This window comes from Triticum dicoccoides, chromosome 4A (assembly GCF_002162155.2).
Source record: "Triticum dicoccoides isolate Atlit2015 ecotype Zavitan chromosome 4A, WEW_v2.0, whole genome shotgun sequence".
NCBI classification, from domain to species: Eukaryota; Viridiplantae; Streptophyta; class Magnoliopsida; order Poales; family Poaceae; genus Triticum; species Triticum dicoccoides.
The window spans coordinates 426,579,918-426,652,006 of NC_041386.1; positions in this window are offsets into that span (position 1 = coordinate 426,579,918).

Genomic DNA, 72,089 nt, shown 5'->3' on the forward strand with positions numbered 1-72,089 from the left:
TCGGGGTGGACCCGGCGAGTCGGCGACTTTGGCCTTCGTAGTGGAGAGTGCATGGAAGTCGCACCTCCCCCGGTCTTGTTGCCATCGGCTCGCGTCCGGCTATCCTGCCGCGGCAGCGAGGCGCTTGGTTGCCGCGCAGTGTCGCCGTTGGCGAAGCCGATGAGGCTCTGGATAGTGGCCCTCCATTCCTCGGTCTTGTCCGCCGTCGGAGGGTAATCCAGGAGTAGCTGGGCCCGCGCCAAGGCTTCCGCTGGCGTGGTGGGCGGCAGAGGTGAACGGTGCGAGGAGCGGGACATGCTCGGACTCCTAACCAAGTTAGAAGGAGCAGTGTCCCGTCCAGGCGAAGGCACCTCACTAGGGCCAGCATGCTGGCGTGCATGCTGGTCTTGGACACCACGCGAACCACCAGCTTGATCTTGGGCCAGTGGACGTATGGTGCTGTGAACTCTATGACGCTGCTGGTCCCGCGCCTCCTGAGATGGGCGCGGTGGGCATATGGACGCCGAGGTCTGCGCGGCCTTGTCCTTGGACTTGGCAGCGCTGTGGGCACCCTCGTCGATGTCCATTCTTCCGCCGGCGTCCGCTCCACCGTCCGCCTGCTCCGGAGGTGGTGGAAGCGACGCAGACGGGGCTGTTGCCCCCGATGCCTTCTTCTTCGGTGGCATGTCAGTGAAGACGATGAAGATTTAGCTCGCGTGCACGCCGGATCGGGTTCGCACGATCTCGACGCCCCATACCTGGCGCGCCAGAGATGTCGGGGAGGCTGATTCCACCAACACCTATGGGGACAGGGCCCCTTTCGGTTCGGTGGGGGGCGGAGGCCGCACAAAGAGCGGATGGAGGCGGTACACGCGAGCGGTTTTTACCCAGCTTCGGGCCGCACGGATGCGTAAAACCCTACTGCTGCTTGTTTGTGTGTATTGAATTCTTGCTCAGGAGCGACGGACGCTGCCAGACTGAGCGTGAGAGTGTTCCTGGTGTTGAATGAGCCGAACTGGCCGAACCAGCTCCCCCTTTCTACATTGCGCCTGGGCCTCCTTTTATACTCTCAAGGGGTCACCGACAGGGGGCAACGTAGACAAGAAGGGTAAAAATGGAAAAGGATGCGGTAGGTGCAGCTACCGCTACTGTGGATACAGTGCACCCTACCTAACTCTGACGGCAGGGGACAAGGGCATTAAATGCCTGTCTGAGTTGCCTAAACAGTGCAAAAAGTGACCGTTAGGAGCGCCACCGTTTGCCATGATGGCCTTCTCTTCATCTCCGCTTGCCACCGCGCACCCCTAGCTGCACAGCCTCCTGCCACGTGTGCTTGGGGGAGTCCTAGAGCGACACGTTAGCAGGTGTGCTGGAGCGCTGGCACGAAGTGGGGGTTTCCCGCAGCATGCTCCCTGCCGCGGTCGTCGTCTTGTCGTGTTTGGGAGCTTGTCGCTCACCGGGCCTTGCCGGGACGCAGGGCGCGTCACGGCAAGCTTTCTTGGTATGCCTTGAGTGGCCTTCCCGGCAAGCTCCTCTTGCCGGGGTCTTGTCTCTTCCCGGCAAGACCCTCTTGCCGGGGCCTGGGTTGGCCTTCCCGGCAAGCTCCTCTTGCCGGGGCCTTGGTTTGCCTTCCCGGCAAGCTCCTCTTGCCGGGGCCTTGGTTTGAGTACTTTGTTCTTGAATGGTCTTCAAGGGAACCACGGAGGGTATTGGCGGTCACCCGGCAAGCCTTGCCGCGGGATGCTGCGACTGCCCGTGCACGAGTTCGGGATACTAGGGTACCCTACTCTAGTACACCGACAGAGGGGAGATGCATCGACATGGTATAGGCTATGTGATGATATGGAGTCTTGGAACTACAAATGATTGAAATTGGAATTTCATCAAAAGTTTTATCCTATGCATCTTGTTCATCGTGATCGCAATTATATATATAATTTTTGGCCTCGTGAAGGAGAAAGCATCGCTCAAGCTCGGGGGAGGCTTAAATCAATGCTATATTCATGCCCCAATCATGAGCTCTCAAGAGAAATGATTATTCAAAATTTTTATGCTCGGCTTTCTCGTAACAATCGCACCATGCTTGATACTTCTTGTGCTGGCTCTTTTATGATCAAGACTATTGAATTCAAATGGGATTTATTGGAAAGAATTAAACGCAACTCTGAAGATTGGGACCTCGACAATGGTAAGGAGTTAGGTATGATACCTAGTTTTGATTGTGTTAAATCTTTTATGGATACCGATATATTTCGTAAATTTAGCACTAAATATGGACTTGACTCTGAGATAGTAGCTTCTTTCTGTGAATCTTTTGCTACTTATGTTTATCTCCCCAAGGAGAAGTGGTTTAAATATCATCCTCCCATAGAAGTAAAAGTAGCTGCACATATTAAAGTTGAAGAAAAGACTATTACTTATAATGATCCTATTGTTCCTACTTCTTATGTTGAGAAACCACCTTTCCCTATTAGGATAAAGGATCATGCTAAAGCTTCAACTATAGTTCGTAAAAGCAATATTAAAACATATACACCTCCTGAGCAAGTTAAAGTTGAACCTAATATTGTTGTTGTTAAAGATCTCTTGTCTGATAATATAGATGGGCATGTTATTTATTTCTGTAATGAAACTGCTAGAATTGCTAAACCTCGTGATACAGATAAACCTAGACCTGTGGTAGGCATGCCTGTTATTTCTGTTAAAATAGGAGATCATTGTTATCATGACTTGTGTGATATGTGTGCTAGTGCTAGCGCAATACCTATTGACCTATACAAAGAAATTATGGATGACATTGCACCCGATGAGTTAGAAGATATTGATGTCACAATTAAACTTGCTAATAGAGATACTATTTCACCAATGGGAATTGTTAGAGATGTTGATGTCTTGTGTGGGAAAACTAAATATCCTGCTAATTTCCATGTTCTTAGTTCCCCACAAGATAGTTTTTATCCCATTATATTTGGTAGACCCTTCTTAAATACTGTTAAAGCTACCATAGATTGTGAAAGGGATGTTGTTACTGTCGGTTTAGATGATATGACTCATGAATTTAATTTTTCTAAATTTAGTAGACAACACTGTGAAGAAGAATTACCTAGTAAGGATGAAATTACTGGTCTTGCTTCTATTGTCGTACCTCCTAGTGATCCTTTAGAACAATATTTGCTAGACCATGAAAATGATATGTTTATGAATGAAAGAAGGGAATTAGATGAAGTATTCTTTAAACAGGAACCTATTCTGAAAAACAATTTACCTGTTGAAATCCTAGGGGATCCTCCTCCACCCAAGGGTGATCCCGTGTTTGAGCTTAAACCGTTACCTGATAATCTTAAATATGCTTATATTGATGAGAAAAAGATATATCCTATTATTATTAGTGCTAACCTTTCAGAACATGAAGAAGAGAGATTATTAAAAACTCTAAAGAAGCATTGTGCTGTTATTGGGTATACTCTGGATGATCTTAAGGGCATTAGTCCCACTCTATGTCAACATAAAATTAATTTGGAAGAATATGCTAAACCAGTTCGGGATCATCAACGTCGTCTGAACCCTAAAATGAAAGAAGTGGTGAGAAAGGAGATACTAAAGCTCCTCGAGGCAGGTATAATTTATCCCGTTGCTGATAGTCAGTGGGTAAGCCCTGTCCATTGTGTCCCTAAGAAGGGAGGTATTACTGTTGTTCCCAATGATAAAGATGAATTGATTCCTCAAAGAATTATTACAGGTTATAGGATGGTAATTGATTTCCGCAAATTAAATAATGCTACTAAAAAGGATCATTACCCCTTACCTTTTATCGATCAAATGCTAGAAAGATTGTCTAAACATACACATTTCTGCTTTCTAGATGGTTATTCTGGTTTCTCTCAAATACTTGTGTCAGCCACAGATCAATCAAAGACTACTTTTACATGCCCTTTTGGTACTTTTGCTTATAGACGTATGACGTTTGGTTTATGTAATGCACCTGCTACCTTTCAAAGATGCATCATGGCCATATTCTCTGACTTTTGTGAAAAGATTTGTGAGGTTTTCATGGACGACTTTTCCGTCTATGGATCTTCTTTTGATGATTGCTTGAGCAACCTTGGTCGAGTTTTGCAGAGATGTGAAGAAACTAATCTTGTCTTGAATTGGAAAAGTGCCACTTTATGGTTAATGAAGGTATTGTCTTGGGGCATAAAGTTTCTGAAAGAGGTATTGAAGTTGATAAAGCCAAGGTTGATGCTACTGAAAAGATGCCATGTCCCAAGGACATCAAAGGTATAAGAAGTTTCCTTGGTCGTGCCGGTTTTTGTAGGAGGTTCATTAAGGACTTCTCAAAAATCTCTCGGCCTCTGACTAATTTATTACAAAAAGATATACCATTTGTCTTTGATGATGATTGTGTAGAAGCATTTGAAATACTTAAGAAAGCATTGATCTCTGCACCTATTGTTCAGCCACCTGATTGGAATTTACCCTTTGAAATTATGTGTGATGCTAGTGATTATGTTGTAGGTGCTGTTCTAGGACAAAGAGTTGATAAGAAACTAAATGTTATTCAATATGCTAGTAAAACTCTAGACAATGCTCAAAGAAATTATGCTACCACTGAAAAAGAATTCTTAGCACTTGTATTTGCTTGTGATAAGTTTAGACCTTATATTGTTGATTCTAAAGTAACTATTCACACTGATCACGCTTCTATTAAATATCTTATGGAAAAGAAAGATGCTAAACCTAGACTTATTAGATGGGTTCTCTTGTTACAAGAATTTGATTTACATATTGTTGATAGAAAATGAGCTGAGAACCCCGTTGCAGACAACTTGTCTAGGTTAGAAAATGTGCTTGATGACCCACTACCTATTGATGATAGCTTCCCCGATGAGCTATTAAATGTCATAAATACTTCTCATACTGCTCTATGGTATGTTGATTATGCTAATTACATTGTTGCTAAGTTTATACCACCTTGTTTCACATACCAGCAAAAGAAAAAGTTCTTCTATGATTTGAGGCATTACTTTTGGGATGACCCACATCTTTATAAAGAAGGAGTAGATGGTGTTATTAGACCTTGTGTACCTAAGCATGAACAGGAACAGATCCTAAGCAAGTGTCACTCCGAAGCTTATGAAGGACACCCTGATGGAGATAGAACTGCACATAAGTTACTGCAATCTGGTTTTTATTGGCCTACTCTCTTCAAGGATGCCCGTAAGTTTGTCTTATCTTGTGATGAATGTCAAAGAATTGGTAATATTAGTAGACGTCAAGAAATGCCTATGAATTATTCACTTGTTATTGAACCATTTGATGTTTGGGGCTTTGACTATATGGGACCTTTTCCTTCCTCTAATGGTTATACACATATTTTAGTAGTTGTTGATTAAGTTACTAAGTGGGTAGAAGCAATTCCAACTATTAGTGCTGATCATAAAACTTCTATTAAAATGCTTAAAGAAGTTATTTTTCCAAGGTTTGGAGTCCCTAGATATTTAATGACTGATGGTGGTTCACATTTTATTCATGGTGCTTTCCGTAAAATGCTTGCTAAATATGATGTTAATCATAGAATTGCATCTGCTTATCACCCTCAGTCTAGTGGTCAAATAGAATTGAGTAATAGAGAACTCAAATTAATTTTGCAAAAGACTGTTAATAGGTCTAGAAAGAATTTGTCCAAGAAACTTGATGATGCATTATGGGCCTATAGAACTGCATATAAAAATCCTATGGGTATGTCTCCGTATAAAATGGTCTATGGAAAAGCATGTCACTTACCTCTCGAACTAGAACACAAGGCTTAATGGGATATTAAAGAACTTAATTATGATTTTAAACTTGCCGATGAGAAGAGATTATATGATATTAGCTCACTTGATGAATGGAGAACTCATGCCTATGAAAATGCCAAGTTGTTTAAAGAAAAAGTTAAAAGGTGGCATGATAAAAGAATACAAAAGTGGGAGTTTAATGTGGGTGATTATGTATTGCTATACAACTCTTGTTTAAGATTTTCTGCAGGAATACTTCTCTCTAAATGGGAAAGCCCTTACGTTATCGAGGAGGTCTATCGTTCCGGTGCCATAAAAATCAACAACTTCGAAGGCACAAATCCGAAGGTGGTGAACGGTCAAAGAACCAAACACTATATCTCAAGTAATCCCATAAATGTTGAAACCAATGTTATTGAAACCGTAACCCCGGAGGAGTACATAAAGGACACTTTCCAGAATGTTTCAGACTCCAATAAGGAATAGGTATGTGGTACGGTAAGCAAACCGACTCCAAAACATTTTTAAGGCAATATTTCTCCTTTTTGGAATATTTAGAAAAATAGAAAAATAAGCAGCAGTCCGAAAAGGACACGAGGGTGGAGGGCGCGCCCTACCCTACTGGGCGCGCCCCCCTACCTAATGGCCACCTCGTGTGCTCTCCGGACTCCGTTTTCTTACAGGACACGTATTTTGGTCGGTAAAAATTCATTGTATAACCTCCCGGGGGTTTTGACTCCCGTATCACGCAAAAATCCCCTGTCTTTGTTTTGAGTTGTCCTGCTGCAGATAGAGCAACATGTCGTCCCAGGATTCGGAAGGAGAAAGCTACGTGGCTGATTACCTTGCAGAGCCTAAGATCTATGGGGATGTGGAGCATTGCGGTTGGACTACGGAAGAAGAAGAGGACTATGAACCCAAGGGAAAGGAGGAGACGAGCTCAGATGAAGATGAAGTCCCACTACCTCAACCTGGGGACATGCATGTGGAGTTCAAAAAGTCAAGTCTCTCGGATAGAGTAAAGAAACCTAAGATTGAGTTTATCCCTTTTCGCCACTTGCAGGAGAACAAGCAGGAACTATGCAAAAATATATTGAGCCTGGAACAGGAGATCGAGGAAAGGGACCAAAATTCCGTCCTCAAACGCAAATTTAGCAATAAGCCTACGCCACCAAAAAAATCTCCACCGTCTCCACCAACAAAGAAGAATTGAGTATCTGGTATGGGCACTCCACTTGGCAACTGGCAAGCTTGGGGGAGTGCCCCGGTATCGTATCACCATCACTTTAATCTTTACCGTTTTTCTTAGTTTGATCCTTTTGGTAATATCTTGATCTAGTAGAATAAAAGTTCTTAGTTTGATCTAGTTGTGAGTTTTGCTTTATTATCCTTCTATGTAATTGAGTCCGTGAGCTATATAATAAAGATTAGTGTTGATTTTTTTGCCATGATCCTAAAGGAATAAAAGAAAAGAGAAAGAAATAAAAAGAAACAAAAAGATCATGTGACTCTTATGAAGAGTAATGAGCTCACATAGAAAGAGTATGATGAATAAAAGTTATTGAGCGTTGACATACGTAGTTTTGGTCATCGTTGCAATTAATAGGAAGTAATAAAGAAAGAGAGGTCTTCACATATAAATATACTATCTTGGACATCTTTTATGATTGTGAGCACTCATTAAAATATGACATGCTAAAGAGTTAACATTGGACAAGGAAGACAACGTAATGGGTTATGCTTTCTTACATCTGGGATAAATTATATTGTCTTGGATCCTCCAACATGTTGATCTTGCCTTTCCCCCTCATGCTAGACAAATTCATTGCACCAAGTAGAGATACTACATGTGCTTCCAAACACCCTTAAACGACTTTTACCATGAGAGTCCACCATACCTACCTATGGATTGAGTAAGATCCGTCAAGTAAATTCTCATCGGTGCAAGCAATAAAAATTGCTCTCTAAATATGTATGATTGATTGGTGTGGAAGAAATAAGCTTTATACAATCGTGTGATATGGAAGTAATAAAAGCGACAGACTGCATAATAAAGGTCCATATCACAAGTGGCAATATAAAGTGACGTTCTTCCGCATTAGGATTTTGTGCATCCAACCATAAAAGCGCATGACAACCTCTGCTTCCCTCTGCGAAGGGCCTATCTTTTACTTTTATCTCCTATACTGCACAAGAGTCAAGGTGATCTTCACCCTTCCTTTTTACATTTTATCCTTTGGCAAGCACAATATGTTGGAAAGATCCTGGTATATATGGCTAATTGGATGTGGGTTTTCATGAACTATTACTGTTGACATTACCCTTGAGGTAAAACGTTGGGAGGCAAAACTATAAGCCCCTATCTTTCTCTGTGTCCGATTAAAACTCCATACCCATAAGTATTGTGTGAGTGTCAGCAATTGTGAAAGATTATATGATAGTTGAGTATGTGGACTTGCTGAAAAGCTCTTATACATTGAATCTTTCCTATGTTATGATAAATTGCAATTGCTTCATCGACTGAGATTATAGTTTGTTAGTTTTCAATGAAGTTCACGATTCATACTTGATATTGTGATTGAATTATTACTCTAGCATAAGATATCATATGACAAGAATTATATAAGTTGCTTCTCTAAGAATGATCATGATGCCCTCATGTCCGTATTTTATTTTTATCGACACCTTCATCTCTAAACATGTGGACATATTTTTCGATTTCGGCTTTTCACTTGAGGACAAGCGAGGTCTAAGCTTGGGGGAGCTGATACGTCCATTTTGCATCATGCTTTTATATCAATATTTATTGCATTATGGGCTGTTATTATGCATTATGTCACAATACTTATGCCTATTCTCTTTTATTTTACAAGGTTTACATAAAGAGGGAGAATGCCGGCAGCTGGGATTCTGGCTGGAAAAGGAGCAAATATTAGAGACCTATTCTGGCTCCAAAAGTCCTGAAACTTCACGGATGATGTTTTCCAAATATATAAAAAACATTGAGCGCAAGAACTTCACCAGGGGGCCACACCCTGCCCACGAGGATGGGGGGCGCGCCCTACCCCCTGGGTGCGCCCTCTACCTCGTGGGCCCCCCGGCATCCCTCCGTTGACCATCTTCTGCTATATGGACTCTTTCAATGGGAAAATAATCATAAGCCATCTTCTCGGACGAAACTCCGCCGCCACGAGGCGGAACCTTGGCGGAACCAATCTAGGGTTCTGGCGTGGTTGTTCTGCTAGGGAAACTTCCCTCCCGGAGGGGGAAATCATCGCCATCGTCATCACCAACGCTCCTCTCATCGGGAGAGGGCAATCTCCATCAACATCTTCATCAACACCATCTCATCTCAAAACCCTAGTTCATCTCTTGTATCCAATTCTTGTCTCCAAGTCCGGGATTGGTGCTAGTAGGTTGCTAGTAGTGTTAATTACTCCTTTTATTTTATGCTAGTTGGTTTAATTGGTGGAAGATCATATGTTCAGATCCTATATGCACATTAATACCCCTCTGATTATTAACATGTTTATGCTTTGTGAGTACTTACTTTTGTTCTCGAGGACATGGGAGAAGTCTTGCTATTAGTAGTCATGTGAATTTGGCATTCGTTCGATATTTTGATGAGATGTATGTTGTCTCTCCTCTTGTGGTGTTATGTGAACGTCAACTACATGAAACTTCACCATTGTTTGGTCCTAGAGGAAGGCATTGGGAAGTAATAAGTAGATGATGGGTTGCTAGAGTGACAGAAGCTTAAGCCCTAGTTTATGCGTTGCTTCGTAAGGGGATAATTTGGATCCATCTGTTTCATGCTATGGTTAGGTTTACCTTAATACTTTTGTTGTATTTGCGGATGCTTGCAATAGAGGTTAATCATAAGTGGGATGCTTGTCCAAGTAAGGGCAGCACCCAAGCACCGGTCCACCCACATACCAAATTATCAAAGTACCGAATGCGAATCATATGAGCGTGATGAAAACTAGCTTGACGATATTCCCATGTGTCCTCGGGAGCGCTTTACATCATATAAGAGTTTGTCCAGGCCTGTCCTTTGCTACAAAAGGATTGGGCCACCTTGCTGCACCTTATTTACTTTTGTTACTTGTTCCTCGTTACAAATTATCTTATCACAAAACTATCTGTTACCACTTAGTGCAGTACTTGCAGAGAATACCTTGCTGGAAACCGCTTATCATTTCCTTCTGCTCCTCGTTGGGTTCGACACTCTTACTTATCGAAAGGACTACAATACATCCCCTATACTTGTGGGTCATCAATCATCATGTGGTGTCTCAGCACGAAGAAATTTCACAACGGTGCATACTCAGGGAGAACACTTATACCTTGATAATTTAGTGAGAGATCATCTTATAATGCTACCATCAATCAAAGGAACATAAGATGCATAAAAGATAAACATCACATGCAATCAATATAAGTGATATGATATGGCCATCATCATCTTGTTCTTGTGATCTTCATCTCTGAAGCACCGTCATGATCACCAGTCACCGGCGCGACACTTTGATCTCGATCGTAGCATCGTTGCCATCTCACCAACTTATGCTTCCACGACTATCGCTAATGCTTAGTGATAAAGTAAAGCATTACAGGGCGATTGCATTACATACAATAAAGTGACAACCATATGGCTCCTGCCAGTTGCCGCTAACTCGGTTACAAAACATGATCATCTCATACAATAAAATATAGCGTCATGCCTTGACCATATCACATCACAACATGCCCTGCAAAAGCAAGTTAGACATCCTCTAATTTGTTGTTGCATGTTTTACATGGCTGCTATGGGCTGAGCAAGAACCGTTCTTACCTACGCATAAAAACCACAGCGATAGTTCGTCAAGTTAGTGCTGTTTTAACCTTATCAAGGACCGGGCATAGCCACACTCGGTTCAACTAAAGTTGGAGAAACTGACACCCGCCAGCCTCCTGTGTGCAAAGCACGTCGGTAGAACCAGTCTCGCGTAAGCGTACGCGTAAGGTCGGTCCGGGCCGCTTCATCCAACAATACCGCCGAACCAAAGTATGACATGCTAGTAAGCAGTATGACTTGTATCGCCCACAACTCACTTGTGTTCTACTCGTTCATATAACATCAACGCATAAAACCAGGATCTGATAACACTATTGGGGAACGTAGTAATTTCAAAAAAATTCCTACGCACATGCAAGATCATGGTGATGCATAGAAACGAGAGGGGAGAGTGTTGTCCACGTACCCTCGTAGACGGAAAGCGGAACCGTTTGCAGAACGCGGTTGATGTAGTCGTACGTCTTCACGATCCGACCGATCAAGTACCGAACGTATGGCACCTCCGAGTTCAGCACACGTTCAGCTCGATGACGTCCCTCGAACTCCGATCCAGCCGAGCTTTGAGGGAGAGTTCAGTCAGCACAATGGCATGGTGACGATGATGATGTTCTACCGACGCAGGGCTTCGCCTAAGCACTGCTACGATATTATCGAGGTGGACTATGGTGGAGGGGGCTTGATTTTAGAAGCCCGGGAAAATTTATTTCGGGATTTTAGAAGCCCGGGAAAATTTATTTCGGGATTTTTGGAGTCCGTTTAGTATTTATTTTTATTTTTCTTTTGCGCGTAATTATTAAAAAAAACGAACCGACCTAACGGGCCTTGTCCGACTAGGACTCTGGCCCTACTAGGCTATATAATCCGGGGGGAGGCCCAGCCCCAGTCAAACCCTAGCCGAGCCGCCACTAGCGCCCCCACCCCCCCGCCAGCGCCCCGCCACCGCCGTCGCGCCGCCCGCCGCCGACACGCCGCCCGAGGTCGCCTCGATTTCCGCGTCGGTTTTTTTAATTTTTTTTGAAAAACCATTCGGTTTTTCCGTCGGTTTTTTTAGTTTCGGTTTTTTTAAATAGATCGGTTTTCCGATTTATTTAAATAGCGAGCGTTCGTCCGTTCGTTCGTTCTAAGGGATCATGAGACTATTCATACTAGAAACTTCCATGTGCAGCCACAAGATATTATGGGATCTAGCATAGTTGATTAATTCGTGCGAACTCTTACAGTGGTAGACTAGCAGATGTAGGGGATGTAGGTGGTACGGTCTACCCGATCGTAAGGTGCTAGCACTTCTGAAAGACTATGTCTCGGTCATCCGTCTTCTCAAACACCGTGTAGTGCGAGAAACCAAACGGAGGCGATCGAGTCTTGTGGGGAAAAGTGCGCAAACCTCTGCAGAGTGTAATAAACTAATCATGGTTAGCCGTGTCCCTGATTATGGACATCTTGAGTATCTAGTACTTGGATTATCATGTGAATCTCAACATGTTACCCTAAATTAATTTTGTTGGGCTTTGTTTAATGATGATTTTAATTGGGATTGAGGATGCTGTCAAGCATTCTCAATGTTTAACAACTACCATGCTAGTTAAATAAATTTATTCATTTGAAGTAGGGAAAAATTGGCTTTACGCAAAACTGTAACTATAGAGCTTTCCACCAGCCAAATATGCATATAGTATAGCTGTTTCATTCCATTACTCTCTATGTGTTACATTGCCAGCATATTCCATGTGCTGACCCATTTCGGGCTGCAATGTTAATGTTGCAGACTTTTCAGACGACGATTAAGGAGTTTTTAGGTCGTGGTTCTATACTCAGTGATGCCGTTGGAGTTGATGGACTCACTTATCTTCCAAGCCTTCCGCCGTTATCGTTATTAGATGGCCTTAAGCCATATTTATTGTAATAAGTTCTCTACGGAGACCCTCGATGTAATAAGTGTGTGATTGCTACTCTGCCATAAATCCTCCGAGTACTGTGTGGTGTCAGCATCACTGATCCAGGGATGACTCCGGAGCACAGAGATTAGACTGTTTGAGGTCTGGTCGCTACAGAGATGGTATCAGAGCACACGCTGACTGTAGGACACGGCCACTAAGCTAAAGACCTAGATCACTATTCACTCTCTTCCTTTCTGACCTCTCATCTTTTCTACTCGTTTAGGATGGCGGATGCAAGGAACAAGTTCACACAACTGGATGAAGATACACCCTTTGGTCGTCACTTGAAGGAAGTCACTAGATACCTGAACATAGGAGTACCCAGCTTCACAGGAACCTACAATGCCACTTTACCTGAACAAGAGCGCTGGATGATTCAAGTTCAAGTTCCAGGAAGGACGTTCATGCCAGTCACTGAGCCCATAGAGTTTTCTTTTGATGCACCAACTTGGAGTCTAGGAAAGAGCATGGCAGCTCACATCGCCATGGGACGCATTGGAGAAGACTACTGCAATGATCTCAAGGATACTATCTACCAGATTTGTGGGTGCCGAGATGAGCACTGGGAGATGATCAGCACCAGAAAGGATAGATCAATTGCAGCTTTTATCCAGGAATTAAACCAGCACATTCGGCGACAGGAGAACCAGATGTGCTTCGACATGATAGATCTGAAGAAGGCAAGGACAAGAATCAAGGAACTGGAGGAAGAACTCAAGACTACACGTGAAGATTATGAGGAAGAAATTGAGGCATTGGTGGATAAGAATGCCGACCTAACAAAGAAGATCGGGATATTTATGGGAGACCCTACACCAGTAGATGAAGACGAAGAACCGAAGGAGATTATCCTGGAAGACTACATCATCATCGACGACACAGACTCGGACCCAGATGAAAGCGATGATGACTATGTTGATGAAGCTGGAGCAGATATCATGGAGTCTGCAACCGAAGAATATTTCTAGTAGACCACCCCATCAGTAGTAGTAGTCCACCATGTAAATATAGTAGTCCGAGCACTTTTGTGATAGTTAGATCGATTGTATGCCCTTGTTTGATTGAATGAAGTGAATTGTTTGCTTTTGCCTCATGTGCATATGGGTAGTGTTTTCTCTTTAGACCACCTCTATTCTTACATCTCATCTTTTCTAAACCCTCAGATGCCTCCGAGACGTGACCCCGGATTTACTTTTCCACCGGAGCTCACCCAGTTGATCCAGCAGCAGAACACATTGATGCAGTTGCTAGTCCAGAATCAGAACCAGGGGAACAACAACAACACCATCACCACCACCACCACCTGTTGATCACTTATCCCGTTTTCTTAGGCCGAATCCGCCGGTGTTTTCCAGTAGCACCGAGCCGATAGTAGTAGATGATTGGCTCCGCAAGACAGCTAGAGGGTTGACCACAGCAGGATGCACAGATGTGGAGAAGGTGAAGTTTGCCGCACATCAGCTTGAAGGACCCGCAACATCATGGTGGGAGAATTTCACAACCACTTTCCCTGTCAACACTGTCACATGGGATCAGTTTCAGCAGGCCTTTCATACTGCCCATGTTTCAGCAGGAGCTATGGCCATGAAGAAGCGTGAGTTTCGCAACTTGCGCCAAGGAGGACGGACAGTTGGCCAGTATGTGGAGGACTTTAGTAAGTTAGCACGTTATGCCCCAGATGACGTTGCTACGGATGCAGCTAAGCAGAGAAGTTTTTGGAAGGACTGAATGATGAGTTGAGCATGCAGTTGATGGTAGCAACCTTCAACAACTACCAGGAGTTTGTAGACCGTGCTCTTATGATTGAAGGCAAGCAACAGCAAATTGAGAATCGCAAGAGGAAGTATGGACAAGGAAAATACAATTCAAGAGCTTAGCAGAAGCCACGTTTTACCCCTAGACCGGGAGGACATTTTCAACATACCCATGGAGGAGGTAGCTCGCACAATCACAATGGCACCAGGAATGGTAATGGGAATGGAGGAAGCAATGGCCAGAATCGCACCAACCCATCAACCCCAGCCAAGAAGGACCTGAGCCAAGTCACTTGCTTTAAGTGTTCGAAGACCGGACATTATGCCAATGAATGTCCTGAAATACAAAATAGAAATAGCAATGGAAGCTCTGCGAAGAAGCCGAACCCTTTCAACAGGGGACAGGTGAACCACGTTAGCGTGGAGGAGGTTGAAGCTCAGCCTGATGCAGTAATTGGTAAGTTTTTGGTTAAGTCATTTACTGCACTCGTTCTTTTCGATACTGGTGCATCGCATTCATACATATCAAGGGGATTTGTGGATAAGTATAACCTGTCAACCCAAGCCCTTAGGTCACCCATGTTAGTAACCTCGCCTGGAGAAGAATATATGGCTAGTCGATGGTGTGATCGGTTACCATTAAGGATTGGTAACTATGTTTTTCCCTCAGACCTAATAGTATTGGAATCCCAAGGATTGGATGTGATATTAGGCATGGATTGGTTGTCAAAGTATGAAGGGAATATTGAATGTGCTAGTAAGTCATCAATTTTGCTTACCACCCTAGAAGGGAGAAGGATCAAGTATGTATCCCGACATGTGCCAAAGAGGACTCAAGTAAATTGCTTAACAGGAGTTGTGCAGGAGGAAGTACCAGTAGTGAAGGATTTCCCGGATGTATTTCCAGAAGAGTTGCCAGGCATGCCACCGGATAGAGATATTGAGTTTTTGATTGAGCTATTGCCAGGCACCGGGCCAATATCAAAGAGACCATACATGATGCCTGCAAAGGATTTAGTGGAAATTAAGAAGCAGATTAAGGAGTTACTGGATAAAGGATATATTCGCCCAAGTTCTTCGCCTTGGGGATCGCCAATACTTCTAGTGGAGAAGAAGGATGGATCGTTAAGGATGGTTGTTGATTATCGAGGATTGAATGAAGTAACGATCAAGAACAAATACCCACTACCTATGATCAATGATCTATTTGATCGATTGCAAGGAGTTAAGGTATTTTCCAAGATCGATCTGCGATCAGGATACCACCAGTTGACGATTCGGGAACAGGATATTCCTAAGACATCTTTTACCACCAGGTATGGGCTGTACGAGTATACCGTTATGTCATTTGGTCTGACTAACGCACCTGCATATTTTATGAACATGATGAACAAAGTATTTATGGAGTTTTTGGATAAGTTCGTCGTAGTGTTCATTGATGATATCCTGGTCTACTCGAAGAATGAAGAGGAGCATAAGGAGCATTTGCGTTTGGTACTTGGAAAGCTCAGAGAACATCAATTATATGCCAAGTTCAGCAAATGTGAGTTTTGGTTGAAGGAAGTAGGATTCCTCGGACATGTTATATCTGGAGAAGGTATAGCAGTAGATCCTACCAAAGTTGATACCGTGACCAAGTGGGAAGCACCAACCACCATGGGAGAGATCTGGAGTTTTCTTGGACTCGCAGGATACTACCGGAGATTTATTGAGAATTTCTCAAAGATTGCGAAGCCTATGACGGAGTTATTAAAGAAGGAAACCAAGTTCATATGGACGGAGGAATGTGAGGCTAGTTTCCAAGAGTTGAAGAAACGTTTGGTTACCTCACCAGTGTTGATTTTGCCAGACCAGACCAAAGATTATGAGGTGTATTGCGATGCTTCATGTCGAGGACTTGGAGCAGTGCTTATGCAGGAAGGGAGAGTTGTTTCATATGCCTCAAGACAGCTTAAGCCTCATGAGTTGAATTATGCTATGCATGATTTGGAGTTAGCAGCCGTAGTGCATGCATTGAAAACATGGAGACATTTTTTGATTGGAAATCATTGTGAGGTGTACACGGACCATAAGAGTTTGAAATACATTTTCACACAGAAGGAGTTAAACCTCCGACAGAGGAGATGGTTGGAGCTCACCAAGGATTATGATATGAGATTGCATTACCATCCCGGGAAGGCTAAGAGACACGTCAATACATTATTGACGGGAGGAATACCAAGGGAGTTCGCAGAAAATCTTCGTGAACTATGTTTGGAAATAGTTCCGAGAGGCTATGTAGCAGCATTGGAGACTCAGTCTACATTCGTGGATAAAATCAGAGAAGCACAGAAGACTAACAAGGAGATTGCCTATATTAAGGAGAAACTTAGCCAAGGAAAGGCTAAAGTATTTCGTGAGGATGAGCATGACACCCTATGGTTTGAAGACCGTGTTTATGTGCCCAATGACCCGGAGATTAGGAAGTTGATTCTGCAAGAGGCACACGATTCACCATATTTGATTCACCCAGGAAATACCAAGATGTATTTGGATTCGAAAGACATTTTCTGGTGGACTAGAATGAAGAAAGATATTGCGGAGTATGTAGCAGTTTGTGATGTATGTCAGAGAGTAAAGGTAGAGCATCAGAAGCCAGCAGGATTGTTACAACCATTGCCGATACCCGAATGGAAGTGGGATAAATTAGGCATGGATTTTATCACGGGATTACCCAGGACTCGTTCAGGCTATGACTCGATTTGGGTTGTAGTTGATCGATTGACGAAAGTAGCTCATTTCATCCCAGTAAAGACTACCTACACCAGTGCAAAGTTGGCAAAGATATACATGACCAGGATCGTATGTCTGCATGGAGTTCCAAGGAGTATCGTATTAGATAGAGGAACCCAGTTTACCTCAAAGTTCTGGAAGCAGTTGCATGAAACTTTGGGAACCAGGCTAGAATTCAGTACAGCTTTTCATCCACAGACAGATGGACAGACCGAGAGAGTCAATCAGATTTTGGAGGATATGCTGAGAGCTTGTGCACTAGAATACGGATCTAGTTGGGACGACAATTTTCCATATACAGAGTTCTCTTACAACAACAGCTACCAAACCAGTTTGAAAATGGCCCGTTTCGAAGCTTTGTACGGAAGGAGGTGCAGGACACCGTTGTCATGGGACGAAGTTGGAGACCGCCAGTTGTTTGGACCTGACTTGATTAAAGAGTCTGAACAGAAGGTGAAGTTGATTCGCGATAGGCTCAAGGTAGCCCAGTCCAGACAGAAGAGTTATGGAGATTCAAAACACAAGGAGACAGTTTACAAAGTTGGAGATAGAGATTATCTTCGTGTATCACCACTTCGGGGAACAAAGCGTTTTGGAGTTAAAGGAAAGTTAGCGCCACGATTTGTAGGACCATATCGAGTTTTGGAGCGTATGGGAGAAGTGGCCTACAAGTTGGAATTGCCCGAAGAATTGTCAGGAGTTCATGATGTGTTCCATGTTTCCCAGTTGAAGAAATGCCACGCGGAGATGGCTGACATACCTTTGAGAGATACAGTGCCATTGGAAGCAATCCAATTGGACAACAATTTGACCTATGAGGAGAAACCAGTTAAGATTCTCGAGTTTGCCAATCGAGTCACTCGCAGCAAGGTTATAAAGTTTTGCAAAGTTCAGTGGAGCCACCACACGGAGGACGAAGCTACCTGGGAACGAGAGGAAGATTTGCTCAAGGACGACCCTCACCTATTTTCTAGCCAACCCGAATCTCGAGGGCGAGATTCATCTTAAGGGGGGTAGGTTTGTAACATCCCAAATTTTCAATTTGGAATGTTATACATTAGATCATAAATGCATATCATATTTTATTTTGCATTTTGGTTGATCCTAGAAATTCTACGCAACTCAAGGACCCACGGAGAGAGTTGGGGATTTCGTTATCTTCATATTTGAGTTTTCTCAAATTTTGAGAATAGGATCATTTGATTTTGTTATTTTATCGTTAATTATTTCTATTACAAAAATATGAGAGAGGGAATAAAATGACTTTCCCAAAATAAAGAAATATTGAGGATTTAATAATAAAATCAAATAAGATTTTATTTCGAAGTTTTTCATTATTTTATTTGAATTTAGGAAAAAATGAGCGTTTTTCAGAATTGCATTTCGGCCCCAAATAAATGTTCACCTTGTGTGGCTTGATTTTAGAAGGCCGGGAAAATTTATTTTGGGATTTTTGGAGTCCGTTTAGTATTTCTTTTTATATTTCTTCTGCGCGTAATTATTTAAAAAAACGAACCGACCTAACAGGCCGTGTCCGACTAGGACTCCGGCCCGACTAGCCTATATAATCCGGGGGGAGGAGGCCCAGCCCCAGCCAAACCCTAGCCAAGCCGCCCCCAGCGCCTCGCCGCCGCCAGCACCTGCCGCCGCTGACACGCCGCCCGAGGTCGCCTCGATTTCCGTGCCGTTTTTTTATTTTTTTTCGAAAAACCGTTTGGTTTTTCCGTCGGTTTTTCCGTCGTTTTTTTTAGTTTCATTTTTTTAAATAGATTGGTTTTCCGATTTATTTAAATAGCGAGCGTTCGTCCGTTCTTTCGTTCTAACGAACGTTCGTCGTTTTTCTTTTTCTCGGATTTAACCCGTGATTTTTCTCATCACGATTCCTGATCCGATTTTCTTTTCAGTATAACTTTTCGCTCGTTTATCGGAATCAGGCGATTCAAGCGCCTGGAGTTTCGTCTCGAAACCCTCTATCCGTTTAACCAACTTAAACAAGTTTTTGCTATTGTAAAATTTGCCTTAGATCCAGAATAGTAGAACGAAGTTGTTTTCTTTCGCCGTTTGACTTTCGTTGCTTCGTTCATTTGATTCTTTTTGCAAACCAGAGTTCTTAAGTTGAACCTTCTGGTTAGATCTCTTATTTGACTTTTACATGTGCATTAGATGAGAACTTATTGTATGCTTGTTTGTTTGTCTGCGATAGAATACCCGAAGTGCGCCGCTTGTTACTTCGAATCGCTAGGTTTCCCGGATCATCAGCAAGGCAAGTAACACTTCGATCATACCTTTCCTACTACCCAGTTTTATTGCATTAGATCAATCCTCACACATTGCATGATTAGGATCTAATTAAATTGTGGGATGGGAAGTAGTTGAGGTAGTACCTATTACCTGTTTATTATCAAACCTTTGGGAGTTACTTCTACATTTGCTTATTATGCCATGCTATGCTAGTAGACGTGGATTGGGTGAGTGATATCCATGACAGATGTGAGTTTGTTAATTAATGGTTTATCTAAGATGGCAACTTAAACACACATCTGGGTGGATTGAGGCATCTGGGTGGATTGTATGCCCTTGTATGAGACTATTCATACTAGAAACTTCCGTGTGTAGCCACAAGCTATTATGGTCTCTAGCATAGTTGCTTAAGTTGTGAGAACTCTTAAAGTGGTAGACTAGCAGATGTAGGGGTTGTAGGTGGTACGGTCTACCCGATCGTAAGGTGCTAGCACTTCTGAAAGACTATGTCTCGGTCATCCATCTTCTCAAACACCGTGTAGTGCGAGAAACCAAACGGAGGCGATCGAGTCTTGTGGGGAAAAGTGCGCAAACCTCTGCAGAGTGTAATAAACTAATCATGGTTAGCCGTGTCCCCGATTATGGACATCTTGAGTATCTATTACTTGGATTATCATGTGAATCTCAACATGTTACCCTAAATTAATTTTGTTGGGCTTTGTTTAATGATGATGCTTAATTGGGATTGAGGATGCTGTCAACCATTCTCAATGTTTAACAACTACCATGATAGTTAAATAAATTTATTCCTTTGAAGTAGGGAAAAATTGGCTTTACGCAAAACTGTAACCATAGAGCTTTCCATCAGCCAAATATGCACATAGTATAGCTGTTTCATTCCATTACTCTCTATCTGTTACATTGCCAGCATATTCCATGTGCTAACCCGTTTCGGGCTGCAACGTTAATGTTGCAGACTTTTCAGACGACGATTAAGGAGTTTTTAGGTCGTGGTTCTATACTCAGTGATGCCATTGGAGCTGATGGACTCACTTATCTTCCAAGCCTTCCGCTGTTATCGTTATTAGATGGCCTTAAGCCATATTTATTGTAATAAGTTCTCTATGTAGACCCTCGATGTAATAAGTGTGTGATTGCTACTTTGTTATAAATCCTCCGAGTACTGTGTGGTGTCAGCATTACTGATCCAGGGATGACACCGGAGCACAGAGATCAAACTGTTTGAGGTCTGGTCGCTATAGGATGCCTGGAAGGTGCTATTCAAGGGCGCCGAGGTTCCTCCTACTACTACCAAGGATCGCGGATTCTGTGCGAAGCGCCAAGTCAGTGCGGTAAGTTGTTTTACCTGTTACAAGATACTTGTTTTACATAGTTTGACTCTATGAGGGATCTAAGCTCCCTTTCCTTTGACACGACTAGCAGGAAATGGTCGGACAGATCGACTGTCCGGCTCCTTTCCCGAAGGCCCAGCAAACGCTCTCCTGACGGAGATGCTGACTCTGGCTCCTTACAAGGTGCCAGAGAAGACCAAGAAGGCCAAGGGAACCCGAAAGAGTTCCCGGCGCCAGGTGTTATCAGACTCATCATCCGATGACTCTGCGGCACACTCCTCCCCCGAAGACAAGGAGGAAGAAGAAGATGCTCCCCCTCTAGGCGGGGGAGACAAGAAAAGGAAGGCCGTCCCAACTGGAGGGGCCGAAGGGTCCAAGAAGGGAAGGACTCTGTGGCACACTCCTCCCCCGACGAAGGCGAAGACGAGTGGTTGCCCAGGGCCAAGCCCCTGGGGAGATCGTAAGTATTCAGATACCAGAGTAACTCATAGTATTCCTTTGTCGCACTGCTTTCCCTAACACCGAACATGATTATGCAGGCCGCCATGAGCCAGTATCGATGTATCGTCGGACGGCTCCCTGGGCTCGTCGGATATGGATAGTGATCCACTTCCCACCGCCACTTCCCCTTGCCCTGCGGATGACGCAGAGGTGTTGTCTCATGAGGCACTGGGTCGAGGGGAGACAATCCCGGAGGTGCCTCAAGGCAGCCTCCCGGACTCCGTAAGCCGAGGGGACAAGGCCCCTGAGAGCTCCGAGTTCGGCCCTCAGCCGAACACCGCACCGGAACCTCCAGTGGTTCCGGGCTCGGGCAGGCGGCCTCCTTCTAAGAGGGGCAAGACGCCTGTACCGGTGACCTCTGTCCATCCAGAGGTGCTGGACAATCTGCTGGAAGCGCTTCCCAGCGCTTCCATCGACGAGGAGCACCGCACTATCATGATTGCGGTGATCCAGAAGGTTCAGTCTGCCAAGAGCGGATTGACTGAAGCCTGTGCCAGCCTTCTAACAGGCTTTGAGTTAAGTGTTTGAAATATAGGAAAATAGTACCGCATAGACAGTAGCCCCTGATGCTCTGTTCCGTGTTCACAAAGAAAAGCCGAACAGAGGATCAAACAATATCGCAGGAGTCTAATATGAGTATGTCAATATGCGTATGCAGGCTTCACTGCTGGCGTCCGCCGCACTGACTGCGGAGGTCGCCGTACTGAAGCAGGACCTCGGGGTCCAAGGAAGAGCTCGGCCTTGCCAAGAGGCAGCTCGAGGAGAACAAGGGTAAGTAATACCCTGTCTATAGATATGTATATATAAAAGAAGACGCGATTGCAAAATGACAGGATCATCATATATTTTCCAGGGGCCACGACCGAGGTGGCGACCCTAAAGCAAGCACTAACCAAGGCCGAAGATAAAGCGGCCAAGGAGTGCACTGAGCAGGAAAAGCAAGAGGCTCGTGTGGGCGAGGTGCAGCAAGAGCTCCAGGCTCTCGTGATGTAGCACGAGGCGTTGGAGCTAGACTCGAAGAAGCGAGAGTCTGAGCTTGCCGCGGCCCTCGAGAGCGCAAGGAGTGCCAAGGCCGAGGCCCAAAAGGCCCTCTAGGAGATTGATGCGATGAAGAAAATAGTGGCGGGTAAGGCATTCTATATGCAAAGCAAGCATGTGAAAGTAAATTACCGATTACTTACCCGAATTCGGGGCTCTCCAGGAGCATTCACAGATTTGCCCTGCAGCGTGTCGGATGCCGCACAATTTTACCAGGCCGAGGAGGGAAGCTCAACGGAGAAGCTGTTCTGGTCTCAGTATACTGAGACTGAACACCCGATGCCTCTGAGCGACCAGCTAAAGCAGCTGGTCGAGCTGCACAAGGCGGCCGAACAGGCCATGAAGGGCCTTATAATCCGGCTGTGGCCTGGCGACGCCCTTCCGAACAGCTACTTTGGCCTGGTGAGGCGGCTTGTGGATGCCTGCCCATGGCTGGAGGTCGTCAAGCGGTCCGTCTGCATCGAAGGTGCACGCCGGGCTTTCGCCCATGTGAAGGTGCAGTGGGCCAAGCTAGACGCTGTGAAGCTGTTCAAGGAAGGGCCGCCGCAGGGCAAGGAGCATTGCACCCCCGAAATTTATTATGAGGGTGTCCTGAAGGGTGCCCCTCTTGTAGCGGACGAATGTTCAAAGGACGTAATATTTGAGTAAACTTGCTCGTGTGATCCTATGTGGTGAAAACTTGTTTCATATGCGCTATGCAATGCTTGTGTGAATTTAAAATATTACCTTCTGTTAGGTTGTTTATCCAATCTGAGAGATGGCTAGTCCTCGGCTTCTACCCCCATGCCACTAGTGCTGGGGTGTTCGGGATAAACCTGAGCACTCTTGTTCCCATGTTTGGGTCCTTCGAGGGAGGTGCTCAGCACAACGAACCAGGCAACCAGACTAATAATGCTTTATCACTCTCACTTAGCCATAGAATTCTATAATTTTAAATTTCAGCGAAGCCCCTGGTATTCGGAAGGCCGAATTTGGAGCGCGATACACGCCTTTAAGCCGCACTGGGCCGACCCCTCGCTCTAAGCGGCATAAGTCTTTAGGGACTCGAAAACCTCGCTGAACAGCGACCAGTCTCTTGCCTTATCATGATAGTCAGTTTTAGCTTTCTCTACTGAGGTGCTCAGCCTAGCAGAACCGGGGCACAATTGTAGTAGTTCTCCTAGAGCTACCTTAGACGATAGAGCGAACATAAGGTACCAAAACATAGGAGCCGGGAAAACTCAGCATTTGACCAAAGACATGATTCGGAGCTGATGCATATAGTGTTATAAGTTCGGGGTGCCGCACTTGTGAAAGTGTTCTGACTTTTCACACCATATTGTGGGGTACGTAAGCCCCTGGTGTATTGGTCGTACCAAAGTGTACGGTTGCAAGGCGTCATTAATGAACACACATATATATAACAAGAATGCAATAATAGTCGTAATGTTATGTATTGTTTATTCAAAAAGGTGTGTTTAAAGCAGAATGATACAGATGATGCGATAAGCAAAGAGTAGGACTATGTCCCTTCCAAGGGCAAGCTGAGGAACAGTATTAAATGAAATATTTCGCTCGTTATTGTAATCCACCTGGGAATTCCGTGGTGTGACGTAGATTTCTGCCTCCTTGGTTGCTGCATCATGTGTTCGACGATAGTGCTGCCGGACAGGGTTTCTAGATATTAAGGTCACGAAAAAGAGAAAAATAGCCAAACGGGAAGCCCCTAGTGCGGTTTAAGCCGTGTCTTGGGGCGTGCCGCGGTGTGCCCCCTCCCCACCTGTGCCCATGGTATTTTTAGTGTGTAATTATGTACGCGTGGCACGAGTTTCGCCGTTCGGCTAGGACTGGGGTGGGGGCCGCATTGCTACGCGAGCTCAGATCGCGCCAGGCGGTCTAGTTGTCGATTTCTCCAAGCGTGCTTGAAGGTGTCGGGGTCTTGAAACGCCAAACTGGTGGATTGCCTTGAGAGGCTGCTTTGCGCTTCTGCTGCGAGGGCTGTGGTGTGCTCCTCCATTCAGAGAGAGCGTTCTGTGTTTCCATTGACTGTAATAACCCCGCAAGGTCCTGGCATATTGAGCTTGAGGTATGCATAATGTGGTACGCATTGAATCTCGCAAATGCGGTTCACCCGAGCAGTGCATGATAACCACTGCAGAACGGGACTATATCGAAGATTAACTCTTTGCTTCGGAAGTTATCCGGTGATCCGAAGACCACTTCTAGTGTAATTGAGCCTGTGCAATGGCCTCTACACCTGGAATGACGCCCTTAAAGGTCATTTTTGTCGGTTTGATCCTTGAGAGGTCTATACCCATTTTGCGCAATGTGTCCTGATAAAGCAGGTTTAGGCTGCTGCCGCCATCCATAAAGACTCGAGTGAGGTGAAATCCGTCAATGATTGGGCCCGGAACCAGTGCGGCGAATCAGCCATGACGGATACTAGTGGGATGGTCCCTGCAATCGAAAGTGATCGGATAGGAGGACCATGGGTTCAACTTTGGGGCGACTCGCTCCAACGCATATACATCGCTGAGCGCACGCTTTCGCTCCCTCTTGGGGATGTGGGATGCGTATATCATGTTCACCGTCCGCACTTGTGGGGGAAACCTTTTCTGTCCTTCGGTGTGTGGCTGCCGGGGCTCCTCCTCGTCATTGCTATGTGGCCTCTTGTCCTTGTTTTCAGCAATTAACTTGCCGGCCTGCTTGAACACCCAACAATCCCTGTTGGTGTGATTGGCTAGCTTTTCTGGGGTGCCGTGTATTTGACACGAGCGATTGAGTATACGGTCCAAACTGGACGGACCCGGCGTACTTTGTTTGAATGGCTTTTTCCGCTGACCGGGTTTAGAGCCTTTGAATCCGGCATTGACTGTCGTATCCTTGGTATTATCGCTGTTAATGCGGCGCTTATGTTTGTTGCGACGTGACCTGCTATTGCTGTCCTTGGTATCCGAAGTACCATGGTTCTTTGATATGTTATTACTGCGAGCCAGCCATCTATCTTCTCCAGCACAAAAGCGGGTCATGAGTATCGTGAGGGCTTCCATAGATTTCGACTTTTCCTGACCAAGGTGCCGGGCTAGCCATTCTTCGCGGATGTTGTGTCTGAAAGCCGCTAGGGCCTCTGCATCCGGACAATCGACGATTTGATTTTTCTTTGTTAGGAACCGAGTCCAGAATTGCCTGGCCGATTCTTCTGGCTGCTGAATTATGTGGCTCAAGTCATCGGCATCTGGTGGCCGCACATAAGTGCCCTGAAAGTTGTCGAGGAATGTGGCTTCCAGATCTTCCCAATAGCTAATGGACTCTGTTGGCAAGCTATTAAGCCAATGCCGCGCTAGTCCCTGGAGCTTTGGTGGGAGGTATTTGATGGCGTGTAAGTCATCACCGCGGGCCATGTGGATGTGGAGGAGGAAATCCTCAATCCATATTGCGGGATCTGTTGTGCCGTCGTATGATTCAATATTTATAGGTTTGAAACCTTCTGGGATTTGATGATCCGTTACTTCGTCTGTGAAGCATAAGGGGTGTGTGGCGCTTCTGTATTGGGCTATATCGCGACGCAGCTCGAATGGGTCTTGCCCGCTGTGTTCGGCCCGGCCGAATTTACTTTTATTGTATCCAGCGTGACGTTTATCGTCTCGCATAGTGGCGCGCCCCGTGATCCGTAGATCGATCTTGCATGCTTTGCTTTGTCCTCCAATATGTCTCGCGGGTCTGGCGTACCTCCCCATGCCTTTTTATTTGAATGGCGTTGGGGTGCGGGCTAAGTTTTTGGCTGGAATGCCTCTCTATCGTGGCCACGAGGTGGCCGATCAGCCGCGTCATACGCTTCTTCCTACAGTCGGGTTAGCAACCTGCATTTTGGGTAACTCTTGGAGGGGCGCTCGAGTTTATATTCCTCGGCCGCGAGGACTTCAGTCCATCTGTCACCTAGCAGATCTTGATCAGCTTGAAGCTGCCGCTGCTTTTTCTTAAGGCTATTTGCCGTGGCTATAAGCCGGCGTTTGAAGAGCTCTTGTTCGACAGGATCCTCTGGCACAGCGAATTCGTCATCGCCAAGGCTTGCCTCGCCTTCGGTGGGGGCATGTAATTATCATCCTCCGTCTCTCCATCTGCCGTTCTCTCAGGAGGGCTGGCTCCTCCATCCTCCTGCTCTAAATCTTGCTGGAGGGGATTGTTGTTGTCTTAGGCACTATCCAGAGTGTTATTATCTCCTATGCCGGTATCACCACTTTTGGTTTGGCGGGACTTAGAGCGGTGCCACGCACGTCGGCGCTTGGGTTGCTTCTTGGAGGGGTCATCCTCCGCTATCTCATTGCCATTGCCTTCTTTGGGTGTATCCACCATGTATATATCGTATGATGAGGTGGTTGTCCAGTGCCCTGTGGGCAGTGATTCCTCTTTGTCTCCCGCATCGTCGTCCATACCATCGATGTCTTCAGAGTCGAAGTCGAGCATGTCGGTTAAGTCATCGACAATGGCTACTAAGTGGGTGGTGGGTGGGCCGCGAATTTCATCGTCGTCTGCATCCCAATCCTGCCGGACATAGTTCGGCCAGGATCCTCCTGACAAGTAGAGATACCTTAATGAGTTCAGTATGTCGCCGAAGGGCGAGTGCTGAAAAATATCTGCGGAGGTAAACTCCATGATCGGCACCCAATCGGATTCGATAGGAACGGGCACAGGCGGTTTGGAGTCCATGGCCGGAGAAGGATCCGGCAGTTTAACAACATGGCTCTCGTGTAAGGTAAGGTCGATGTTTGGCTCGATCGCCGCTGAGGGTAAGGCCTCCGTGGCGGGGTCCATCCACCCGTCCATGGACGATGCAGCTGGCTCTGAATTGAGGGTCGGAGTGGCTGCCTGTGCGGTCTCCTGAACACTGTCCGAAGGTAGAGCTAAATCGTACTCATCGTGACCGCGTGACGCACAAGGCAGAGGCTCAAATCCGTCGAAGATCAAGTCTCCACGGATATCGGCCATGTAGTTTAAGCTTCCAACCCTGACCTGATGGCCAGGGGCGTAACTTTCAATCTGCTCCAGATGGCCAAGCGAATTGGCCCGCAGTGCAAAGCCGCCAAACACGAAGATCTGTTCGGGGAGAAAAGTCTCACATCGCTGTCGATGATAGTAGGAGCCATCAAGCCTAACGGCGACGACACAGAGGAACTCTCAATGAAAGCACCAATGTCGGTGTCAAAACCGGCGGCTCTCGGGTAGGGGGTCCCGAACAATGTTTTACCCAGGTTCTGGCCCTCTTGATGGAGGTAAAACCCTATGTCCTGCTTGATTAATATTGATGATATGGGTAGTACAAGAGTAGATCTACCACGAGATCAGAGAGGCTAAACCCTAGAAGCTAGCCTATGGTATGATTGTATGTTGTAGTTGTTGTCCTACGGACTAAAACCCTTCAGTTTATATAGACACCGGAGAGGGTTAGGGTTACACAATGTCGGTTACAAAGGAGGAGATATCCATATCCGTATTGCTTAGCTTGCCTTCCACGCCAAGTAGAGTCCCATCCGGACACGAGATGAAGTCTTCAATCTTGTATCTTCATAGTCCAACAGTCCGACCAAAGGATATAGTCCGGCTATCCAGAGTCCCCCCAATCCAGGACTCCCACAGATTTCCCAACGGACCTCGAACAAATCCAGAAACTAACTGGATGTGTGGGGGCTCTAAGCCGCTTTATCTCCCGCTTAGGAGAAAAGGCATTACCCTTTATCGCCTCCTTCGGCGCACCGAACACTTCGAGTGGACGGACGCTGCCACAGCCAGATTGGAAGAAATAAAAGCCATACTGGGAACCAACCCAATCCTGGCCGTGCCAAACATCGGCGAACCAATGCTATTGTACATTGCGGCAACTCATCAAGTTGTAAGCGCAGTGCTCGTCGTCGAACGAGAAGCTGACGGATATAAATTCCCTCTTCAAAAGCCAGTATACTATGTATCCACTGTCCTCACTCCATGCAAATCACGGTACCCACATTATCAAAAGATAGCCTATGCGGTATTCATGGCATCCCGGAAGTTGCGGCACTACTTTCAAGAGTGTTCGATTACAGTAGCCTCAGAAGTGCCACTTAATGATATTATAAACAACCACGACGCTACGGGCTGGATTGCCAAATGGGCCATTGAGCTCCTCCCATTTGACATAACATACAAACCTCGGTGAGCCATTAAATCGCAAGTATTGGCCGACTTTGTTGCCGAATGGACGGAAGCCAAACTCCCTAAAGAGTACGGCGCATCCTCCAATATGGATCATGCACTTCGACGGCTCTAAAATGCTGGCTGGTCTGGGGGATGGCATCGTCCGTACGTCCCCAACCGGAGATACAATTCAATATGTACTGCAGATACTGTATACAGTCTCCAACAACGCAGCCGAATACGAAGTCCTGTTACATGGTCTTCGGATGGCAGTTTCCATGGGCATTCAACACCTGGAGGTGCGTGGGGATTCGAACCTCGCAATATCCCAAATAAATGGAGACTTCGATGCCAAGGATCTGATGATGGCGGCCTATCGAAACGCCGTCCCAAAGATGTTAGCTCGGTTCGAGGGACTCGAATTTCACCATGTGGCTTGGGAAAACAATCAGGCGGCGGATATCCTCGCCCGCATCGGCGCAAAACGCGATGCGATCCCCCCCCCAACATCTTTTTGGAGAGGTTGTTTAAGCCATCCGTAGTATGGGAAGGGGATACCGGTAACAATAGTCTGGACCTGGCCAAAATGCCCGATACTGAACACTCTGACATAATCGGAGGCTCCGCCACCGAAATAACACCTTCAGTCCACATAATAATGGCCATCATTGCCCCGTGGAAAGAACCTTTCCTGGCCTACCTAACTAGGCAAGAACTCCCCGAGGACCAAAATGAGGCACGCTGCATAGTGCGGCGATCTAAAGCCTACAGGGTCCACGAGGGAGAGCTGTATAAAAAAAACACTACCAGAGTCCTTCAAAGGTGCATCTCTGAAGAGGAAGGGCGGAAGCTTTTGGCATAAATTCACGTCAGACTCGGCAGCCACCACGCGCAGCCCGGGCCCTCCTAAGCAAGGCCTTCCGTACAGGGTTTTATTGGCCGACGGCCCGGGCAGACGCACAGGACTTGGTCCAACGCTGCGCCGGTTCCAGCCTTTTGCAAACCAAAGCCACATGCCACCCACCGGCCTCCAAACAATCCCCATCACCTGGCCCTTCGCGGTCTGGGGGCTTGACATGCTCGTACCCCTTAAGGGGGGAACCCATAATAAAAAATACTTACTGGTCATGGTGGATAAATTCACCAAATGGATAGAAGCCAAACCTGTTAAAACAGCCGAATCCGGACCGGTGATAGACTTCATATCCGGGGTTGTACACCATTATGGCGTCCCCCACAGCATCATCACTCACAACGGCACGAACTTCACGGCCGACGAGGTAAAACTCTGGTGCAGCAACATGGGCGTCAAGCTCGATTATGCTTCCGTCTATCACCCACAAACCAACGGCCAAGTTGAGCGAGCAAATGGTCTTATCATGAGCAGCATTAAACCCAGATTAGTGCGGTCCTTAACGGAGTCTAACACGCACTGGGTAGAGGAGCTCGACTCCATACTCTGGGGTCTGCGGACCACGCCGAATCGTAGTACCGGATATACACCCTTCTTTATGGTGTACGGCGCAGAGGCAGTTCTGCCCTGCAATATAATTCATGACTCACCTCGTGTGCGCATGCACGAAGAAAGAGAAGCCGAGCTCGATCGGCAGGACAGTTTGGACACCCTGGAGGAGGAGCGCGATGTGGCAAAAGCCCGTTCCGCATTCTATCAGCAACAGGCTCGCAGATACCAAAGCAGAGAAGTACGGGCCAAAACTTATAACATTGGTGAGTTAGTTCTACGCCTGCCGAAGAAGAAAAAGACCAAGCTCGAGCCCAAATGGGAAGGTCCCTTTATTATTTACCAAGTTCTGACTGGTGGAGCGTACCATCTGCGGGATGCATCGAATAATCGACATGAGCTGAACCCATGGAATGCAGCCAGGCTCCGAAGATTCTATGCCTAGCGCCGGACTCTATGTTTGTCTCCTTCCTCTGTCCATTTTTTCAATATATATTATCTGTCTTTTTTCTCTTTCTTTCTTTTATTCTTTCTCAAGGCCTTCAAGGGCCAACTTGTGCCTCGCTTGCACACTATAGATGCGCTAGCGGGGCTCATTTTACCTGGGGGCTTCTTACACAAAAGCTTAATTATCTATCTGGGCTTCATGCCCAACACATGTGTTATTCTTCCGCATTTACCTTTTCTTCGCAATTATATGCATCGATATGACTTAAGTTTTGGCCAAGCTGGGTTGCCTGGCTCTTGTATTTATGCCCTATGTTCCCGTTAATTCGGCTAGGGCATAAGGGGAGCACCTTTGCGATTGTTACTGTCGGGTCAGCCGGATGTGTGCCTCAGACTGGGTGAAGACGAAAGCTAGCGTTCTTAAGAGAATATCCGGTCTGTGAACAAAAGATGATTTTTATTTATATTCCATAAGTGCCCCCAGATGTTTTTTCCTGCATTTCCTCTCGCAGTCCGGACATGCACTTTAGGGCATGCGTACCCATGGAAAGGAACCCTTAATGAAACTATTCTCCCTGGAAGATGTTTCTTACTACCCATGTAATATAACATAAATAGTTGGGCACTTGTCTGTTCAAGCACTAATGACCCCTACGCCTGGTCTCCATGCATACCCCGGTTCTTATATAACTGAGCGGGTATTCGGATACAGTCCGGACTATCGGGTCCCGAGGTTGAAGCGAAAAGGTCCGCTATGACAAATGATCTACAATCCGGCTAGAAGGCATTATACATGTCACTTTAATTACATAGTCATGTAGACTGACTAAATTCCTCTTCTATACCATCCGACAGGCAGTCTAGCCTACAATCCTGTTGGGAATACTTTGCGGCTAATTCTACTTGCCCATAGACTAAGCTAACGGGGATCTCTTTCCCATCGGGCCCCACAGGTCTGACCTCGGCCATGTGATTTGTGTCAGCCTTGGTATACCGCGTCTTCACCATGGCCCAGGCTTCCCTGGCACCTTGATGGCAGGAAGATATCTTCCATAATCGGAAGCGCCTCCGTGCTCCCTTGAGCTTATCCACAAGCTCTCCAGCGCCTTCTGGCAGGGAGACGGATGGCCACAAGGCCTGGGCGATACCTTGCATCACCTGCCGAACTTGTTCGTGCAGTTGTGAGAGCTCGGATAAAAACCACCCGTAGACCTGGGCATCCCCTCCGCGGGACGACCCGTCAGCATACCTGCAGACATAACTCTGTTATCCGGCTTCTCCGCCGTCCCCTTTATTCGGGGTTCGTTCAAGCACTTACTGAATATGCTGCGTCGAAGCTGCTTATTCTCCTTCTCGGAGTCCGCAAGCTGGGCTCGAACATCTTTTAGTTCAACACTCAGCTTGGTATTGGCGTCTTGGAGATTGTTTTTATCCCTCCTGACCTCAGTCAGCACGCGTTCGCCAGCCTTTAGCTGTCGTACGGCGTGCTACTCCTTCGGATTCATCTGCAACATCTATTATTAGATCTGCAGCCATGCCGCATGCTATATGGTACCTATCATTCTTTGAAAGAAATGTTACCAGCTAGGGACTTTTTAGGTTCCTTCAATGCGGCAACAGCGGCCCAAAGTTGGGTCTTGCATTCCTCCAGCTCCTGTGACAGTCGACTATTCTTCTCTATAAGAACCTGCACAATAAGATGATCCTTAAATCAGTTCCGCTAACTGTTTCAAGTCTCAGGGGCTACTGATACATATAATCGTCAGATTTGCTTACCCGTACATCCTTTACATACTGGTCCGTGGCTCTGGCCAGACCATTTTGAGCAGCACGGAGGTATGCCTCTCCAGAATTGAAGGCATCAAATGCCTCTGGTGAGAAGCAAGTGTCACGGAGTACGGCTCGGCAACGCCTATGATTCATGGCGCTCTCCACTTCTGAATTTGTAGCGGATAGCCTATCCGCATCCTATGTAGGGGGAGTATCCGGCGTCCGCCCCAAGTCGGCTTCCGCCTCTATGTCCGGTCCTGGAGCTCGACTGGTGGAAGCGTGATCGGCAGCCTCACCGAACATATTCCAGCGAGCGTTTTTTCTGTTAAAGAAACATGGACGTCATTACATTTCAAGAAAGATGACAACCACAGAGCGGGGTTTCTGTCATACCTCTGCGCCGACGTCTCCGTCCTGACCGCCTTCCTTTTTAGCCTACCCGGCCTCGGTGCCTCTTGTTGGCGAGTTTCTGCGGGTTCGGCATGGTGTCCCGAATGCCTTCCCTGTAAAAACACCATATGTATATGGTAGGTGAAGTGTCTAAAAGAGGATCCTAGTTTTTGGAGTTGGGATTTTCGGTTTTTCTTACGTGCGACGCAGGAAGCAGTCCGGGATAGTAGGCCGTAATGGCCACAATGGCGTCATCACAGCTTAATTGATAGAACTGTTGGTCTATCAACTCCATGAATATGTCTGGATCTTCTTCGAGTCCGGGATTGGCTGCTGACCTCCCTTATGGCTTTTCGCAGTTCCTGCAGCAAAATGGCAAGATGAGTACCTACGACAAAGAATGCGGGAAGAATGGGAGTAAGGAGATATAACTGACCCAGCTTGGAGGGTTGTACATGGAGAATCCATCCCGTGGCTTGATGCGGATGAACTCCTCTTCCTCCCCTTGAACAATTCGGACAAATTTTTTGCTAAAGCGGTAGTGTTGTCCGGACCCTTACGCCCGCAACGGGTGGCTTCATCTTCCCCGTTAAAACACCACAGGGGGTGCCCTCGATATTGAAGTGGTTGCACTCCCCGCATTATGCATATTGACATAACCTCGATTACTGTCAATCCTAATTGAGCTAGCGCTTTAATCCGGTTCATCAGGTAAAGGACTTCTCCGTTGTCTTCCTCCTAGGGGCTCCGTGGGCGCCAACTTTGGCGTTTCTTCAGAGGAGCATTGCTGAACTCAGGGAGACCCCGCCGAACAGGGTCCGCAAGGGGGACGTCCTCCATATAAAACCATTCTAAAGGCCAGTCTTCAGACGTCTTCTTCGGAGTACCGGACAGGTATCCGGTTTCGGCGATGCGCCATATTTCGGCTCCGCCCACTTGATAAAGTGACCCTTTCTGTGTGCGAGGGACGAGGCAAAATAACCTTTTCCACAGCTCGAAATGAGCCTCGCATCCCAAGAATAACTCGCAGAGGGCAACATAGCCGGTGATGTGTAAAATGGAAGAAGGGGTGAAATTATGCAGTTGGAGGCCATAAAACTCTAGGAGCCCGCGGAGAAACGGATGAATTGGAAATCCGAGTCCCCTTAATAAGTAAGGAACAAGGCATACCCGCTCCCCCGTCGAGGGGCTGGGGAAGCTCTCCGCTTGCTCCCCGCCATTGTAGGTGGCCAGCCCGGCTCGGACGGGAACCATATACGCTGGAGGGAGAAGTCCCTTGGTCTGCAACTCGACTAATCAACTATGTGGGACGGAACACCTCTCCCAATCACCAGTCTTAGGGCTACGAGGGCGGGAGGAGGAGCTGCGTAGGTCGTCCATGCTAGAGTGGATCTTTCCAATGCGCGCTCCGATGAATTCTCGCTGGGGGAGGATGGTACGGATTGGATCTAAGAATCCCCTTCCCTTTAATAAACATTTTATTTATCTGGATAGGGGGCGAATGTAAAAATGCCCTGGCTCCTTGTATTCACTCAACGCGTGGAAGATAGCCCTTATTGGGCGCAAAAGCCAAGAAGCCCAACATTTATGGTACCGGACACTACTTGACAAATGTTCGAAATTTGGAGAGGAACCCGCCTTGCAATGACGAAGACAACACTGCGCGTCGGACTCATCGTCATTGAAGCCTGGTTCAGGGGCTACTGAGGGAGTCCTGTATTAGGGGGTGTCCCGACAGCCGGACTATATCCTTTGGCCGGACTGTTGGACTATGAAGACACAAGATTGGAGACTTCATCCCGTGTCCGGGTGGGACTCTACTTGGCGTAGAAGGAAAGCTAGGCAATACAAATATGTATATCTCCTCCTTTGTAACCGACCTTGTGTAACCCTAGCCCCCTCCGGTGTCTATATAAACCGGAGGGTTTTAGTCCCTAGGACAACATACAATCATACCATAGGCTAGCTTCTAGGGTTTAGCCTCTCCGATCTCGTGGTAGATCAACTCTTGTACTACTCATATTATCAAGAATAATCAAGCAGGACGTAGGGTTTTACCTCCATCAAGAGGGCCCGAACCTGGGTAAAACATCGTGTCCCCTGCCTCCTGTTACCATCCGCCTTAGACGCACAGTTTGGGACCCCCTACCCGAGATCCGCCGGTTTTGACACCGACACCCACTATACCTTCCACCATTCCTGTTGCAAATGGACGGGTTAAAGCCAATTAAACATGACTCAGGGAGAGGATTGAGTAGAGTGGTGGAACTAAAACTCACCCAGCTAGGAGGATTGTACATACAAAATCCTTCCCGGAGCGTAAGACGAGTGAACTCCTCTTTCTCCCCATTATATAGATCGGCCAATATTGCGGCCAGGGCGGTAAGGGAATCCATACCCTTTCGTCCACAGCGCGAGGCGTCATCTTCCCCATTGTAGTGCCACATGGGAAGCCCCCTGAATTGGAGCGGCTGAACACCTCGCGCTATGGAAATGTCCATTACCTCGATTATTGATAATCCGGACTGGGCAAGTGTCCTTATCTTGCCAAGTAATTGTTGGACTTCCGCACTATCTTCCTCCTCAAGGCTCCGAGGGCGCCAGTTGTGGCATTTCTTCAATGGAGCACTGGTAAATTCGGTAAGGCCCATTCGGACTTGGTCAGGGAGAGCGACGTCCTCAATATAGAACCACTCTAAGGGCCACTCTTCAGACGCTTTCTTCGGCGTGCCGCATAATTATCTGGGCCCGGCTATGCGCCACATTTCGGCACCGCCCACCTCAAATATAGATCCCTTTTGGGAGCGAGGGACCAGGCAGAACAGTTTCCTCCATAGCTCGAAGTGGGTCTCGCAGCCCAGGAATAGCTTGCCAAGAGCAACGTAACCCGCGATGTGCAGAATGGAGCCGGCGTGAGATTGTGCAGTTGGAGGCCGTAGTACTCCAGAAGACCTTGGAAGAAGGGGTGGATTGGAAACCCGAGGCCTCTTATTAAGAATGATAAAAGCACACTCGCTCCCCCTGGCTGGATTGGGGAAATTTTCCGCCAGGGCTTCGCCCATAAAAGAGGTTAATCCTGCTAGGACAGGGACTAGATCCGGGGGGAGGAATCCCTGCATTTGAAGCTTACTTAGCTGGCCGTGGGATATTGAGCATTTCCCCCAATTGCCTTTTGTCGGATCCATGGGGGCGGGAGTAAGAACTAGGAACGCTAGCCATGCTGGAATCATTTCTCCTAGCAAGCTCTAAGGATTTTCCGCTCGATGTGGAATGGGATTTGAGATGTAGTCCCTTTAAATATACACCCTTCTTACATGGTTAGGGTGTTATGTGCAAAAAGTACTCTGACCTTTCGTGTTCGCTCGACACGTGGAAGCTGAAGCGGTGGAGGTGCAGAAGCCAATGGGTGCGACATTAAATGGAAAGCCGAGTATGACTCTTCGGATCAGATGCTTTGATGTGTTCGTAGGAAGTACCTGCCTTGCAATGCCAAAACTATCAGCGTGCCGGACACATCGTCATGGAAGCCTGGTTTGGGGGCTACTGAGGGAGTCCTGGATTAAGGGGTCCTCGGGCGTCCGGCCTGTGTGACATGGGCCGGACTATTGGGCCATGAAGATACAAGATAGAAGACTTCCTCCCGTGTCCGGATGGGACTCTCCTTTGCATGGAAGGCAAGCTAGGAGCTCGGATTTATTATTTCCTTTCTCTATAACCGAGTTTGTGTAACCCTAGGCCCCTCCGGTGTCTATATAAACCGGAGGGTTTAGTCCTTTGGAACAATCACAATCATATAGGCTAGACTTCTAGGGTTTAGCCACAATGATATCGTGGTAGATCAACTCTTGTAATCCTCATACTCATAAAGATCAATCAAGCAGGATGTAGGGTATTACCTCCATCAAGTGGGCCCGACCCTGGGTAAAACAACGTGTCCACTGTCTCCTGTTACCATCGACCTTAGCCGCACAATTCGGGACCCCCTACCCAAGATCTGCCTATTTTGACACCGACACCCGAGGATGAAGTTATGAAAAAGGTTTTCCTTTTATATTTGAAGGGAAAAGCATTCACTTGGTATAGGGTATGCGATGATATTGGATCTTGGAATTGGAATTGTTTGAAATTGGAGTTCCACCAAAAAAATTAACCTATGCATCTAGTTCATCATGATCGGAATTACATATATAATTTTTGGCCTTGTGAAGGAGAAAGTATCGCTATAGATTGGGGGAGGCTTAAGTCAATGGTATACTCATGCCCCAATCATGAGCTCTAAAGTGAAATTATTATCCAGAATTTTTATGCTCGGCTTTCTCGTAATGATCAAACCATGCTTGGTACTTCTTGTGTTGGTTCTTTTATGAAGAAGACTATTGAATTTTGGTGGGATCTTTTGGAAAGAATTAAATGCAACTCTGAAGATTGGGAACTCGACGAAGGTAAAGAGTTAGGTATTAAACTTAAGTATGATTGTGTTAAATCTTTTATGAATACCGATGCTTTTCAAAAGTTTAGCACTAAATATGGACTTGACTCTGAGATAGTAGCCTCCTTTGTGAATCATTTTCTACTCATGTTGATCTCCCTAAAGAGAAGTGGTTTAAATATCACCCACCTATTAAAGAAGAAATAAAAGAACCGGTACCAATTAAGGAAGAAACCATAATTTATAATGTTGATCCAGTTGTTCCTGCTGCTTATATTGAGAAACAACCTTTCCCCCTTAGGATGAAGGAACATGCTAAAGTTTCAATAGTGGTTAACAAAAGCTATATTAGAACACCTAAACCTGATGAAGAAATCAAAGTAGAACCTAGTATTTCTATGGTTAAAGATCTCTTGGAAGAAGATATGGATGCGCATGTTATTTACTTCTCTGAGGAAAGCTGCTTGAATTGCCAAACCTGATAGAAAGGATAAACATAGACTTGTTGTTGGCATGCCTATTGTCTCAGTTAAAATAGGAGATCATTGTTATGATGGTTTATGTGACATAGGTGCTAGCTTGAGTGCTATTCCTTACACCTTATATCAAGAAATTATGGATGACATAGCACTGATACGTCTCCAACATATCTATAATTTTTGATGTATTCATGCCATGTTTATAATATTTTTACATGATTTTGGTATGATTTGGTTAGAACTAACCCGGACTGACGTTGTTTTCAGTAGAACTACCATCGTGTTGTTTTTGTGCAGAAATAAAAGTTCTCGGAATGCGCTGAAAATCAACGGAGATTTTTTTGGAAAATATAAAAAATACTGGAACGAAAAGTTATAGGAGGGGAGTCCATGGCCCCCACGAGGGTGGAGAGCACCCCCACCCCCCTAGGGCGCACCCCTGTGACTCGTGGACTCTGCTTGGGCCCCCCTGACTTGTTCTCGACGCCCACCTCTCCTATAAATCCCCAAACCTCCAGAAAATAACCTAGATCGGGAGTTCCACCGCCTCAAGCCTCTGTAGCCACCAAAACCAATCGAGACCCTGTTCCGGCACCCTGCCCGAGGGGGGAATCATCACCGGTGGCCATCTTCATCATCTGGTGCTCTCCATGACGAGGAGGGAGTAGTTCACCCTCGGGGCTGAGGGTATGTACCAGTAGCTATGTGTTTGATCTCTCTCTCTCTCTCTCTCTCTCTCGTGTTCTTGATGTGGCACGATCTTGATGTAACGCGAGCTTTGCCACTATAGTTGGATCTTATGATGTTTCTCCACCTCTATCTCCTTGTGATGAATTGAGTTTTCGCTTTGAAGTTATCTTATCGGATTGATTCTTTAAGGATTTGAGAACACTTGATGTATGTCTTGCGTGGGATACCTGTGGTGGGGTATTCTATTGATTCGCTTGATGTATGTTTTGGTGATCAAATTGTAGGTTCCGTGACCTTGGGAATCTATGCATAGGGATTAGCACACGTTTTTGTCTTGACTCTCTAGTAGAAACTTTGGGGCACTCTTTGAAGTTCTTTGTGTTGGTTGAATAGATGAATCTGAGATTGTGTGATGCATATCGTATAATCATACCCACGGATACTTGAGGTGACATTGGAGTATCTAGGTGACATTAGGGTTTTGGTTGATTTGTGTCTTAAGGTGTTATTTTACTATGAACTCTAGGGCTGTTTGTGACACATATAGGAATAGCCCAATGGATTGATCAGAAAGAATAACTTTGAGGTGGTTTCGTACCCTACAATAATCTCTTCCTTTATTCTCTGCTATTAGTGACTTTGGAGTGACTCTTTGTTGCATGTTGAGGGATAGTTATATGATCTAATTATGTTATCCTTGTTGAGAGAACTTGCACTAGTGAAAGTATGAACCCTAGGCCTTGTTTCGAAGCATTGCAATACCGTTTGTGCTCACTTTTATCATTAGTTACCTTGTTGTTTTTATTTCATATTACAAAAACCTATATCTACCATCCATATTGCACTTGTATCACCATCTCTTCGCCGAACTAGTGCACCTATACAATTTACCATTGTATTGGGTGTGTTGGGGACACAAGAGACTCTTTGTTATTTGGTTGCAGGGTTGTTTGAGAGAGAGCATCTTCATCCTATGCCTCCCACGGATTGATAAACCTTACGTTATCTACTTGAGGGAAATTTGCTACCGTCCTACAAACCTATGCACTTTGAGGCCCAACAACATCTACAAGAAGAAGGTTTGCTTGCTTGGAGGCCACGTATTTATTTTCTTTTGGTTTGGTTGTTGTTTGTATAAAATACCAAGATCTAAAATTCTTAAATTCTAGAGAGTATTCACATAGTTGCATAATTATTCGACTACTCACTGATCTTCACTTATATCTTTCGGAGTAGTTTGTCATTTGCTCTAATGCTTCACTTATATCTTTTTAGAGCACGATGGCGGCTTTATTTTGAAGAAATAGATGAACTCTCATACTTCACTTATATTATTTTGAGAGTCATAAACAGCATGGTAATTTGCTTTGGTTATAAATTTAGTCCTAATATGATAGGAATCCAAGAGGGATATAATAAAAACTTTCATATAAAGTGCATTGAATACTATAAGAAGTATGATTCTTTATGATTGTTTTGAGATATGAAGATGGCAATATTAGAGTCATGCTAGTGGAGTAATTGTGAATTTGGGAGATACTTGTGTTAAAGTATGTGATTCCCGTAGCATGCACGTATGGTGAACCGTTATGTGATGAAGTTGGAGCATGATTTATTTATTGATTTTCTTCCTTATGAGTGGAGGTTGGGATCACGCGATGGTTAACTCCTACCAACCCTTCCCCTAGGAGCATGCGCGTACTACTTTGTTTCGATGACTAATAGATTCTTGCAATAAGTATGTGAGTTCTTTATGACTATTGTTGAGTCCATGGATTATACGCACCCTCACCCTTCCACCATTGCTAGCCTCTCTTGTGCTGCACAACTTTCACCGGTACCATACCCCACCATATACCTTCCTCAAGACAGCCACCATACCTACCTATTATGGCATTTCCATAGACATTCCGAGATATATTGCCATGCAACTTTCCACCGTTCCATTTATTATGACACGTTTCATCATTGTCATATTTCTTTGCATGATCATGTAGTTGACATCATATTTGTGGCAAAGCCACCTTTCATAATTCTTTCATACATGTCACTCTTGAGTCATTGCACATCCTGGTACATCACCGGAGGCATTCATATAGAGTCATATTTTGTTCTAAGTATTGAGTAGTAATTCTTGAATTGTAAGTAAATAAAAGTGTGATGATCATCATTCTTACAGCATTGTCCCAGTGAGGAAAGGGTGATGGAGACTATGATTCCCCCACAAGTCGGGTTGAGACTCCAGACGAAAAATAAAAATAAAAATAAAATAAAATAAAGAGGCCAAAAAAAGAGAAGGCCCCAAAAAAGAGAAAAAAATGAGAGAAAAAGAGAGAAGGGGCAATGCTACTATCCTTTTACCACAATTGTGCTTCAAAGTAGCACCATGATCTTCATAATAGAGAGTATCATGTGTTGTCACTTTCATATACTAGTGGGAATTTTCCATCATAGAACTTGGCTTGTATATTCCAACATTGGGCTTCCTCAAATGTCCTAGGTCTTCATGAGCAAGCAAGTTGGATGCACACCCACTTAGTTTCTTTTTGAGCTTTCATACACTTATAGCTCTAGTGCATCCGTTGCATGGCAATCCCAACTCACTCACATTGATATCTATTGATGGGCATCTCCATAGCCCGTTGATACGCCTAGTTGATGTGAGACTATCTTCTCCTTTTGTCTTCTCCACAACCACCATTCTATTCCACCTACAGTGCTATGTCCATGGCTCACGCTCATGTATTGCGTGAAAGTTGAAAAAGCTTGAGAATAGTAAAGTATGAAACAATTGCTTGGCTGAAACCGGGGTTGTGCATGATTTAAATATTTTGTGCGATGAAGATAGAGCATAGCCAGACTATATGATTTTGTAGGGATAGCTTTCTTTGGCCATGTTATTTTGAGAAGACATGATTGCTTTGTTCGTGTGCTTGAATTATTACTGTTTTTATGTCAATATTAAAGTCTTGTTTTGTATCTTATGGATCTGAATATTCTTGCTATAATAAAGAGAATTACATGGATAAATATGTTAGGTAGCATTCCACATCAAAAATTCTGTTTTTATCATTTACCTACTCGAGGACGAGCAGGAATAAAGCTTGGGGATGCTTGGTATGTCTCCAACATATCTATAATTTTTGATTGTTCCATGCTATTATATTATCCATCTAGGATGTTTTATATGCATTTATATGCTATTTTATATGATTTTTGGGACTAACCTATTAACCTAGAACCCAGTGCCAGTTTCTGTTTTTCCTTGTTTTTGAGTTTTACAAAAAATGAATACCAAACGGAGTCCAATTGACCTTCCAATTTTTTTGGATTTTTTATGGACTAAAAGAAGCCCCTGAAGTAAATGAGTTGGGCCAGAAGAGTCCCGAGCCATCCACGAGGGTGGAGGGCGCGCCACCTACCTCGTGGATGACTCGGAGACCCCCCTGCATGAGACCGACGCCAAAAATTCCTATAAATACAGAAACTCCTGAAAAGAAACCTAGATCGGGTGTTCTGCCGCCGCAAGCCTCTATAGTCACCAAAACCCAATCGGGACCCTGTTCCGGCACCCTCCCGAGGGGGAAATCATCACTGGTGGCCATCTTCATCGTCCCGGCGCTCTCCATGACGAGGAGGGAGTAGTTCACCCTCGGGGCTGAGGGTATGTACCGGTAGCTATGTGTTTGATCTCTCTCTCTCTCTCTCGTGTTCTTGATGAGGCACGATCTTGATGTAAGGCGAGCTTTGCTACTATAGTTGGATATTATTATGTTTCTCCCCCTCTATCTCCTTGTGATTAATGGAGTTTTCCTTTGAAGTTATCTTATCAGATTGAGTCTTTAAGGATTTGAGAACACTTGATGTATGTCTTGCGTGTGATACCCGTGGTCATACCCGCGGATACTTGAGGTGACATTGGAGTATCTAGGTGACATTAGGGTTTTAGTTGATTTGTGTCTTAAGGTGTTATTTTACTACGAACTGTAGGGCTGTTTGTGACACTTATAGGAATAGCCCAATGGATTGATCGGAAAGTATAACTTTGAGGTGGTTTCGTACCCCACAATAATCTCTTCGTTTGTTCTCCGCTATTAGTGACTTTGGAGTGACTCGTTGTTGCATGTTGAGGGATAGTTATATGATCTAATTATGTTATCCTTATTGAGAGAACTTGCACTAGTGAAAGTATGAACCCTAGGGCTTGTTTTGAAGCATTGCAATACCGTTTTTGCTCACTTTTATCATTAGTTACCTTGCTATTTTTATATTTCTAGCTTACAAACACCTATATCTACCTTCCATATTGCACTTGTATCACCATCTCTTTGCTGAACTAGTGCACCTATACAATGTACCATTGTATTGCTGTGTTGGGGACACAAGAGACTCTTTGTTATTTGGTTGCAGGGTCCTACCTCTTGAGCACGGTTTTCCCTTGAAGAGGAAAGGGTGATGCAGCAAAGTAGCGTAAGTATTTCCCTCAGTTTTTGAGAACCAAGATATCAATCCAGTAGGAGACTACACGCAAGTACCTCGTACCTACACAAACAAATAAGAACCTCGCAACCAACACAATAAAGGGGTTGTCAATCCCTTCACGGTCACTTACGAGAGTGAGATCTGATAGAGATAATAAGATAAATATTTTTGGTATTTTTATGATATAGATTGAAAGTAAAGATTGCAAAGTAAAATAGACTGTAAACTTATATGATAAAAGATAGACCCGGGGGCCATAGGTTTAACTAGTGGCTTCTCTCAAGATAGCATAAGTATTACAGTGGGTGAACAAATTACTGTCGAGCAATTGATGGAGAAGTGCATTATTATGAGAATAGGCATCACGTCCACGACAAGTAGACCGAAACGATTCTGCATCTACTACTATTACTCGACACATCGACCGCTATCTAGCATGCATCTATAGTATTAAGTTCATAAGAACAGAGTAATGCTTTAAGTAAGATGACATGATGTAGAGGGATAAACTCATGCAATATGATATGAACCCCATCTTTTTATCCTCGATGGCGACAATACAATACATGTTGGTTCCCTTTCTTTCATTGGGATCGAACACCGCAAGATTGAACCCAAATCTAAGCACTTCCCCATTGCAAGAAAGATCAATCTAGTAGGCCAAACCAAACTAATAATTCGAAGAGACTTGCAAAGATAAACCAATCATACATAAAAGAATTCATAGGAGAATCAAATATTGTTCATAGATAAACTTGATCATAAAGCCACAAATCATCATATCTCAACAAACACACCGCAAAAAGAGTTAAATTGAATAGATCTCCAAGAAGATCGAGAAGAACATTGTATTGAGATCTAAAGAGATAAAAGAAGCCATCTAGCTAATAACTATGGACCCGAAGGTCTGTGGTAAACTACTCACATATCAGAGAGGCTATGATGTTGATGTAGAAGCCCTCCGTGATCGATTCCCCCTCCGACGGAGCTCCGGAAAAGGCCCCAAGATGGGATCTCTTGGGTATAGAAGGTTGCGGCGGTGGAAATAGGGTTTCTTCGTGCTCCTGGATGTTTTCAGGGTATATGAATATATATATGAGGAAGAGGTACGTTGGTGGAGCTGCGAGGGGCCCACAAGGGTGGGGGCGCGCCTCCCTGCCTCGTGGCCGCATCATTTCTTTCTTGACGTCTACTCCAAGTCCCCTGGATCACGTTTGTTCCAAAAATAACTCTCCCGAAGGTTTCATTCCATTTGGATTTCGTTTGACATTCCTTTTCCGCGGAACACTGAAATAGGCAAAAAACAACAATTTGCACTAGGCCTTGGGTTAGTAGGTTAGTCCCAAAAATAATATAAAGTGTATAATAAAGCCCATTAAACATCCAAAATAGATAATACAATAGCATGGAACAATAAAAAATTATAGATACGTTGGAGACGTATCACATGGTTGTTTGAGAGAGACCATCTTCATCCTACGCCTCCCATAGATTGATAAACCTTAGGTCATCCACTTGAGGGAAATTTGCTACTATCCTACAAACCTCTGCACTTGGAGGCCCAACAACGTCTACCAGAAGAAGGAATGTACCTGGAAATATGTACCTGGAAAAGCTATGTCAGGCCACCTATTTTGCACAACTCCAAACAAGCTAAAACTTCATGGAGATTTTTTATCAAATATATGATGAATATTGGAGCAAATAACTACCAAAGGGGGCCCACCAGGTGGGCACAACCCACCTGGGCGCCAGGGACCCCAGGCGCGCCCCGGTGGGTTGTGCTCACCCAGGCCCACCTCCGGTGCCCATCTTTTGGTATATAAGTCATTAAGACCTAGAAAAAAATGAGGAGATGACTTTCGGGATGGAGTGCCGCCGTCTTGAGGCAGAACTTGGGTAGGAGCACTTTTGCCCTCCGGCGGAGCAATTCCGCCAGGGGAACTTCCCTCCCGGAGGGGGAAATCATCATCATCATCATTACCAACAACTCTCCCATCTTGGGGAGGGCAATCTTCATCAACATCTTCAATATCACCATCTCATCTCAAACCCTAGTTCATCTCTTGTGTTCAATCTTGTTACCAGAACTACAGATTGGTGCTTGTGGGTGACTAGTAGTGTTCATTACATCTTGTAGTTGATTACTATATGGTTTATTTGGTGGAAGATTATATGTTCAGATCCAATATGCTATTTAATACCCCTCTGATCTTGAGCATGATTATCATTTGTGAGTAGATACTTTTGTTCTTGAGGTCACAGGAGAAATCATGTTGCAAGTAATCATGTGAACTTGATATGTGTTCGATATTTTGATAGCACTACAAAAAAAGACACATCCGTGACATTTTGGGCCAAACGAAAAAAAATTCTATCATACATATGACACTTTTATGACGATAATTGTGGCAAAACATGGTATCATCATAGATGTGGTGGGGTCCTACTTCTACGACAAAAATCATGACAGAAAATAGGCTTTTCGTCCTGGGCGGGCTGGGGGCGCAGCTGCATGACATTCTTTGGGCCGTCCATGACGGAAAAACCATGGTAGAAGCGAGGGCGAGGAAAATATCGGGGTGTTCCCGGTTATGGTGGGTGGTCGGGGCCGAGCGATGCGCGTTTTTGTCGTACACGCACGCGCATCGGTGCGAGGCATTGGGCTCTAACTGAACCTGAGCGAGGCGTTGGGCTCTAACTGAACCTGAGTGAGGCATTGGGCTCTAACTAAACCCGAGCGATTGCACTGCAGGCTACGCATTACTGAAACCGAGCGATTGATCGATGGCTGTTAACTGAACCCGATCGAGCGATTCCTTCACTACTGCTGCTAACTGAAGCCGGTCGATGCTGCCTCTGGATGAACAGTGAGCGTTGTTCGGGGGGGTTTGGTGAACAGTTCCCGATGGGGGTGTGTGACGCCCCGAGAACGTTGCACCAGGTGTCTTCCAGTTATTCGTGTTGTTGCCTTGTCTTTTGCTTGTGGGTTGCATTTCATCATGTCATCATGTGCATTGCATCATCATGTTTTCAAAACTTGCATCTGTCCCGGTCTCCTCGTTCCGTTTGTTGTCCGTTCTGAGCCCAGACACACTTGCACGCGCCCGTGCATGTCCGAAATATTATTTTGTAAGTGGGTGGAAAATGTTCTCGGAATGGGATGAAAGTTGGTGTGCGGTGTTGTTTTGTTGTCAGTAGGCCTCCTGCCAATTTCATCGCGTTCAGAGTCCGTTTGACGCGCCAACGAATAACTATAGCGACAATATAGTCGGTCAGATCGTCGGACGCTTTCGGTCTCCGAAAACAGTCGCCGGGCCTCCCTCTCTTCTCTTCTCTCAGATCGAGACTGTCTACACAGCCCACTACCTACCGCCAGGTCCAGCCTAACCTCTCTCGTCAGCCGGCGGCCCTCCTCGCGCGCGCGTTCGATAGTTGTCCCAAACCCGACTCGGACTGTCGCTACCGTTGTGTCCGGATCATCCCCAAACATCTATAAAACATCCCCGTTTTATTATTCGGGCTACCTAACCTATTTATTTACAACCGCCCAATTGAAATCGGACGGACCGGATTAGGACCTACCCAGTCCCCTACCTATATAATCAGACCGAACCCTAATTTCTAGGGAGTTGTCCCATCCATCCTCCTGCTGCCGCCTCCTACCTACTCTCTCTCTCGGGATCCATCCCCTCCTCATTTTCACTCACCAGCCAATTCCGCCGATCCATCCATCCAATCGCACCACCGCCCGCTCGTCCCGTCGCTCAAACCCTCCAACGGAGTGCTTCGTTCTCACCTCGTCTCCCTCACGTCGGCCACCAGCAGCTAGCAATATGAGCACCACCGCGCCTTCCCCCCACTCTTCTCTTTCTGTCCCTCTCTCCCTCCGGACTCTCATCTCTCTCTCTTATCTTCACCAGGAGCTCTCCACCAACCGAAGCTGCAGCACCGGCCCGAGCCCCGTCAGTGCCGCCGTGGTCCGGATCCGGCGCCGATGACCGGATTCGTCCATTTTCGCCATTCCCGGCGCTACCAGATCCCCAAGGCCCTTGTACCAAGTCCGCCGCCACGCCACCTTCAAGCCATCGGGCGCCTGTTCCCCTGCCTGGCCCGCTTGTTCTCTGCACGAAGGAGGCGCAACGCCAGCGCCTCGTCTGCCTCCCCTGTGTCGCCGAGCGCCAGCGCCCGCTGTAGCCGTCGTCTCGGTTCAGGCGGGATCGAGCCTGGTGACAACGACCAGCGCCTCGTCCCGCTCCTCCTGTGTCCCTACCTCTCCCTATCCCTTTTGCCTCTCCTGCCCTCACGTATCTCTCTCTCTCTGATTTGCCACAGCAGACAGATGCCGCCGCCAAGGAGCCTCCCGTGCCCAGCGCCTCCTCCACCCTGTAGCCGCGCCTCCACCTTCACCCACCGCCGGCGAGCAGAGCCACCGAATCCCATCGCCGCGCTGTCGTTTCGTGCGGGCTGAGACGAGACGACCACTGTCGTACGTGGGTCGTTGCGCGTTGACCCTCTCCTGGTCGAGCTGGACTGCCAGATCCATCGGTCCAGCACCCCCCTTGCCTTTGCCAGGCCCAATGTGAGGAAGTCCATCTTCTGGTTGCCTTTGCGCATTGTTGGGATAGTCAGCTTTGGCCCATGTTTTTTTCCGACCTGCGTTTTGCTAATTATTCCTGAGACAGCAGATTTGCAGAAAAGTCCCTAAACTTCATGCATTTTAAAACTCATCAACCGTGCATCATATGTTAAAACATTATGTATGAAAGATGCTTAGAATTTCATCTAGTTTAATAATATGCCACTTTCATCCATGTTTAACATGTTTAAAATGTCGTTTGATTAATTTTGCTCATATGCCATGCTAAAATGCTTTAATTCATAACTTAATAACCGTAGCTCGGTTTTTAATAAACTATAAAATATGGTTTAGGGCAGAACAGTACCAAAACCTAAAATATGCACATGAGGAGTTTTTGTACTTGTTGTTTGTTGTTCCAGCCTCATTTAAACTTGCGTAGATAGGTAGTTTTCATTTTCTTCACCCCTTGCCATGTTAATCAACATTTAGTATTGTTGGGTACATAAACGAGAGAGAACTAAATAAGTCACGTGGTGTTTCGTCACTATGCAACGGAGTAGCATATTGAGCTCCACTTAATTTGTAGGATTGTTTGTGCCCTTTTCCATGCCATGCATATTTAAACCGGACATGCATCATACTTGACTATGCATCATTCCATGTTGATGTGTGGATTGTTTACTATGTGGTTTGCTTATTTCCGGTGTTGCTTCTTCGGGTTGGTTCCGATAACGTCGCGTTTGTGAGGATTCGTTCGACTTTGTCCGTTTGTCTTCTTCATGGACTCGTTCTTCTTCCTTGCGGGATTTCAGGCAAGATGACCATACCCTTGAAATCACTTCTATCTTTGCTTGCTAGTTGCTCGCTCTATTGCTATGCCGTGATACCTTCCACTTGCTATATCATGCCTCCCACATTACCATGTCAAGCCTCTAACCCACCTTGTACTAGCAAACCGTTGTTTTGCTATGTTATCGCTTTGCTCAGCCCCTCTTATAGCGTTGTTAGTTGCAGGTGAAGATGAAGTTTGTTCCATGTTTTGAACATGGATTTTGTTGGGATATCACAATATCTCTTATTTAATTAATGCATCTATATACTTGGTAAAGGGTGGAAGGCTCGGCCTTATGCCTGGTGTTTTGTTCCACTCTTGCCGCCCTAGTTTCCGTCATACCGGTGTTATGTTCCTTGATTTTGCGTTCCTTACACAGTTGGGTGTTATGGGGACCCCTTGACAGTTCGCTTTGAATAAAACTCCTCCAGCAATGCCGAACCTTGGTTTTACCATTTGCCTCACCACCACCTACTTTTCCCTTGGGAGTCGCTCTCTCAAGGGTCATCTTTATTTGAAGCCCCCCGGGCCAGTGCTTGTCTAAGTGTTGGTCCGAACTAGAGTCCTTTGCAGCGCCACCTCGGGGAAACTTGAGGGTTGGTTTTAGTTGTCTGGAGCGCTCATCCGGTGTTGCCCTGAGAACGAGATATGTGAACCTCCTATCGGGATGTCGGCGCATCGGGCGGTCTTGCTGGTCTTGTTTTACCATTGTCGAAATGTCTTGTAACCGGGATTCCGAGACTGATCGGGTCTTCTCGGGAGAAGGAATATCCTTCGTTGACCGTGAGAGCTTGTGATGGGCTAAGTTGGGACACCCCTACAGGGTTTGAACTTTTGAAAGCCGTGCCCGTGGTTATGGGCAGATGGGAATTTGTTAATGTCCGGTTGTAGAGAACTTGAAACTTAACTTAATTAAAATGCATGAACCGCGTGTGTAGCCGTGATGGTCTCATCTCGGCGGAGTCCGGGAAGCGAACATGGTTCTTGTGTTATGCTTGAACGTAATTAGTTTCAGGATCACTTCTAGTTCACGACCGTGCTTTGCTTCTCTTCTCGCTCTTATTTGCGTAAGTTAGCCACCATATATGCTAGTGCTTGCTGCAGCTCCACCTCTGTGACGCCCTGTGACCGATGTGCCAGGTATGCTCCAGTTATTCGCTGTTATTGCTTTGTCTTTTGCTTGGTGTCGCATCTTGTCATGTCATCATGTGCATTGCATCATCACATTTTTAAAACCTGCATCCGTCCGGGTTCCTCCAGTTCCTTCTGTTGTCCGTTCTGAGCCCAGCCACACTTGCACGCGCCCGCGGCATGTCCAAAATAGTGTTTTATAAGTGGCCGGAAAATGTTCTCGGAATGGGATGAGAGTTGGCGTGCGGTGTTGTTTTGTTGTTAGTAGGCCGCCTGCCAAGTTTCATCGCATTTGGAGTCTGTTTGACGCCCCAACGGATAACTATAGCGGCATTATAGTCGGTCAAACGTCGGACGTTTTCGGTCTCCGGAAACAGTCGCCGGGCCTCTCTCTCTTCTCTTCTCTCAGCTCGAGACCGTCTACACAGTCCACTCACCACTAGCCCCCAACCTATCCTCTCTCGTCAGCCCGCGGACCTCCTCGCGCGCGCGTCTGAAAATTGTCACGGACCCGACCCGAGGAGTCGCCACCGTCGTGTCCGGATCATCCCCAAACATCTTCAAAACGTCTTGATTTTCTTATTTGGACTCCCTAACCTATTTTTTTCCGACCGTCCGATTACGATCGGAGGGACGGATTAGCCCCTACCCAAAATCCTTTTGCTATATATACGTCAGACCAAACCCTAAAAACTAGGAGAGCTGTCCCATCCTCCACTCGTCGCCGCCGCCACTTCAAATCCTCTCGGGATCCCCTCACTACATCTCCCTCGATCCCATCACCCAGCCAATTTATCGAGCGCCTCCTCCACCATGTTCGATCCAGAGGAGTGGAGCTCCTCCGCTCCAACGCCTCCTCGCAACCTTCTTCCTCCAAGGCGGCCCTTCCTCGCATCGATTTGGAGCCTGATGCCTCCTTGCGCCTTCCTCACTTGCCGTGAGGCCACAACCCTCGACCTCGTCAGCCCCGTCGTCGCCGGCGACCATGTCCACCATGGCGTCACCCTCATCCACCAGGCCTGGCATCCTCGCACCCTCCTTCCTCCCATTCTTCTTCTCTCTCTGCTCTAACCTCTCTCTCTTCCCCATGCTCCCTGCAGGAGCACCACACCATGACCATCATCCCGTGCCGTCGGACCTCGACAAGAACCTCGCCCACACCTCCGCTGCCCCGACTCCATCTCTCGCCATTCTCTTCGTTGATCCGGCTGGCCGCCACGCGGGTCAAGCTCGTCGCCGGTCTCCCTGCCTACAAGCACCGCCGTTCGAGATTCGTGACCCTGTTGAGCGCTGCCTCCTCTGCCGTGCAAGCCCGTTCCCCTACTCAGAGATCTGATTCGCACCTCCTCTAGCAGGATCTAGACCCAAGCGCCTCCCCGCGCCATCCCGTTGTTCCCAACTTTCGCCAGAGTCCTCAGCGCTACCGCGCCTGCTTCCTGTCGAGTAGAGGAGGACGTCGCCTCTGTCTCGAGCCGTTCGAGCACACGCCGGGCCTGTTGACCACTCGCTGACCGCACCTGGGCTTGTCTCACGCGCCAGACCCAGCTCCTCCTGGCCAGATCCAGCGGGCCTTGGCCCATGGTGGGTTGCCCTGCACCCCTCTTTTTTTTCCTTCCTTGTTGGGCTTCCTATTCAGTTCCGGCCCGAGTGCCTATTTTTTTTCTGAACGATTTTGCTATTTATCACAGAACTGTAGTTTTTGCAGAAAACCCCTCCATGTTCATGCATATAATAAATTTAGAACCGTGCATCAGATTAAAATAAGTTATATATGAAATTTGCTTAGTTTTTTATCTAGTTTCATAATATGTCATTTTCACCTATGTTTAAAATGTTTAATATGCTGTTTGTTTAAATTTTCTTAAATAACTTGCTAAAATGGTTTAATTCATAACTAAATAACCGTAACTCGGAATTTAATAAACTTTATATGTAAATGGGGCAGAAAAATGCCTAGTTTAACATGGTGGCTTCACTTTTCATGCTTAACAACTCTAAAATTATGTTTAGGGCAGAACAGTACCAAACCTAATATAAGCATATGGAGATTTACCGGAATTGTTGTTCGATGCTTCCGGCCTCATTTAACCTTGACTAGATAGGTAGTTTTACTTTGCTTCACCCTCTTTCCATGTTTAACAACATTTAATATTGTTGGGTACATAAACAAGATCGAACTAAAAACTTGTCATGGTGTTTCGTCAATATGCAACTCGTTGCATACTGAGCTCCACTTAATTTGTAGGGTTGTTTGTGCACTTTGTCGTTCCATGCCATGCCTCATTAAACCCAACATGCATCATAATTGTTTGTGCATCATGCCTTGTCTATGTGGTGGTTGTTTACTATGTTGTTTGCTTTCTTTCCGGTGTACTTCTTCTCGGTAATCCGATAACGTTGCGTTTGTGAGGATCCGTTGGCTACATCCATTTGTCTTCTTCATGGACTCGTTCTTCTTCCTTGCGGGATTTCAGGCAAGATGGCCATACCCTCGAAATCACTTCTATCTTTGCTTGCTAGTTGCTCGCTCTTTTGCTATGCCTATGCTGCGATACCTACCACTTGCTTATCATGCCTCCCATATTGTTGAACCAAGCCTCTAACCCACCTTGTCCTAGCAAACCGTTGTTTGGCTATGTTACCGCTTTGCTCAGCCCCTCCTATAGTGTTGTTAGTTGTAGGTGAAGATTGAAGTTTGTTCCTTGTTGGAACATGGAGATGTTGTTCCTTGTTGGAACATGTTTACTTGTTGGGATATCACAATGCCTCTTATTTAATTAATGCAACTATATACTTGGTAAAGGGTGGAAGGCTCGGCCTTATGCCTGGTGTTTTGTTCCACTCTTTTCGCCCTAGTTTCCGTCATATCGGTGTTATGTTCCCGGATTTTGCGTTCCTTACGCGATTGGGTTATAATGGGAACCCCTTAACAGTTCGCCTTGAATAAAACTCCTCTAGCAAGGCCCAACCTTGGTTTTACTATTTGCACTAACAACCTATAACCTTCCCTTGGGTTTTCACGAGCCCGAGGGTCATCTTTATTTTAAACCCCCTCGGGCCAGTGCTCCTCTGAGTGTTGGTCCGAAATGGGCAGCCTACGGGGCCACCTCGGGGCAACTCGAGGGTTGGTTTTACTGGTAGCTTGACCTATCCGGTGCGCCCTGAGAATGAGATATGTGCAACTCCTATCGGGATTTGCCGGCGCATCGGGCGGCTTTGCTGGTCTTGTTTTACCATTGTCGAAATGTCTTGTAACCGGGATTCTGAGTCTGATCGGGTCTTCCCGCTAGAAGGAATATCCTTCGTTGATCGTGAGAGCTTGTGATGGGCTAAGTTGGGACACCCCTGCAGGGTTTTGAACTTTCGAAAGCCGTGCCCGCGGTTATGGGAAGATGGGAATTCGTTAATGTCCGGTTGTAGAAAACCTGAAGTTTACCTTAATTAAAATGCACCAACCGCGTGTGTTACCGTGATGGTCTCTTCTCGGAGGGGTCCGGGAAGTGAACACGGTGTTGGAGTTATGCTTGACATAGGTTGTTCTAGGATCACTTCTTGATCATAGTTGTTCGACCGTGCTTTTGCCTTCTCTTCTCGCTCTCTTTTGCGAATAGGTTAGCCACCATATATGCTAGTCGCTTGTTGCAGCTCCACCTCATACCTTTACCTTACCCATAAGCTTAAATAGTCTTGATCGCGAGGGTGTGAGATTGTTGAGTCCCCGTGACTCACAGATACTTCCAAAACCAGCTTGCAGGTGCCGTTGAACCGAGCAGATGACGCAACCAAGCTCAAGGAGGAGCTCATTGAAGATCTTGTCCTTTGTGTTGTTCTGTTCTAGTTGATCAGTAGTGGAGCCCAGTTGGGGTCGATCAGGGACCTTGTCGCATTTGGGGTTCTTCTTTTATTTTGGTTCCGTAGTCGGGCCCTGATTGTATTTAGATGATGTAATGCTTTATTCATGTATTTGTGTGAAGTGGCGATTGTAAGCCAACTATGTATCTTTTCCCTTATGTATTACATGGGTTGTGTGAAGATTACCTCACTTGTGACATTGCTTTCAATGCGGTTATGCCTCTAAGTCGTGCTTCGACACATGGGAGATATAGCCGCATCGAGGGCGTTACAAGTTAGTATCAGAGCCTTCCCCGACCTTAGGAGCCCCCACTACTTGATCGAATTAGCTGTCGTTGTTGAGTCTAGAAAAATGTTTTGAGTCTTTTAGGAATTATATATCGGAGAGTTTAGGAATTCTTTTTACTCCCCAATCCCTTCATCGCTCTGGTAAGGCATCCTGACATAGAGTTTTGTCTCTTCTCTTCTCAAATTTCACTAATTTTTTTTAGGATCACGCGGGTATCCTGAAATCGTTCCGATCGATTTGTGACGAGAACATTGTCCTTGGTGCCTCCTGTCATTTAGGGGTTGTGGCAGTGTCCCGGGGAGTTGAGCTCCGAGGTGTTGTCGTCACAATTTTATCGTTGTAGTTCTAGAATACATGAGTTTAGTTTCGCCGACATCAAAAATCTCTTTTATGCATTTGTTGGTGAGATAACCTCGACGCCACCTAGTACTGGGGCGGGAGTTCGGGAGTATTGGCATAACTCGTATAACGGATGCTTTTCGAAGGTTGAGGTAGACGATTTCCGAAGGTTTCTTGGTTATGTGTTGAAGGATGGATACAGCTGGATGTAGGATTTGCTAGTTTTGGGTGAGATATTATGCTTCCCCTGTATCCCCAACACCTGATTGCGTAACCGGAAAATTTCGGGAGTTTATAAGTGGGAATTCAAGTAGCTCTTAGGATATATTTTTGACAGATGTATGATACGAAATCGGGGTTTGACGTCTAGTGGTTCGCCTATTCACAGTTGGTTTTACAGTGGTCTCATTGTGTCTTAAAGAGTCCTTGGCTATGCCGACTCGGGGACGCTTTGTATGTCATGTGCACTGCCTTGTACATGATGGTGCTGTACGATTGAGCCCATGTAGTCCCCACCACGAAAACTTCGGACGAAATCTCTATCATATGTTTGTTCCGGCTTATTCTGCAAGCCAAAACTTTGTTTTGTTTTGAGTTGTGGTATTCGAGTTGCTTCGAAGTCAAGAGTTGATTCCATAGCTTTCCAAACCGGTGTGCTCATACTCCGATGTGATTACCAATCCTTCTTGATAATTGAGATTATCATGTCAATCCTTTTCAACCGGTGTGTCTCTCTTCAAGTGGTTCCGATCTTTTCAACATCCGCAAGATTAATTATCAGTTCTTCTCAACGGTGTTTGCTTCATCCGTCCTAAATTGCCTTTGTTTTCCCGCCCACCCTCCCTTTCTCTTCAAGGACCCAGATTTCTTAATCAAGTATCCTTTTATTCTTGTGAAGTCTCTCCAGTCCTTTTCCGTCAATGTTCTTATCCGGTGATTCTCATGAAGATTCTAACGGAGCTTCAAGTTCGTCATTCTTCATTCTTTTCATCTCCGGTGGTTTCAAGTCAAGCTTTGTTGATCATATCCTTTCCTCGTGTCAATGCTTTCTCATGCTGGTGCAATTCTTAATCATTCACCTCTCGCTATTCAATTGTTCCGGAGTGCTCAAGATATCTCGAGGATTCGTGTTTCCACTCTGCAGTCATTCAAGACCTATCGAGGATGTTATCTCATTCAAGTCATTTAATTCAACCGGCGCAATCTATCTTTTAAATCATTCAACGGTGTTTCTTTTGAGTGGGCTCTAACCCACAGGTCTTTTCCCAGGATCTTACCTGACTCTTCTTATTTTCCTGGAGCTATCCTAAATTCTTTTGAAGTTTGACGTAAGAATGAATTGTCATCAGTCAAATGTCTTTCTCCAAGATCTTTCATTTCTTTTCATCATTGGTTCAACCTTTAAAATCGTCATTCCGGAGTATCTCAACAATTCATGGTGGTGTTTCTCATCGTAATCCTCAGATTTTGAAGACCGAAGAAGAGTTTTTCATCCATATCTTATCCGTTCTCTCAAAGATTCGTCATTCTAGCTTGTTGCCATCCTCTCATAGTTGTTTTAGGATTGTGAGAATTCTTTTCACCTATCCGGAGCAATTCAAGATTCTTTTCAGTTTGCTTCTCCGGAGCCCATCATCTTAGATTTATTCATTCTAGCTTTCAGCTCTCGCTCTCCAAATCTTACCGGTGCATCATTCATGTTTTCTTTAATCAGTTCGGGATCTCTTCATTATCTTGCTTCTTGATTCACCCCTTTACTTAGTTCGTTATCAATTCTTACGGTGGTCCAATCAAGAATTCTATTTCGTTTTTTTCTATCAATTTATTCGTTGTTTCCACATCCTACCGGTGGATCGTTGAAGACCTTCTCAAGTTTGCGCTATATTTATCTTAATCCTTTCTACGAGAATAAGTAGTATGTCAAATCTGTTGCTTGTCATCAATTTAATTGGTGTAGGATAGGCATAATGTAATTCTTATTCTTGTTTCATCGAGTGAACTCAATTCCCTATTCCAGAGGCTCAAAAAATTCTTAGTTTCAATTGTTTCATCTTCTCTTTTTCCCGGAGTTCCAACCTTTTTCAATTATTTCACCTAAAGCTTTCCCTAAGGATTGTTGCTATATATGGTGCTTTTAAATGATCCAAGTTCTTCATTTTTCCTCCCGGTGAAATAGTTTCTCGTCTCCTTGTTCATATCAATCCAATTCTTCTTCCCGTGAGTGGCAGGTTGTCACCTCATAAGTTGTGATGTTTTCCATAAGCCCACTTCAAGATTATCTTTTCGTTGTTAGGTTTCCAACAACTCCGTTTGAAATTTCTCCTGAAGATGCTTTTGCAAGCTCATTCAAGGTAGAAGATGTTGTTTTCTCCTCCGTTCATTCCATTCCAATTCTCTCTTTACTTCCGGAGGCTTTGTGTTGTTGCTCTCTTCAACCCTTATTCTTGTTCTTGTCAGGACCTTGTTCTTTTTGTGCTTATCCAATTAACCGGAGTGTTTTGTCCCTTTTTCTCAAGATCTTTCATTTTATCAAGTATTTCATCTCTTTTCAACCGGAGTGCTGTCCGAATTTGGTGTTCCTTGTTCCTCGTTTCTAACAGAGGTTTTCAACTTTATTCATCTTCGTTGTATTCTGTTCTTGAAATGGGTTAACCTTTTCAAGGTTCTTTGGTTTCACTCAATTGTCAAAGAAGCAACTTAGTTTTACTTCTTCTCTTCCTCTTCTTTTTCCCTCCGGTGTCATCCTAGATCTCGGGACGAGATCCTCTCGTAGTGGTGGAGTGTTGTGACGCCCCGAGACCGATGTGCCAGGTGTCCTCCAGTTATTCGTTGTTATTGCTTTGTCTTTTGCTTTCGTGTCGCATCTTGTCATGTCATCATGTGCATTGCATCATCACATTTTCAAAACCTGCATCCGCCCGAGTTCCTCCAGTTCCTTCTGTTGTCTGTTCTGAGCCCAGCCACACTTGCACGCGCCCGCGGCATGTCCGTAATAGTGTTTTATAACTGGCCGGAAAATGTTCTCGGAATGGGATGAGAGTTGGCGTGCGGTGTTGTTTTGTTGTTAGTAGGCCGCCTGCCAAGTTTCATCGCATTTGGATTCCGTTTGATGCCCCAACGGATATCCATAGCGGCATTATAGTTGGTCAAAAGTCGGACGTTTTCGGTCTCCGGAAACAGTCGCCGGGCCTCTCTCTCTTCTCTTCTCTCAGCTCGAGACCGTCTACACAGTCCACTCACCGCTAGCCCCCAACCTATCCTCTCTCGTCAGCCCGCGGCCCTCCTCGCACGCGCGTCTGAAAATTGTCCCGGACCCGACCCGAGGAGTCGTCACCGTCGTGTCCGGATCATCCCCAAACGTCTACAAAACGTCTCTGTTTTCTTATTTGGACTCCCTAACCTATTTTTTTCCGACCGTCCGATTACGATCGGAGGGACGGATTAGCCCCTACCCAAAATCCTTTTGCTATATATACGTCAGACCAAACCCTAAAAACTAGGAGAGCTGTGCCATCCTCCACTCGTCGCTGCCGCCACTTCAAATCCTCTCGGGATCCCCTCACTACATCTCCCTCGATCCCATCGCCCAGCCAATTTATCGAGCGCCTCCTCCTCCCTGTTCGATCTAGAGGAGTGGAGCTCCTCCGCGCCTACGCCTCCTCGCAACCTTCTTCCTCCAAGGCGGCCCTTCCTCGCATTGATTTGGATCCTGATGCCTCCTTGCGCCTTCCTCACCTGCCCTGAGGCCACAACCCTCAACCTCGTCAGCCCCGTCGTCGCCGGTGACCTTGTCCACCAAGGCGTCACCCTCATCCACCAGGCCTGGCCTCCTTGCACCCTCCTTCCTCCCATTCTTCTTCTCTCTCTGCTCTAACCTCTCCCTCTCTTCCCCGTGCTCCCTGCAGGAGCACCACACCATGACCATCGTCCCATGCCGTCGGACCTCGACGAGAACCTTGCCCGCACCTCCGCTGCCTCGACTCCATCTCTCGCCATTCTCTTCGTTGATCCGGTCGGCCGCCACGCGGGTCAAGCTCGTCGCCGGTCTCCCTGCCTACAAGCACCGCCGTTCGGGATTCGTGACCCTGTTGAGCGTTGCCTCCTCTGCCGTCCAAGCCCGTTCCCCTGCTCAGAGATCTGATTCGCACCTCCCGTAGCAGGATCTGGACCCAAGCGCCTCCCTGCGCCCATCCTGTTGTTCCCAACTTTCACCGGAATCCTCAATGCTGCTGCGCCTGCTTCCTGTCGAGCAGAGGAGGACGTTCGAGCACACGCCGGGCCTGTTGACCGCTCGCTGACCGCGCCTGGGCCTGTCTCGCACGCCAGACCCAGCTCCCCTTTGCCAGATCCAGCGGGCCTTGGCCCATGGTGGGTTGCCCTGCGCCCCTCTTTTTTTTCCTTCCTTGTTGGGCTTCCTGTTCAGTCCGGCCCGAGTGCCTATTTTTTTCTGAACGATTTTGCTATTTATCAGAGAACTGTAGTTTTTGCAGAAAACCCCTCCATGTTCATGCATATAATAACTTCAGAACCGTGCATCGGATTAAAATAAGTTATATATGAATCTTGCTTAGTTTTTTATCTAGTTTCATAATATGTAATTTTCACCCATGTTTAAAATGTTTAATATGCTGTTTGTTTAAATTTGTTTAAATAACTTGCTAAAATGGTTTAATTCATAACTAAATAACCGTAACTCGGTATTTAATAAACTTTATATGTAAATGGGGTAGAAAAATGCCTAGTTTAACATGGCGGCTTCACTTTGCATGCTTAACAACTCTAAAATTATGTTTAGGGCAGAACAGTACCAAACCTAATATATGCATATGGAGATTTACCGGAATTGTTGTTCGATGCTTCCGGCCTCATTTAACCTTGACTAGATAGGTAGTTTTACTTTGCTTCACCCTCTTGCCATGTTTAACAACATTTAATATTGTATGGGTGCATAAACGAGATCGAACTAAAAACTTGTCATGGTGTTTCGTCAATATGCAACTCGTTGCATACTGAGCTCCACTTAATTTGTTGGGTTGTTTGTGCACTTTGCCGTGCCATGCCATGCCTCATTAAACCGGACATGCATCATAATTGTTTGTGCATCATGCCTTGTCTATGTGGTGGTTGTTTACTATGTTGTTTGCTTTCTTTCCGGTGTATTCTTCTCGGTAATCCGGTAACGTTGCGTTTGTGAGGATCCGTTGGCTACGTCCATTTGTCTTCTTCATGGACTCGTTCTTCTTCCTTGCGGGATTTCAGGCAAGATGACCATACCCTCGAAATCACTTCTATCTTTGCTTGCTAGTTTCTCGCTCTTTTGCTATGCCTATGCTGCGATACCTACCACTTGCTTATCATGCCTCCCATATTGTTGAACCAAGCCTCTAACCCACCTTGTCCTAGCAAACCGTTGTTTGGCTATGTTACCACTTTGCTTAGCCCTCTTATAGGGTTGTTAGTTGCAGGTGAAGATTGAAGTTTGTTCCTTGTTGGAACATGGAGATGTTGTTCCTTGTTGGAACATGTTTACTTGTTGGGATATCACAATACCTCTTATTTAATTAATGCATCTATATACTTGGTAAAGGGTGGAATGCTCGGCTTTATGCCTGGTGTTTTGTTCCACTCTTGTCGCCCTAGTTTCCGTCATATCGGTGTTATGTTCCCGGATTTTGCGTTCCTTATGCGGTTGGGTTATAATGGGAACCCCTTGACAGTTCGCCTTGAATAAAACTCCTCCAGGAAGGCCCAACCTTGGTTTTACCATTTGCACTAACAACCTATAACCTTCCCTTGGGTTTTCGCGAGCCCGAGGGTCCTCTTTATTTTAAACCCCGCCCCCCGGGCCAGTGCTCCTCTGAGGGTTGGTCCGAAACGGGCAGCCCGCGGGGCCACCTTAGGGCAACTCGAGGGTTGGTTTTACTCGTAACTTGACCTATCCGATGCGCCCTGATAACGAGATATGTGCAGCTCCTATCGGGATTTGTCGGTGCATCGGGCGGCTTTGCTGGTCTTGTTTTACCATTGTTGAAATGTCTTGTAACCGGGATTCCGAGTCTGATCGAGTCTTCCCGCTAGAAGGAATATCCTTCGTTGACCGTGAGAGCTTGTGATGGGCTAAGTTGGGACACCCCTGCAGGGTTTTGAACTCTCGAAAGCCGTGCCCGCAGTTATGGGCAGATGGGAATTTGTTAATGTCTAGTTGAAGAAAACCTGAAGTTTACCTTAATTAAAATGCACCAACCGCGTGTGTTACCGTGATGGTCTCTTCTCGGCGGGGTCCGGGAAGTGAACACGGTGTTGGAGTTATGCTTGACGTAGGTTGTTCTAGGATCACTTCTTGATCATAGTTGTTCGACCGTGCTTTTGACTTCTCTTCTCGCTCTCTTTTGCGAATAGGTTAGCCACCATATATGCTAGTCGATTGTTGCAGCTCCACCTCATACCTTTACCTTACCCATAAGCTTAAATAGTCTTGATCGCGAGGGTGTGAGATTGCTGAGTCCCCGTGACTCACAGATACTTCCAAAACCAGCTTGCAGGTGTCGTTGAACCGAGTAGATGACGCAACCAAGCTCAAGGAGGAGCTCGTTGAAGATCTTGTCCTTTGTGTTGTTCCGTTCTAGTTGATTAGTAGTGGAGCCCAGTTGGGGTCGATCGGGGACCTTGTCGCATTTGGGGTTCTTCTTTTATTTTGGTTCCGTAGTCGGGCCCTGATTGTATTTGGATGATGTAATACTTTATTCATGTATTTGTGTGAAGTGGCGATTGTAAGCCAACTATGCATCTTTTCCCTTATGTATTACATGGGTTGTGTGAAGATTACCTCACTTGCGACATTGCTTTCAATGCGGTTATGCCTCTAAGTCGTGCTTCCACACGTGGGAGATATAGCCTCATCGAGGGCGTTACAACCTCATTACCCTATCCTACCATAAGCTTAAATAGTCTTGATCTCGCGGGTGTGAGATTGTTGAGTCCTCGTGGCTCACAGATACTTCCAAACAGTTGCAGGTGCCGATGATAACCGTGCAGGCGACGCAACCGAGCTCAAGGAGAAGCTCGATGAAGATCTTGATCGTAGTCTTGTTTTGTCACAATTTTATCGTTGTAGTTCTAGAATACGTGAGTTTAGTTTCGCCGACATCGGAGATCTCTTTTATGTAGTTATTGGTGAGATAACCTCGATGCCACCCAGTACTGGGGCGGGAGTTCGGGAGTATTGCCATAACCCGTATAACGGATGCTTTTCGAAGGTTGAGGTAAACGATTTCCGGAGGTTTCTTGGTTATGTGTTGAAGGATGGATACAGCTGGATGTAGGATTTGCTAGTTTTGGGTGAGATATTATGCTTCCCCTGTATCCCAACACCTGATTGCATAACCATAAAGTTTCGGGATTTTATAAGTGGGAATTCAAGTAGCTCCTAGGATATCTTTTCGACAGATGCATGATATGAGATTGGGGGTCGACGTCTAGTGGTTCGCCTATCCACAGTTGGTTTTACAGTGGTCTCGTTGTGTCTTAAAGAGTCCTTGTCTATGCTGACTCGGGTACGCTTCGTATGTGATGTGCACTGCCTTGTACATGATGGTGCTATATGATCGAGCCCGTGTGGGCCCCACCACAAAAACTTCGGACGAAATCTCTATCATATGTTTGTTCCGGCTTATGCTGCAAGCCAATCTGTTGTTTTCTTTTTGGTATTCGAGTTGCTTCAATGTCAAATGTTGATTCCATACCTTTCCTAAACGGTGTTCTCATACTCCGATGTGAATACCAATCCTTCATGATAATCGAGATTGTCATGTCAATCCTTTTCAACCGACGTGTTTCTCTTCAAGTGGATCCGTTCATTTCAACATTCGCAAGATCAATTCTAAGTTTTATCAATGGTGTTTGTTTCATTCGTCCCAAGTTGTCTTTGTTTTTCCCTCCCTCCCACCCTCTTTTCTTCAAGGACTCAGATTTTTTAATCAAGAATTCTTTTATTGATGGGAAGTCTCTCCATTCTTTTCCGCCAATGTTTTTTCCGGTGATTCTCAGGAAGATTCTAATGGAGCTTCAAGTTTATCATTCTTCGTTCTTTTTATTCTCTGGTGAATTCAATTCAAGCCTTGTTCATCATATCCTGTCCTCATTTCAAATGTTTTCCCATGCCGGTGCACATCTTTATCATTCACCTCTCACTATTCATTTGTTCTGGAGTGCTGAAGATATCTGAAAAAAATTCAAGTTTCCATTCTCTATTCGCTCAAGTTCTTTTGAGAATATTATCTCATTCAAGCCATTTTAAATCAACCGGCGCAATATCCCTTTCAAGTAATCGGTTGATGGTGTATCTTTTGAGTGGGCCCTAACCCACGGGTCTTTTCCCAGGATCTTACCTGACTCTTCTAATTTTCCCGGAGCTATTCTCAAATCTTTTAAAGTTTGACGTAAGAATGATTTTGCATCAGTCAATTGCCTTCTCCAGTATCGCATTCAAATTATTTTCATCTTTGGCAACCTTTCCTCTTTTAATCATTCCGGAGTGTCTCAAAAAATCTTGATGATGTTTCGCATCGCCATTCTCAACACTTGAAGACCGAAGAAGAGTTCCTCTTAAATTCTTACCCATTCTTCAAAAGGTGCGAAGTTCAAGCTTGTTGCCATCCTCTCATAATTGTTTTCGATTCTGAGATTTCTTTTCACCCTTCTGGAGCAATTCAGGAGTCTTTTCAGCTTGATTCTCTGAAGGCCATCATTTCGAATTATTCATTCTCAGCTTTCAACTATTGTTCTCCAAATCTTACCGGTGCATCATTCAAATATCTTCTAATCAGTTCATGATCTCTTCATTCTCATGTATCTATTTCCCTTCAAGTATCTTTTTTCATTTTCCAATTCTTCTCGGTGAATTGTGCCTTAGCGACTTTCATTTTCAATCCTTATGGTGGTTCGTTCAAGATTTCTCTTCCTTCGTTATCATATCAATTCATTCGTTCTTTCCAATCCTACCGGTGATCCATTGAGTTTACCCTATATCTCTCCTCAATCCTTTTTCAAGAATAATAAGTAGTATGCCAAATCCGTTGCTTGTCATCAATTTAATTGATGAAGGATACGCATAATGTAATTCTTATTCTTGTTTCATCAAGTGAATTCAATTCCTTATTCCGGAGGTTCATCAAAATTCTTGGTTTCAATTGCTCTTCTTTTGTTCCGGAGTTCCAAGTTTTTCGTGGTCATATCATCGTGAATCTCTATCTAAATCATTACAAGGCTAAACCTTGTGTTTTCAACTTCTCTTTCTTTTATCATCCTTATCACCAGAGTTCTTCAGGGTGGCTACATGTTGGTTCATCAAGCATTTAATTTCTTCTTGAAGTGTTGATCGAGATTCTTTTCAGAGGATCTCAAGTATTCTTCATCTTGCATTCCGAAGTGCAATTCTTTCTACCGTATCATTTGAGGTGGTGCTATGTCATTCTTCATAATTTGAGTTCATGTTTCATGATTCACATGTGGTCAAGAATGAGGTATCTTAAATCCATCAGTCTCTTCATTGGAATTATCTTGAATTATATTTCACCTAAAACCTTCCCTAAGGAATGTTTCTATTGGGGTGCTTATCAATAATCCAAGTTTCCTCCTATTCTCACGATGAAAGATGTTTTCATCTCTCCGTCGCTCTCAAGCAAGCAATTGTTTTAGTTTGTGGCAGGTTTTCATCTCAAGTTCTTGAGATGTTTTCCATAAGCCCTCAACAAGCCTGTTCTTTTCGTTGTTGATTTCCCAACAACTCCATTCAATCCTTCTTTTTAAGGATGCTCTCTCAAATTCATTTGAGGTAGAACATGTTGTTTTTCTTCTCCGTTCTTTTCATTTCATTCTTTCATTTCTTTCGGAGGCACTGTGATGATGCTCTCTTCACTCATCATCTCGTATTGTGAAGATCATGTTCTTTCCTTTGCTTATCCATTCAACCGGAGTGTCGTGTTTTCATTCAAGTATCTTCTCATCTTGTCAAGTTCATGATTCTTATTCTTTCCATTACAGTCGGAGTGATGTCCAAATTATATCATTCTTATTCCTTCTCTATCTCGTTTTAACTGGAGTGTTGTGTCTATCATTCCTCTTCTACCCGTACTCTCATCCAAGTGCTTCATTTTTCCAAGCTCATATTACTTACCTTCTTTCTCCAACCGGAGTGTTGTCGTAATTGATCTTTATCATTCCTTGTACATCTCGTTTCAACCGGAGTGCTTTCTTGTACTTCTAGTCCATCGAAACCCATTTCATGTCTTTCAAACTACAAGGTTCTAGTAATGTTCCTTGTTCCTCTTGTCTAACGGAGTGTTTCAACTTTGTTCATCTTCATTGTATTCTTTCTTTCAGTTTGTTTAACCTCGCAAGGTTCTTTGGTTTCACTCGTTTGTCAAAGAAGCAACTTAGTTTTACCTCTTCTCTTCCTCTTCCATTTCCCTCTGGTGCCATCCTAGATCTCGGGACGAGATCCTCTCGTAGTGGTGGAGTGTTGTGACGCCCCGAGAACGTTGCGCCAGGTGTCTTCCAGTTATTCGTGTTGTTGCCTTGTCTTTTGCTCGCGTGTTGCATTTCATCATGTCATCATGTGCATTGCATCATCATGTTTTCAAAACTTGCATCCGTCCCGGTCTCCTCGTTCCGTCCGTTGTCCGTTCTGAGCCCAGATACACTTGCATGCACCCGTGGCATGTCCGAAATATTATTTTGTAAGTGGCCGGAAAATGTTCTCGGAATGGGATGAAAGTTGGCGTGCGGTGTAGTTTTCTTGCCAGTAGGCCGCTTGCCAAGCTTCATCACGTTCGGAGTCCGTTTGATGCCCCAACGGATAACTATAGCGACAATATAGTCGGTCAGATCGTCGGACATTTTCGGTCTCCGAAAATAGTCGCCGGGCCTCCCTATCTTCTCTTCTCTCAGCTCGAGATTGTCTACACATCCCACTACCTACCGCCAAGTCCAACCTAACCTCTCTCGTCAGCCCGCGGCCCTCCTCGCGCGCGCGTCCGATAGTTGTCCCAAACCAGACTCGGACTGTCGCTACCGTTGTGTCCGGATCATCCCCAAACGTCTATAAAACATCCCCATTTTATTATTCAGGCTACCTAACCTATTTATTTACGACCGCCCGATTGTAATCGGACGGACCAGATTAGTCCCTACCCAGTCCCCTACCTATATAATCAGACCGAACCCTAATTTCTATGGAGTTGTCCCATCCATCCACCTGTCACCGCCACCTACCTACTCTCTCTCGGGATCCATCCCCTCCTCGTTTTCACACACCAGCCAATTCCATCGATCCATCCATCCAATCGCACCACCGCCCGCTCCTCCCGTTGCTCAAACCCTCCGACGGAGTGCTTCGTCCTCACCTCGTCTCCCTCACGCCGGCCACCAGCAGCTAGCAAGATGAGAACCACTGCGCCTTCCCACCATCTTCTCTTTATGTCCCACTCTCCCTCTGGTCTCTCATCTCTCTCTCTTATCTTCATCAGGAGCTCTCCACCAACTGAAGTTGTACCACCGTCCCCGAGCTCCCTCCGTGCCGCAGTGGTAGGGATCCGGCGCCGACGACCGGATTCGTCCGTTTTCACCGTTCCCGGCGCTACCGGAGCCCCAAGGCCCTTGTACCAAGTCCGCCGCTGCGCCACCTTCATGCCATCGGGCGCCTGGTCCCCTGCCTGGCCCGCTCGTTCTCTGCACGAAGGAGGCGCAACACCAGCGCCTCGTCTGCCTCCCCTGCTTCGTCGAGCACTAGCGCCCGCTGTAGCCGTCGTCTCGGTCCAGGCAGGATCGAGCCCGGTGACGATGACTAGCGCCTCGTCCCGCTCCTCGCGTGGCCCTGCCTCTCCCCGTCCCTTTTCCCTCTCCTGCCCTCACCTCTCTCTCTCTCTCTCTCTGACTTGCCGCAGCAGACAGACGCCGCCACCAGGGAGCCTCTCGTGCCCAGCGCCTCCTCCACCCTGTAGCCGCGCCTCCACCTTCACCCACCGCCGGCGAGCAGAGCCACCGGATCCCGTCGCTATGCTGCCGTTTCCGGCCTCTGGCCGCTCAAGTCCCGCCTCGCCGTGCCTCTGCTTTGTGCGGGCTGAGATGAGACGACCGCTGTCGTACGCGGGTCGTTGCGCGTTGACCCTCTCCTAGTCGAGCTGGGCTGCCAGATCCATCGATCCAGGACCCCCCCCCCCTTGCCTTTGCCAGGCCCAATGTGAGGAAGCCCATCTTTCGGTTGGCCCTGCGCATTATTGGGCTAGTCAGTTTTGGCCCGTATTTTTTTGACCTGCGTTTTTGCTAATTATTCCTGAGACAGCAGATTTGCAGAAAAGTGCCTAAACTTCATGCATTTTAAAACTCATCAACCGTGCATCATATGTTAAAACATTATATATGAAATATGCTTAGAATTTCATCTAGTATAATAATATGCCACTTTCATCCATGTTTAACATGTTTAAAATGTCGTTTGATTAATTTTGCTCATATGCCATGCTAAAATGCTTTAATTCATAACTTAATAATCGTAGCTCGGTTTTTAATAAACTTTATATGTAAATGGGGTAGAAAAATTCCTAGTTTAACATGGTGACATTGCTTTGCATGTTTAACAAATATAAAATATAGTTTAGGGAATAATAGTAACAAAACCTAAAATATGCACATTTGGAGTTTCCGTACTTGTTGTTTGTTGTTCCGGCCTCATTTAAACTTGCCTAGATAGGTAGTTTTCATTTGCTTCACCCCTTAGCATGTTAATCAACATTTAATATTGTTGGGTACATAAACGAGAGAGAACTAAATAAGTCACGTGGTGTTTTGTCACTATGCAACGGAGTTGCATACTGAGCTCCACTTAATTTGTAGGATTGTTTGTGCCCTTTGCCATGCCATGCATATTTAAACCGGACATGGATCATACTCGATTGTGCATCATGCCATGTTGATGTGTTGATTGTTTACTATGTGGTTTGCTTATTTCCAGTGTTGCTTCTTCGGGTTGGTTCCGATAACGTCGCGTTTGTGAGGATTCGTTCAACTTCGTCCGTTTGTCTTCTTCATGGACTCGTTCTTCTTCCTTGCGGGATCTCAGGAAGATGACCATACCCTTGAAATCACTTCTATCTTTGCTTGCTAGTTGCTCGCTCTATTGCTATGCCGCAATACCTACCACTTGCTATATCATGCCTCCCACATTGCCATGTCAAGCCTCTAACCCACCTTGTCCTACCAAACCGTTGTTTGGCTATGTTACCGCTTTGCTCAGCCCCTCTTATAGCGTTGTTAGTTGTAGGTGAAGATGAAGCGTGTTCCATGTTTGGAACATGGATTTTGTTGGGATATCACAATATCTCTTATTTAATTAATGCATCTATATACTTGGTAAAGGGTGGAAGGCTCGGCCTTATGCCTGGTGTTTTGTTCCACTCTTGCCGCCCTAGTTTCCGTCATACTGGTGTTATGTTCCTTGATTTTGCGTTCCTTAAATGGTTGGGTGTTATGGGGACCCCTTGATAGTTCGCTTTGAATAAAACTCCTCTAGCAAGGCCCAACCTTGGTTTTACCATTTGCCTCACCAGCACCTACTTTTCCCTTGGGAGTCGCTCTCTCGAGGGTCATCTTTATTTGAAGCCCCCCCGGGCCAGTGCTTGTCTAAGTGTTGGTCCGAACTAGAGTCCTTTGCAGCGCCACCTCGGGGAAACTTGAGGGTTGGTTTTAGTTATACGGAGCGCTCATCCGGTGTTTCCCTGAGAACGAGATATGTGCAGCTCCTATCGGGATGTCGGAGCATCGGGCGGTCTTGATGGTCTTGTTTTACCATTGTCGAAATGTCTTGTAACCGGGTTTCCGAGACTGATCGGGTCTTCTCGGGAGAAGGAATATCCTTCATTGACTGTGAGAGCTTGTGATGGGATAAGTTGGAATATCCTTCGTTGAACTTTCGAAAGTCGTGCCCGCGGTTATGGGCAGATGGGAATTTGTTATTGTCCGATTCTAGAGAACTTGAAACTTAACTTAATTAAAATGCATCAACCGCGTGTGTAGCCGTGATGGTCTCTTCTCGGTGGAGTCCGAGAAGTGAACACGGTTCTTGTGTTATGCTTGAACGTAAGTAGTTTCAGGATCACTTCTTGATCACTTCTAGTTCATGACCGTGCTTTGCTTCTCTTCTCACTCTTATTTGCATAAGTTAGCCACCATATATGCTAGTGATTGCTGCAGCTCCACCTCGTTACCCTATCCTACCCATAAGCTGAAATAGTCTTGATCTCGCGGGTGTGAAATTGCTGAGTCCTCGTGGCTCACATATACTTCCAAACAGTTGCAAGTGCCGATGATAACCATGCGGGCGACGCAACTGAGCTCAAGGAGAAGCTCGATGAAGATCTTGATCATAGTCTTTGTTTCGTTTCCAGTTGATCAGTAGTGGAGCCCAGTCGGGGTGATCGGGGACCTAGCAATAGGGGTGGTCTTTCTTTATTTTAGTTCCATAGTCGGACCTTGTTTGTATTCTGGATGATGTAATGCTATATTTATGTATTGTGTGAAGTGGAGATTGTAAGCCAACTCTTTATCCCTTTCTTATTCAGTACATGGGATGTGTAAAGATTACCCCTCTTGCGACATGCCTACTATGCGGTTATGCCTCTAAGTCGTGCTCCGACACGTGGGGGATATAGCCGCATCGTGGGTGTTACAGGGTGGATGAACAGGACCCCGTGGTGTTGCCTCTAGATGAACAGGACCCCGATTGATCGAGCCGGTTGGGGCTGGATGAACAGGACCCTATGGAGGACAGGATGAACAGGACCACTCCATGGAGGGCTGGATGAACAGTAGATGGTGGAGGGTTGGATGAACAGTAGCCCGTGGAGGGCTGGTTGAACTAGAGCCCGTGGAGAGGGCTGGTTGAACAGTAGCCGATGGAGTAGCACGCGATGGAGGCTGGATGAACAGGAGCCCGTGGATGAACAGTCACAGGTGGAGGCTGGAGGAGGTCGACGGTGGATGAACAGTATCCCGTGGAGGCTGGAGGGGGTCGACGGTGGAGATGAACAGTGTCCCGTGGAGTCCCGTTTTGCGGTACGCCACACCCCTCCCGATGAACAGGACCCCCGTTTCGACCGTAGTGCTCCAACACAAGTCCGTTTCCTCCGTTTTGCGGTACGCCACACCCCTCCCGATCAACAGGACCCCCGTTTCGATCGTAGGAGGTCCGTTTCCTCCGTTTTGCGGTACGCCAGACCCCTCCAGATGAACAGGATCCCATTTCGACCGTGGCCAGTCGAACACAAAGCTGTTTCCTCCGTTCTGCGGTACACCAGGCCTCGTTTCCATTGGCTGTTCCGTCGAAGCCCTGCCGATGAACACAACGACGCATTCCGTTCTGAACCAGCCGGTTGGATCCCCATGAACATGACGACGATGCAGTTTCTCCGTTCTGACCCAGCCATGTACACGAGCCCTGGCCGTATGTATGCGCGAGTAGGCGTTCGAGACCCTGCCCGTATGTACGTATGTGGCCGTATTTTATTTCTTCCACACTGTTACCTCTTGAGCACTGCGTTGGTTTTCCCCGAAGAGGAAGGGATAATGCAGCAAAGTAGCGTAAGTATTTCCCTCAGTATTTGTGAACCAAGGTATCAATCCAGTAGGAGGCTACGCGCGAGTCCCTCGTACCTGCACAAAACAAATAAATCTTCACAACCAACGCAAATAGGGGTTGTCAATCCCTATAGGGCCACTTACGAGAGTGAGATCTGATAAATATGATAAGATAATATTTTTGGTATTTTTATGATGAAAGATGCAAAGTAAAATAAAGGCAAAGTAAATAGCAAAGGGAAATAACTAAGTAGTAGGAGATCAATCTGATAAAGATAGACCTGGGGGCCATAAGTATTCTACGGTGGGTGAACAAATTACTATTAAGCAATTGATAGAACTAAGCATAGTTATGAGAATATCTAGGTATGATCATGTATATAGGCATCACGTCCGAGACAAGTAGACCGACTCCTACCTGCATCTACTACTATTACTCCACTTAGCGACCCCTGTCCAGCATGCATCTACAGTATTAAGTTAAAAACAGAGTAACGCCTTAAGCAAGATGACATGATGTAGAGGGATAGACTCATGCAATATGAAGAAAACCCCATCTTGTTATCCTTCATGGCAACAATACAATACGTGCCTTGCTACCCTTACTGTCACCGGGAAAGGACACCGCAAGATTGAACCCAAAGCTTAGCACTTCTCCCATTGCAAGAAAGATCAATCTAGTAGGCCACACCAAACTGACAATTCAAAGAGACTTGCAAAGATAACCAATCATACATAAAAGAATTCAGAGAAGATTCAAATATTATTCATAGATAGACTTGATCATAAACCCACAATTCATCGATCTCAACAAACACACCACAAAAAAAGAAGATTACATCGAATAGATCTCCACAAGAGAGGGGGAGAACATTGTATTGCGATGCAAAAAGAGAGAAGAAGCCATCTAGCTACTAACTATGGGCCCGTAGGTCTGAGGTAAACTACTCACACTTCATAAGAGGGGCTATGGTGTTGATGTAGAAGCCCTCCGTGATCGATGCCCCCTCCGGCGGAGCTTCGGAACAGGCCCCAAGATGGGATCTCGTGGATACAGAAAGTTACGGCGGTGGAATTAGGGTTTTGGCTCCTGTTCTGATCATTTGGGGGTACGTGGATATATATAGGAGGAAGGAGTACGTCGGTGGAGCAACACGAGCCCACGAGGGTGGAGGGTGCGCCTGGTGGGGGTGGGTGCGCCCCCTACCTCGTGGCCTCCTGTTTTATTTCTTGACGTAGGGTCCAAGTCTCCCGGGTCTTGTTCGTTGAGAAAATCACGTTCCCGAAGGTTTCATTCCGTTTGGACTCCGTTTGATATTCCTTTTCTTTGAAACCCTAAAACAGGCAAAAAACAGCAATTCTGGGCTGGGCCTCCGGTTATTAGGTTAGTCCCAAAAATAATATAGAAGTGGATAATAAAGCCCAGTAATATCCAAAACAGTAGATAATATAGCATGGAGCAATCAAAAATTATAGATACATTGGAGACGTATCACACACTGGCCGTTGTACGTATGTGTACATGCTACGTGCGCGTCTCTACTACGACATGTGCGCGCCTCTACATCGACCAGTATGTATGTACACGTTCGCGACCAGAATGAAAACACTACGTACGCTTCGACCAGGTGGGTCCCGACTGTCAGGCACTTCCTTGCGTGCGAAGATGTAGCTGGTGGGTCCTAGCAGTCAGGGGGGAGAATCATTTTTTTTGCCCGGACGCACTTCCTTGCGTGCGAAGATGTAGCTGGTAGGTCCCAACATTCAGGGGAAACATTTTTCACAAAATACAGTAGCCCGTACAGTGGGTCCCTGCTATCAGGTGGAGGAATAATTATTTTGCGCGTAATAAGGACGCACTTCCTTGCGGCCACCGTGGACCCAGCTGTCAGCCTCTCCACGTACAGTACTCTTTTGATGGAAGTCGTTCCTTGACCACGTTGACTACGCCGCGCCGAAAGCACCAGGGCGGTGGACGACGGCGAGGCCTAGGAAGGGGACGACGCGGAGCCGGGGAAGACGCGGCAGTGGAAGCCCGCGCGGAGAGGAGTACGAGGGTTCACTGGTTCGGCTGCGGTGTGAGGCTGCCGTCGCCGCAGGGCCTGGCCAGCGGTGGGCATAGTAGGGGGCGGTGAGGCCTCTGCGGCAGCACAGCCGGGCACGGGAGGCAGGAGCATGCGGCACGACTGGCGCTGCTTTGGGCGGCTGGAGCAAGAAGACCAGAGGTTGAAAAAGCACTACGGCTGTTGGATGGACATCGTGCGGTCACTGGAGGTAGAATCGTTCATATTTACTAAGTTGATAAAGCAATCCTTCCCCGTCAACTCAGTAGTCCCACAAGTCAGCCTCCCACCAAGGTGGGTCCCAACTAGCAGGGGGTATTCATTTTTTGTGCATAATAAGGAGACACCTCCAGTGGGTCGAGCTGACAGCGGGGGGAACGTTTTTTTTCGCGCAATACGTTGGCCCGTCCGGTGGGTCCCAGCAGTCAAGGGGGACGTTTTTTTCGCCAAGTATGGTGGCCCGTCCGGTGGGTCCCTGCAGGCAGGTGGAGGAATAATTATTTTCCGCGTAATAAGGAGGCACTTCCTTGCGGCTGGCGTGGACCCAGCTGTCAGCCTCTCCACGTATAGTACTCTTCCGAAGGAAGTCGTTCCATCACCTCGTTGACCACGTCACGCCGAGAGCACCAGGGCGGTGGACGACGGCAAGGCCTAGGAAGGGGACGACGCGGAGCCGAGGAAGACGCGGCAGTGGATGCCCACGCGGAGAGGAGTACGAGGGTTCACCGGTTCGGCTGCGGTGTGAGGCTGCCGTCGCCGCAGAATAACAGGGGGTGTGGGTGAGTGGAGGGATGCCCTGGCCAGCGGTGGGAGTAGTAGGGGGCGGTGAGGCATGCACGGCAGCACAGCCGGCCACGGGAGGCAGGAGCAGGCGGCACGACCGGCGC